The sequence below is a fragment of the Mus caroli genome, unplaced genomic scaffold (genome assembly GCF_978045245.1).
Source record: "Mus caroli unplaced genomic scaffold, Mus_caroli_1 scaffold_8, whole genome shotgun sequence".
NCBI classification, from domain to species: domain Eukaryota; kingdom Metazoa; phylum Chordata; class Mammalia; order Rodentia; family Muridae; genus Mus; species Mus caroli.
In genome coordinates this window covers 39490774-39562862 of record NW_028227263.1, presented here as the reverse complement: position 1 = coordinate 39562862, position 72089 = coordinate 39490774, and the positions used below count along the sequence as shown (strand labels likewise).

Below are 72089 nucleotides of genomic sequence, written 5' to 3'. Positions count from 1 at the left end.
CAGCCAGCATTCATTGAGAGAAATGTTCTGCTTTGTTTTTAGTTAGCTATTTAAAAAAAAAAAAAAAACAGGAGGGAATCCTGCTGTAATCTACTTTATGGAGAAGTCTGTTTACTCAATGAAATAGACCAGTCACTAAAGACAAACACTGTGCTTCTCTCAAATGTGCTATCCGAAATGGACAGACTCAAAATCCAGTGACTCTAAAGAGGAGGAATAGTATGATTTTGCCCAATTTGTAGAATTTCATATTTATAAAGTGAAAAAGTTCTAGAGATCAGTAGTGAATAATGATTAAAAATTCTGCAATTAATGTGGTGACAAAGGTAAATATTGTGGTTTTTAAAAACCATAATGTCAGAAAATTATTTTTTGCCTGAGAGGAAAGGGTAAAAGCTGCACTAGCTCCTTGACCCTTTTGTTCCTGCATTTTAACTGTCTTAATTAGTGACACATTCAGAACTCTCTGCGTCTGCTTTTCATGTTGCACACCACTCACTCTTGAAACATTTCCAGTCTCATTAACTTCCTAAAGGTAATTGTGATAATTTTTTTAATCAAATCAATGATCTTATCTCTTTCCATAGCGTCTTCATTTTCTATGGTATTTGGTATATTTAAGTGTCAATAATTTTTAAAACCTCTCCTTTATTGTTGGACACACTATATCAGTGACATTGTTTTCATGATCTACTGCATCTTCAGGACTATCCTGTAACATTTCTTGATGTTTCTATGTCATATTGTCATTATCCTGGTTGGGCAGGAAAATCACAATAACATGCTATTGATATTGTTACAGACTTTCAATGTTTATCTCAAATGATAAAATACTTGAGGTTTAATCGAAAACACTGAACACATTGTGCACAACTTAACACATAGTGATAAGGTTACTTAATATTCATGTATCAGTTATTCCATTTTGCCCTCAAACAAGGAGATTTAAAATCCAGATTTCGAGTACATAGTAATTTTTGAGTCCAACAAGAAAAATAGCTCTTAAGAACAAACTCAATATACATAGTTCAACTCCTTTTGATAGCCCTCACCTACATCTCTTCTCAACTTCATGTCATTCTCTGATGTTCCTCAGTTCATTAGTACCATAACTTTGGGCAATATACACAGCATAAATCTTTACCTCTCCCTAACTCTCTATTCCAGATAAAAATGCTCTCTGATTCTTCAGAAATATGATTCACAGTCTTTAATGGGATAGTTCTGGACCCTTTGGCTTTTGTCTTTAAAGTTGGTTTTAATATAACTGTTTCCTAAAATTTTCTACTCAATACATATGCAGGTTGGCTATTATCTTCAGGTTATACATAAAAACTTGCACGAAATTCTCACATGAATTTTAAAAAATATTCAATATATGTTTACATGATCTTAGAGTGGGTTGCTGCCTCAAAACACAAAATTTTTGTTTGTTTGTTTTTTGTTTTTCTAGACAGGGTTTCTCTGTATAGCCCTGGCTGTCCGGGAACTCACTTTGTAGACCAGGATGGCCTCGAACTCAGTAATCCGCCTGCCTCTGCCTCCCGAGTGCTGGGATTAAAGGCGTGCGCCACCACGCCTGGCCTTCAACAGTCTTTAAACATACATTTATTTCTTTCATTTGTAGTTCAACATTGTCTGGCACATACTAATGATTAAATAAAAGTTAGCTTATCAAAAGAACAAAGAATCTCATGCAGATACTTTCACAGAAGCACTCCCAATTTTAAAAAACCCTGTGTTTGAAATGAGCAGGGAGGTGGTTTCCCACATGATTTTCCAGTGTAGGAGCCTCCGGTTGCATCTCAGACTTGTAAAGAAACCCCAAAGGGGATGCCCTGAGTAAGCAAGGGGCAGAGGAGAAAGTGGGAGCCAAGAAAAGCAAAGGCTAAAGCCCCTGCCTATGTAAAGAGAATGGCGACTCCTTGAAAGGAGCATTTCCCCCTCATCATCTTCCCTACCCTCACCTGGAGCACTGGCACTTGTGAACACAGCAGAAAAGGAGAGTGGCATGTGGAGCTTTGGTGTCTGCAGCCTGTGTTGCCTTACCCTAACAAGGAACATCCATTGCTGTTTCCCAACTATGGTGAAGCTGGCACATCATCTGGGATTTCTTTCCTAATGCAGGAAATTCTGTATGTGAAGAGACTCAACTGAGTCACCAGCCTAGAAGAGTATAATCCAGCAAGTCTTCAAACCTTAGTTCCTAAGAGCTGTTATTACCTGACAGTTCCCTGGAGCACATGGGCTGTTAACTTTTTAAAAATCATTCTACAAGAAAATATTCCAGGGGGACTAAAATAATCATCTGTAACTAAGATACTTGACTCTCATCTGATGTCATACCAAGTCACCCTGTGATCATATGGGGTCTCCAAGTCTCATTCAGAATTGATGGTAACAAAATGCAGCTGAAAGAATTGTACTAATGCCTCAGCATCTGCAGTGACTTTGGTTCATCATGTCTTTAGATATCCTGGAATACTCATCTTTTATGCAATTAATATTAACTCAAAATTATGCATATACTCTCTTCTATATTAATTTCTGTAGTTATTACTTATAATATTTAAAATAATCCTCACATGTTCCAGATGTGTGCATTTAAAAAATCAATTTTGATTTATGGTTGGCATATCTGTGAATGTAAAATATATAGGCAGGAGAGGCAGATTTTGGATGGAATCTCCCAAATTAAGAGCTTTCAGAGAGTTCTATCCATGCATTGCATGCACTTGTGTCTAAAATGCCCCAGTTTCCTCATAGTCACATGGAAAATTCATGCTCCAAGAGCATCGCACAGAACAAGATACCATGACTGTTTGAATGGAGGCTTCAGTAGAGTCCATGGAAAAGCTCAGAATGAGAACTAGGTCAACACACAAGCTTCTATAGTAAAGTTTACAGCATGGACAATATTTTTGTCCAAACACATTCAAAACTAGCAAAAACTGGCCTTAGGTCAAAAAGTATTTGAAAAGTTGCCCTCTGGATGATAAATGACAACATTCCTGATGAGATTAAGAAATACAGAAGAATAGACAAATTGATTAGTTCTAAATAAAATTTTAATATAATAAGCAACTGTAAACCCCAAGGCAAGAAGTCAACAAAGAGGTACCATTGAAAACAAAGACTAAACAAACAAAAAACCCCAAGGGAATGGAAAAGAAAGGTAAATAATAATAATAAGGAAAATGGAAATACCAATAAGCATTTTTCACACACACACACACACACACACACACACACACACACACACACACAGATGTGTGTCATGTAAAGATAGCATCCAAAAATTCTGTGGTAATCACTGCTTGATTGAAATGTTCAAAATATTTCTAAATTTTTCATTCTAACTTGAATTATCTGGCAGTACCATCATTTGCCTTGCATTGTGTAAGTCAGAGATATCCTGAACTTCTTAAGCTTATTCTGTAGTAGAGCAGAAGTTCTATCACCTGTATTTCAAAATAGTGTAAGTCACTAAGAAAATCCTCAAATAAAACTAGCAGAGATAATCAAACCAAAAGATAAAATATGAAAAGTCACTATGACTCCATCACAGGACCTTTTTAACTCTAAACTAATAAACTCATAGATACCAAGATGTGCAAAATACTAGATGAAGGTCACAAAAGCTCAGTACTAAAAGTGATCTATGTATGATATGAAATGAGTATTAACTATCGCATGAATTAAATCATTAAATTGACCCATGATTGAGAAGGAAAGCCAGCAAGAAAGATAAAGAGTCATTAGACTGATGTTAAATCATAAACAGGAATGGAAAGTCAACAGCAAGTCAAAAATACCAACAAGGAAATTAAGAATTTGAAAACAAAACAAAAATATTGTAAATAAAATGGCCTCAGTGGGTCAATTAGAAAACACAGTGGACGCACAACCAATAGACTTACCCAAGAGAAAGATAGAATACCTTACCAAGGAAGTTGTGCCTGCAGGGTCCCCCAATGAGGGAGCTAGAGAAAGTACCCAAGGAGCTGAAGGCTTTACAGCCCCACAGGAGGAACACCAATAAGAACTAACCAGTACCCCCAGACCTCTCTGGGACTAAACCACCAATCAAAAAAATCACATGGTAGTAGGACTCATGCCTCTAGCTGCATATGTAGCAGAGGATGGCCTCGTTGGTCATCAATGGGAGGAGAAGCCCTTGGTCCTGTGAGGTTTCTATGCCACAGTATAGTGAAATGCCAGGGCCAGGAAGCAAGAGTGGGTGGGTTGGGGAACAGGGCAAGGAGGGAGGGGATAGGGGATTTTCAGAGTGGAAACCAGGAAAGGGGATAACATTTCAAATGTAAATAAATAAAATATCTAATTAAAAGGAAAGAAAGAAAGAAAGAAAGAAAGAAAGAAAGAAAGAAAGAGAGAGAGAGAGAGAGAGAGAGAGAGAGAGGGAGGGAGGGAGGGAGGGAGGGAGGGAGGGGGGAGGGAGGGAGGGAGGGAGGGAGGGAGGGAGGGAGGGAGGGAGGGAAGGAAGAAAGAAAGAAAGAAAGAAAGAAAGAAAGAAAGAAAGAAAGAAAGAAAGAAAGAAAGAAAGAAAGAAAGAATAAAGGAAGTTGTGCCTGAAAGTCAGGGTACCAATACTATCATACGTGGTAAATGTTATAGATATAACTCTAAAATGCTAAGAACAGGAACTAGATTAGGTACCTATGAACAGATGAATAGGTGAAAAAAATGTTGCGATTAAATACAATGAAATTTTACTAAGTCATAAAGGATGAAAATAGCCAGGAGTGGTGGCACACACTTTTAATCCCAGCACTCGGGAGGCAGAGGCAGGCAGATTTCTGAGTTCAAGGCCAGCCTGGTCTACAAAGTGAGTTCCAGGACAGCCAGGACTATTCAGAGAAACCCTGCATCGAAAAACCCAAAAAATAAAAAATAAAGGATGACAACATGAATATACGACATTTCAAAAAATGAAATACCAGCATTGAAAATATGTTAGGGAAACCAGCAAAGGGCAATAAAGGGAAGAATATAAAATATTGAATGCTTTCTTTCACTTGTGTTGTGGTCTAGGAATTGCCAAAAAAAAAAAAAATCTCAGACACATACCTTAGAAAAATAGGGATTTTTTATTGAATGTCACATCCCAAGATTGATGAATCAGGTACATGATTCAGGCTTGGAAGCTGAACCGTGACTTGGAGTCAATATCCTACAGAGCTTTTTACACCTGATATCTACAAACATCTGTTCCAACTTATTTCACCAGTCAGGATTTAGGGATAAGGGGATTTCCTTAGTAACATGTCTTTGTCGTATATTTACCCTGATCCCGTTGGTTGGGGTATTCCACTGTGGTGAGGATTTGCTTTGTTTGATATTAATCTCTTAACTTGTTTACCAGTATGTGACTTGTCTAAAACTCATGTCATTAAGAGTAATAATCCATTGTGTAAATGTATCACATTTTCTGTGTCCATTCTCATGCTGAAGGACATCTGGGTTCTCTCCAGCTTCTGGTTATTATAAATAAGGCTGCTATGAACATAGTGGAGCATGTGTCCTTGTTATATGTTAGAGCATCTTTTGGGTATATGTCCAGGAGTGGTCGAGCTAGGTCCTCAGGTAGTACTATGTCCAGTTTTCTGAGGAACTACCAGACTGATTTTCAGAGTGGTTGTAGCAGCTTGCAATCTCACCAACAATGGAGGAGTGTTCCTCTTTCTCCAAATCCTCCTCAGCATTTGCTGTCACCTGAGTTTTTGATCTAAGCCATTCTGACTGGTGTGAGGTGGAATCTCAGGGTTGTTTTGACTTCTGTTTCTCTGATGACTAAGGATGTTGAATATTTCTTTGGGTGCTTCTCAGGCATTTGATATTCCTCAGTTGAGAATTCTTTGTTTAGCTCTGTACCCCATTTTAAAATAGGGTTATTTGATTCTCTGGAGTCTAGCTTCTTGAGTTGTTTGTATATATTTGGATATTAGCCCTCTATTAGATTTAGCATTGGTAAAGATCTTTTCCCAATCTGTTGGTTGCCATTTTGTCCTATTGACAGTGTCCTTTAGCTTACAGAAGCTTTTCAAATTTATGAGGTCCCATTTTTCGATTGTTGATCTTAGAGCATAAATCATTGGTTTTCTGTTCAGGAACATATCCCCTGTTCCCATGTATTATTCAAGGTTCTTTTCCATTTTCTCTTCTACTAATTTCAGTGTATCTGGTTTTATATGGAGGTCCTTGGTCCACTTGGACTTGAGCTTTGTACACGGAGATAAGAATGAATTAATTTGCATTCTTATACATGCTGACCGCCAATTGAACCAGTACCATTTGTTGAAAATGCTGTCTTTTTTCCACTGGATGGTTTTAACTCCTTTGTCAAAGATAAAGTGACCATGTCTGTGACCCAGAATTTCTTTTATTGTTGAGAATAGTTTTCACTATCCAGGCTTTTTTTTTTTTTTTTTTTTTTTTTTTTTTTGCATATCGCTCTTTCTTACCCTATGAAGAATTGAATTGGAATTTTGGTGGGAATTGCATTGAATCAGTAGATTATTTTGGGGAAGATGGTCATTTTCACTATATTAATCTGGCCAATCCATGAGCATGGGAGATTTTTTCCATCTTCTGAGATCTTCTTCAGTTTCTTTCTTCAAAAAGCTGATCTGTAGTGGAGCTCAGAAACCATCTATAGAAGGAACAGGAAGAGGCATTTTATCCTGCTTGAGAATGAAAAACCAGAGGATGGTGATAGTTATTCCCCATCTCAGAAGCTAATATGGTGGCTTTGATTCTGGAGAGATCCTGAGCATGCCACATATGTGCAGTGTAGTGTGGCTAGGAAGCACAGGGGTGCAGTCATGGCTTGTGACTTAGTGGCCTCAATATCAACAAGAGATTTTTGGAGATATTCACATGGTAGAAAAACAAACCACTTTCAAGAAGCAAACTTCCAGAAACCCAGAACTGTTGGAGATGAGCTCATGGCAGAGCCGAACTGTGGACTGAAGTCTGAGCACTGGCCTGCTACATATGCAGATGGAGCCATTTGTACTCCTTTGTTGATAGTTTAGTCCCTGGGAGTTCTGGGGAATCTTGTTGGTTGATATTGTTCTTCCTATGGGGTTGCAAACTCCCTCAGCTCCTTCAGTCCTTTTTCTCACTCCTCTACTGGGAACCCCACACTTTGTCCAATGGTTGGCTGAAAACATCTGCCTCTGTATTTGTAAGGGTTTGGCAGGACCTCTTAGGAGACAGCCATATCAGGCTCCCTTCAGCATGCACTTCTTGGCATTCGCAATAGTATATGGCATAATTCCCCGGTAGAACAGTCTCTGGGTGGCCTTTCCTTCAGTCTCTGCTCAACAGTTTAATCTCCATATTTGCTCCTGTGATTATTTTGTTCTCCTTCTAAGAAAGATTGAAGCACCCACACTTTGGTCTTCTTCTTACTGAGCTTCATGTGGTCTGTGAATTGTACCCTGGTTACTTGAATTTTTAGGCTAATATCCACTTATCAATGAGTGCATACCATGTGTGTTCTTTTGGGGTTAGGTTACCTCACTCAGGATGATATTTTCTAGTTCTATCTATTTATCTAAGAATTTCATGAATTCATGGTTTTTAAGAGCTGAATAGTAGTCCATTTTGTATATGTACCACATTTTCTATATCCACTCCTCTGTTGGACATCTGGGTTCTTTCAAGCTTCTGCCTATTATAAATAAGGCTACTGTGAACATAGTGGAGCCTGTGTCCTTGTTATACTTATCATTTTATCTAGGCTTTAACATTCCATCTTGGCCTTAAATCTTTAACCTAGACCTTAACATTTGCAAATCTATATTTGTGTGTGAGTGTGTGTGTGTGAGTGTGTGTGTGTGTGTGTGTGTTTGTGAAGGAGAGAGAGAGAGAATGAGAGAGACAGAGACAGTCAGAAACAGAGAGACAGAGACAGAGACAGAGACAGAGACAGAGACAGAGACAGAAAGAGGACTATTTTGAGGGAGGAAGAGATCAGTAAAAGAGGGAAGTGAGCAGGTAGAGAAATTTGGTGATAAATATAAAATGAAGTGCAATGGAAATGTCATAATGGGACACATCAGTTTCTATCATAACTGATAAAGTTTATTGTAAAAATATCAAGAATAAAAGCAATATTTGTTCCAATATTTTCAGATTGAGTGATGTGTATAGTGTATATTACAGGTAAGAAATGGCCTATAGTATATAGTATATACTATAGTATATAGTATATATATCTATATCTATATATATAGCAAGGCGAGTCTGAAGTTGCATTCACACACAGATGCATGAGACAAAGTGTTGGTTTGTTTGAATTGAGTTAGTTAGTTTGTTTGTTTGTTCATTTGTTTGTTTGTTTTTGTTTGCCTAGGAGGGGGAGAGAGAGAGAGAAGGTGGCGATGTGAGGACAACTAGGAGGGGCTGATGGAGATGAAAAGCATGTGGTGCTTAAATACACAAAATGTAATCTCTAAGAGATATGCCTAAGTCTCACTTGTTTTCAGGTTCACACCAACACATCTTAAGTCACTCTGTGGAGATATGAAGTCTTCAAATCTGAACTGATAGCATAGGGAGGGTTTTCAACATTGATAGTGTAATTACAAAAAAATTAATTTTATTTAATTTTGTTTTTTACACTCCAGATTGTATACCCCTTCCAGTCTACCCTCTGACTGTTCCACATCCCTTACCTGCTCCCCTACCTGCCTCCATGAGGATGTCCCCAACCCCATTCCCCATCCCACTAGACCTCCCCACTCCCTGGGGCCTCAAGTCTGTGGAGGATTAGATGTATATTCTCTGACTGAACCCAGACCCGGCAGTTCTCTGCTGTATATGTATTGGAGGTATATGCTGCCTGGTATATCAACTGGTATATGCTGCCTGGTTGTAGGCTCAGTGACTGGGAGATCTCAGGAGTCCTGGTTAATTCAGACTGCTCCTCCTACAGTGTTGCCCTCCTCCTCAGCTTCTTCCAGCTTTTCCCTACTTCAACCACAGGGGTCAGCAGCTTCTGTCCATTGATTGGGTGTAAATATCTGCATCTGACTATCAGCTGCTTGTTGGGTCTTTCAGAGGGCAGTCATGATAGATCCCATTTTGTGAGCTCTCCATAGCCTCAGTAATAATGTTAGGCCATGGGGTCCTCCTCTTGAGCTGGATCCCACTTTGGGCCTGTCGCTGGACCTCCTTTTCCTCAGGCTTTTCTCCATTTTTTACCCTGCAGTTCTTTCAGACAGGAACAATTATGGGTCAGAGTTTTTGACTGTGGAATGGAAACCCCCAAGAAATAGTTTACATTGAGGTTTCCAAAACTCAGGGGTTTTTAAGTTTACTTGATTCTAGTTTGGTTATGTTTTATTAAGACAGGTTCTCACTGTATAGCATAGTCTGTATTCAAATTCATTATCTGCCTACTTCAATTTCCTGAGAGCTGAGTTTCCAACTATACGTGACTATGCCTTGTTCATCTTCTCTTCTGTGACCAAGGAGATTGGTGGGTTTTGGATCAATGTAGACATAAAAGCAAAATGAAAGAATCGAAGCTAACATTCCCTTGAAACTGATTCCACATGTCAATTTGTAAGGCCAGAGCTGTAAGCCCTGCTCATGTAGGCTTAGAAACATGCTAAGATCAGTGTGTTACATTCTGGTGACTAGATGTACATAGAAATTTCTACCTCAGCCTGACAGCCATTTTCTCTGTTAAATTTAATAATTCAAAAACTATTAAATGTAATAGTATTCAATATATTAATTGTAATGTTACATTTAATAGTTTTTGAAATGGATTATTTAATTTTTCATATTTTCTTCTTTTTTCATATTCATTTTATTCTTGAAGATATAAATGTATATTTTATAAAAGTAGAAGTCCATGGGCATGAAATTTTAAAAATAGACTGGTTCTACACTGAAAATATCACAAATATGTTTTAAATATTTGCAGCAAGTCTTAGGGTTAATGCAGTCTAATTATCACTCAAAACTTAAATGGTGTTGTCTGTGTTTTGGTGGTTGTATCTAAGAAGTAATTGCTCAGATCAAAGACGCAGTCGGTGAGGTGAAAAAAAATAAACAAATATGGGAACCAACTTAGTTGCTGCAAATCAATGGAAACACTTTGCAGAATGGAGAGACAACCCACAGAATGGGAACCGCTGTTGACTTTTAAACCATGTGTGTGAAAACAAGAGATGATTTGTTCCACTTGAATTATCAAAGGCATACTGACATGTTTGACAAATTACTTTCAGTGTTGTATAGAGAGTGATAAGAGGAAACATGATAAAAGCAATCAAGGGAGAGCAAGCCGAGCTGAGCTCAGAGGTTGGCGTCTGAGCAAGAAGTGCAGTAATGAAGAAGCAGAGAGGGTGGTAATTTGGTTAGGCATTTCTGTGTAAAGTAAAAGTGAAGAGAGCCAACTCAGCCTATTCAATCTCATGCCTGACACGGGAGGCTGAAAAGTTAGTTGGGTAGGCAACCAGCAGTTCTCTTTTTGATCTGTTTATTTAGGTTTGTGTTGTATGATGACCTGGCTCCCCTTCTGATATATTTCAGCAGTGGTAGTAAAGCCTCCTTTCAAATGCTCAGGACATTGGATTGTTTGTCTCTAGTATGATTTTTCCATCTGAGCAGAAGGTAACTGGAGTCTTGATACAAATGCAGAGGTTGAAAGCTCATACAGGTTGAAATCCTATTTGTCTAGAAGCCCAACAGTTCTCAGCCTGCTCCTCCTGTCCCCACGTTCTGTACTCATAGTCTCACCACAAAGATGAACAGAGTTTTGAATTATACTTGTCCTGAAAACATGAAGATTTTGTTAGCTAATATAAATAATCACTGAAAAATTTTAAATTAGAAGGGAATGTGTGTATGGATTATATGTAAATAGTAGTTAATTACATAAGATACTCAAACATTCATGAATCTTGGTATCTGTGATTCCAGAATTGCTCCATAGAAAGATTAATACTCAGAGATGAATGCCTTTCCATCAACTACATTTTACACTATCAATGTTGAAAACCCTCCCTATGCTATCAGTTCAGATTTGAAGACTTCATATCTCCACAGAGTGACTTAAGATGTGTTGGTGTGAACCTGAAAACAAGTGAGACTTAGGCATATCTCTTAGAGATTACATTTTTTATCTTTTAAATATATATACATATATATATATATATATATGTATATTATATCTGAGTATTCTATTTGCATGTACCCTGGCATGCCAGAAGAGGGCATCAGATCCCACTAGAGATGATCATGAGGAGTCAATGCTCGTAGCCTCTGAGCCATCTCTTCAGCCCCAAGAGATTATAATTTTTAATGTCCACGTGTTCTCTGATTGTAGCTTTTTCAAGTTAACCACTCTGATTACTCTAGAGAGTACTCTTATTTAGAACAGTTCCACGACCTCAGCTTTGAAGACTTCCTGTAGGAAACTCTTCCAGACGCAGGGTGGTAGTTTTTCAATAGATTTGGGATAGAATCCTGTTACACATCAGCACTCTTTGTATCAGGATCGAGTAGGACTCACAACCCAGATGATGCCCCAGCCTCAGCATGTTTGGGAGATGCCCATGGAGTTTGTTTATTAGGAAAAGAACATACAGGCTACAGAAACCACATTTTCCTTTATTTTTTACTTCATCACTGGGCTCTCTGCTCCGTGTTTACACCTACTGCTCCTTCCAGTGCTGCAGGTGAGAATGGGGAAGATTCTAAGGGGTGAGTTCTTCTTCAATCAGTCTACACTGCGATTCTTTTCGCATAGTAAAAGGCTTTCATCTGCACTGCTGTTTCCATGGGTCTCTGGAGAGAAGAGGTGATCTTCATGAACCCTGTTTGGGAATTCTCTGGGTATGGTTAAGTCTTGACTATAGGAACCAGAGTGACTACAAGGACTGTGGATAGCCACTGTCTATCCGTGGCTCTGGAAGCTAAGCTCTATGTTATCCTTTGCCTCCTTGACTGAGTGTGCCTCTTTCTTTCACTATTTGAATTTGGTCATTGAAAGAAGACAGGAATGTGTACTTGAAGCTCTGTTCCTAGAGACATAGGCAGGAGATCCAGCTTCCCTGGTGATCAGAGAAGCTGTATGTCTGCTGATGTTGGTGAACAGGCTGCAGCCCTGTCCCTGTCCTTGGACAAACTGAACTTCCATTCTTCTCTGAGATATGGCTGACAATCTATTAGTTCTGCATAACTGGCAATTAATCCTGGTGTCTGAAAGTCAAGACTTTTCCATCCTGTACATCAGATTGAGCCTCTTCTTGAACACAGTTCTCTTGGAATCAGTGAGTTAATGTGATAATGAGCTTCTTTATGTTTTTTACTCAACTCATTTCTATTAAACTGTGAGCATGTGCCATGGGATCTTGAAATTTAAATTGTATTATTAAATTATATATGTTTCATAATCCTAAAATAGTAGCGCAACCTAGAATCATAAAAAACCCTTTTTTAACTTTTTTTAAAGATTTATTATTATACATAAGTACATTATAGCTGACTTCAGACACATCATAAGAGGGCGTCAGATCTCATTACAGGTGGTTGTGGGCCACCATGTGGTTGCTGGGATTTGACCTCAGGACCTTCAGAAGAGCAGGTAGTGCTCTTACCCACTGAGCCATCTCACCAGCCCTTAAACACACTCTTAAAACTGTATTAAGAAATGTTTGTATTGTCTTTTTATAGACAATAAAAAAATGGTCAAATCTAACCCATCAATTAAGCAGAAAATTTTAGACAGCATTTACATAGAATCTAACTGTATAAGAAAAAGCCAAAGGGGCCAGAATGTTCCTGCAAAGCCTAAAGAATTAGAGAGTTGGAGAGAATTTTTTAGCAGAGACTCTTACAAAATGTAATAGAAATGTAGTATTTTTTCACTTGTGGATATTGTCTGAAGACAAGAACTGAAAAATAATTAACAACCTTACTTTAAAGTGCTTAGGGTTGTTTATATGTATGTGCCTATGTACAGTGAGTGGACACAGTCTCTAGATGTCCCTGGAATACTTTCTTTGTATGAATTTATATTAAAATATTGCTACCTAACCAATCATCCTACTGTGAATTAATAATGTGAGTTTTCTGGCTTATGGAAAACGCTATTTTTAGGACTGACCTAACTCTAAAGCAGACTCTTATTGGTTCTTAGCTAATCAAATCCATGGTATCTCTGTTTTTGCAGAACTCTATCACTATTTTCATTCTGAGTTTATATTGTCTATATTCTTATTCATTCATGCCAAAAGTCCCCAGGGAGAGAAAGAGCTAAATTGTCAGAAGCCAACAGCATTTGTTCCTGAAATAGAAAAGAATAGAAAAGAATAGAAAAAGGGAGTTAAATTGCCAGAAGCTATCAGCTTCTGGTCCCCAGAATAGCATCATAGTTTTTGGTACCTTCCTTGGTTACCTCGATGTCAAAGCTGGTCTTTGACACATTTTATTTAATAGATTCACTAATCTTGAATTTTTATTTTATCTTTTTAGATAGAAATTATAGGCTAAATTAGGAAGTAAATAAAGTAATATATATAAGCATAAAAAAGAGTACCATTTTCACTGAGTCCCTAGAATCCCACTTCCCAAGGGTCACCACTGTTAGCCAAATGCACACAAACTATTCTGTTGTAGCATGATAATAATTTTCCAAGTGTCCATAATATGGTTGTTTAATCTTTTAGTTTTAACTTTGGAAGAAAGATTTTGATTTCAGATCTTTATAGAAATATTAATTTCTCTAAATTGCCTTACTAAAGCAGTGTTTAAACACTATGTTTAATCACAGTCAAACTAGTAAATTAAATGATCTTCTAATCCAAATTTATAACTACTATAATCTTACTATTAGGTTCTTACAATTTTGTTTTGTGGTCTTTCAGATTTTTTTTTAAGCTTTAAACTACTCATATTAAAGCAGAGTTTGAAAACTAGCGAGAGCACTGGTTAAATCAGACTTCCTTTGCTGGTCTTTACATGTTCATTGACGTCTTCAGTTCTGCCTTATTGCTTTTAACCATGACTTGGAATGTTTCTGTTAACATACTTCTATTCTCAAGGGATCAATAGAAACGAAGAGATGCAAAGCGAGAAAGCAACTGATGAAAATAATCCTCACCCAAGCCAAACACAATGAGCCAGCCCCACTCACTTCACACTAGCAACAGTTTTCATCACAATCCAATAGCAACAGTATCTAGACCATAATGTTGTTGTTGCTGTTGTTGTTGTTGTTGTTGTTGCTGTTGTTGTTATTGTTGCTGTTATTGATTGTTTTGGCACAGGGTCCCACTATGAAGTCTTGTATTGGACCTTATTATTTAGACCAGGCTCACCTTGGATTCACAGGGATCCATAAGCCTCTGTTTCTGAAGTGCTAGGATTGTAAGCATGTGTGCCCATGCTTAAGTATAATCTCATTATTACAGGAGACATTATATAATATGGTGAACAACTCATTATTGTCCTAAATTCTTTATATGCTTACATTATATGAGCCTTTATATCAAAACTACTAGATAAGTATAATTTGGGTTATTTGGGTTACTATTTTATAACTGAGTGAAACTAAGTAAAGCAAACTAGGACTACACATTAACTCGACCTACTAGTACTGAAACTCATTAATTTGTTTTGTTGATTATTTATGTGTGTGTGAGTGTGTGTGTGTAAGTGTGTGTGTGTGTGTGTGTGTGTGTGTGTGTGTGTGTGTGTGTATTACATGTATGAGAATGCCCATGGAGTCAGAGAGGTCCACTAGGTCTGGTGTTACAAGTAGCTGTGAAATGATAATGTGAGTGCCAGAGATTGAACTCATATCCATTGCAGAGAAACTAGACAAGCCAGGATTTCAACACAGCAGTGGAGATGTAGAGACCTAATGCTAGTTAATGAGTTGTGCTGCTTTTTAGCATCTAATAGCTGTTTGTGGTCATTGTATATTTACTATAATAGAAATGCCTGTAAAATAAATGCATACTATAAGTACATACATACACAAAGACACAACCAGTCACATATCATGTAAAAACTTAAGTGACACAGCATATAAAAAAGTGAAATCATTTGCTTTTCACTAAATATTTCATGTAGTTACTTTCTATAGTAGATGGAAATTGCATCATTTAAATTTTCACCCAAAAGGCAAAGCCTCATATTTGAGTTTTTGTTGTTTTAGTAGATATTTTGATTCATACTTTATGTGTAACTTTACCTATTTTGCAAACAGGGGTCTAAACGTTTTATATTTTCTATGGAATTTTGTGTGTTTGTTACTGTTTTTTTAATCCTCAATTAAAAATAATACAACTTCTCTTGAGTATATTTGCAAATATTATATGCATGTGTGTGTGTGTGTGTGTGTGTGTGTGTGTGTGTGTGTGTGTGTAAAATCTTTGATTTTTGAGAAAAGGTTTCTTCACGTAGCTTTGGCTGTGCTAAACTTCACTTTGTAGACCAACCAGGCTGGCCTCAAACTCAGAAATCTGCCTGCTTTTGCCTTGAATGCAGGGATTAAAGGCTGTGCCACCACTACATGACAGGATGACTTTTATTGTGTATATTTAAAATATATAGCAGAGACACACACACGGGGGTGGGGGGGGAGACTTGCCTGATGACACATGAAGGCAATTCCTGTTCTCAGGAGGCTGAGGCAGGAGGATCATATGTTTAATACAGCCTTGGCTACCCAAAGATATATAAGCAAGCCTAAGCCACAGATTTGGAAGACTCTATTAGATAATAGTGTGATTACTACTTGCTATACAACTTAAGACACTGAATATCTCTTTGAGAGTTCATTGGTTGTCAACAGCTCAGCAAAGAGAGAAGACATATAAACACCCATACCCTCCCCCCAAATCCACGATAAACCTAGTTTTATACAAGTCTTGTTCAGAAAACTGAAGCTGTTAAGACCATAGTGGCAAATGCTGTTTTAAGCATTTCATAGAAATATTTCCATTTCTTCTTTTATGTATATTTCTTCTTCTCCTTCTCCTCCTCCTTCTTCTCCTCCTCCTCCTTTCTCCTCCTCCTCCTCCTTCTTCTTCCTCTTCTTCTTCTTCCTCTTCTTCTTCTTCTTCTTCTTCTTCTTCTTCTTCTTCTTCTTCTTCTTCTTCTTCTTCTCCTCTTCTTCATCTTGTTCCTCCTCCCCTTCTTCTCCCCTCCCTCCTCCTCTTCCTCCTTCTCCCTCTCCTGCCCCTCTTCATCTTCCTCTTCCTCCGTCCCCTTCTCTCCACCTTCCTTCCCCCTTTGCTCACCCCCTCACATGATGATCCCTGATGCTTACAAGAAGGAGTATATATTTTATGCTTAGGACTGAGCACTCAATTGTCACTGATTCTCAGAATTCTGATTAGCATGAGTGTGCACCCATCACAGTTCACAGCAACAAGAAGCCTCTCTGACTAAGGCTGTAAGTAGATTTGTCTATTAGTATAAACATAAATATTTAAATGGCAGCTAGACACCATGCAAATTTAAGTAAACCATAGATAGAACTTTCCCTGTATGGACAATGACTTCCCTATGTATAGATTTTTTCAAAACAGGGTTTATAGGACAAGTATGTATTTTTCTCCTGTAGATTGGCCTGAAACTCAAAGAGCAGTTAATGACCTCCATGATACTAATGCTATTATAACAGTGGGCACATCTGACCTGGTAAGTTGACATCGTGGTTAAAAGGCTTAACAGTTGGGTAAGACTAAGGATGTTTTCTCCTTCATTGTAGCCCCTTCATATCTACTATATTATAAAAATAAAAATATCTCATGAATTTTAAATGACTAAAAGTAAATGTGATGAAACTTAACAATGCTGGACAATATGTGATACCAGCAGTTGTTAATTATGGAAATTAGTATGTAAGGACCCTATGGAAAGAAAAGACAGACTGCTGAAGATTTGCGTTACACTACGGAGTGTCAGAGTCAAAAAGAAAATATTTTAACTAATATATTCTTTATTAATCAGGATCACAGAATACTACTCCAGTCGACCTTACTTTAAATCTGGGCAAAATGATTCTTTAGATTGATCTTATAGATATAATTGAACAGACTTATTAAATGTAATAAAGGACAAAACATAAAATGTAACTAGTTAAAGTCATATAAACTTGCTTGTTTCCCACAGCCTTCTCAGAACAGACTAAACCAGATGAGGTTTGGTCATTTAGCATATTAAGACAGATACATTCTGACTGGTATTGCTAAAATATTAATGTAATAAAAAATTAGCTTTGGTTTTAAATTATTATAACTACTGGGCAAAACAAAACTTCAGTATTTAAGAATACAGAAACTGAACAGAAAGAAATCACTGACCTGTTTTTATAATTGACAAAAATATAAGCTGCTCTTCACTATCCTGCAATAAATAGTTTAGGTGTTTACTTCCTTGATGTTCTTCTACAGAGACAAACAGCCATTCATGGGTGAAGACAACAGAACCTCTGTGACAGAATTCATCTTCCTGGGCCTCTCACAGGACCCACAGACCCAAGTCCTGCTCTTCTTCCTCTTCCTCTTCATCTACCTGCTCACTGTGCTGGGAAACTTGCTGATCATCGTGCTCATCCACTCAGACCCCAGACTCCACACCCCCATGTACTTTTTCCTTAGAAACCTGTCTTTTGCAGATCTCTGCTTTTCTACTACCACAGTGCCTCAGGTGCTTGTCCACTTCCTGGTGAAGAGGAAGACCATTTCTTTTGCTGGGTGCTCCACACAGATAGTGGTGTTGCTTCTGGTCGGATGCACAGAGTGTGCACTGCTGGCAGTGATGTCCTATGACCGCTATGTAGCTGTCTGCAAGCCTCTGCACTACTCCACCATCATGACACACTGGGTATGTGTTCAGCTGGCTGCAGGGTCCTGGGCCAGTGGTGCACTTGTGTCCCTGGTGGATACCACATTCACATTACGTCTTCCTTATCAAGGTAACAATGTCATTAACCACTTTTTCTGTGAACCTCCTGCCCTCCTGAAGCTGGCTTCAGCAGATACATACAGCACAGAAATGGCGATCTTTGCAATGGGTGTGGTAATCCTCCTAGCACCTGTCTCCCTCATTCTCACCTCCTACTGGAACATTGTCTCTACTGTAATCCAGATGCAGTCTGGGGAGGGAAGGCTCAAGGTCTTCTCCACCTGTGGCTCCCACCTCATTGTTGTTGTTCTCTTCTATGGCTCAGGAATATTTGCCTACATGAGGCCCAACTCCAAGATAATGAATGAAAAGGATAAAATGATTTCAGTGTTCTACACAGCAGTGACCCCAATGCTGAACCCCATCATATACAGCCTGAGAAACAAAGATGTGAAAGGGGCTCTCAGGAGAATAACTACAAAATAATATGTTAGGACTGTGTCATGATTGAACTGGCCATTGTATTAATAGAAAACAGGGTTCTTTGTTTTTGTTTGTGTTTTTAAAATGTTTTCCGTCTTTTACTCTTTTCTCACATATCTTTCTATTTTCCTATATTTTTCTCTGCTTGATAGCTATGTGAATGAAATTAAAGTTAAAAATTGCAAGTAAAAACAAATTAGCAAATAGATGTGGGCATAAGAAGGGAGGAAAGAAGAAATGAAGAAAAATAAAAAGGATGAGAGAGGAGAAACAGCAAAGTTCTTTCTCTTTTAAGTCATACAAGTCAATAACAAAATTGACCTAATTATGCATCTAAGTATGTGTCAGCAAACATGAATAGAACAACAAAGCCATCACAAATATTTATGGGTCCATAGTCATTTCTTTCAACTATATTTTGAATTTACATTTCTCTGGGGCACATTCATAGAATTTGGGGTATAAATATGACACTTCTGTTTCAAGTTGACATAAAGAATTATGAAAGATACAGGCTATATTGAGAACGTTGTTCCCCAAACCTCCATATACTTTGGTGTATTTCTTTTCTCACATTTTCCCCTGTGTTATGATATAGAGAATCATTTCCACTTTTATGTATCCATCCATAATTTTTGCAACTGTGTAGTACCTGAAAATAATAAAGATAATCTTTTTCTGAAAATGGATTAATTTACTTATAATGACTTTCTCCACCCATTTCCCTCCAAATGATATAACTTACTATTAATTATATGTAACCCATTTTTCATTTGTTCTTTTGTTTTAGGTCACCCAACTTGGTTGGATAACTTAACCATTGAGAACAGAGCTGCAAAACTATCAGTGTACAACCATCTCTGTGATGTATTGAATTGTAATCATTCAAGTAAATACCCAGGAGTTGCTTTTAAAGTCATTTAAAAGTCTATATCTATGTGAGTGCATCATTTTGCTATAGTAGCTTTTGCCAAGGTCAATAATGCTATAAATAAACTATTTAAACAGACTTTTACCCTGTATTGCATTAGAATAGCTGAGAATTCCTTCAGAAAAAGCTTCTCCATTTGCCACTATCAACAAACTTTGATTTAATAGTTCATCTAATTCTTGCCTCACTGAGGTTAACTATTCTTTATCCCCCTGAATTATTCATAAATCCCTTGTTCTCTCATGTTCTCTTCCTTATGGTCCTTCCAGTGTGATTTATCATCCAGGACTGACTTGCAGAGTAACAGCTGGATATGGTGTGGCGGGGGCATATATCTTCCTCTATTTTGTCCCCTTCTATGCCTTCTTTGTTTATTACACTCATCTACTGCTTCTAGATCTATGCAGAAATGATTCTTAACTTCTTGCCTTTACCATGTCATAACTAGACTTCTCTCTCTTATGGTCACTAGTGATATATTACTGAGGTGATTTATTTTTGAGGAGCTGCATTTCTATGGTATGGCAGTGATGATATTACAATTGAAGTTTGTCTACTCTCTTGGTGGTACTTGGGAATAAACCCTCGAGAGAGTGCTATTTACTAAAGAGATACCCAATTAAAACTTAATAAATATCCAAACTCACTCATTTACAAATCACAATATAAAACACACACTATATATTATTAGGAATCATTTTATTATTATGTTCACTTAGCAGAACAATAGTAGTAGGTTTTCCCTTGGGTCCATGACCTATCTAGTCTCAGGTTGTTGGCCATTTTTTTGCAGTGTCAGGTATGGGTTCCATCTTATGATATAGGTCTCAAATCTAATATTTAAAAGTTGGCTACTGTCATCACATTTATGACAATATTACACAAGTATTTTTGCAGGCAGGACACCCCTGTAGTTCTCAGGGTTTACAGCTTGTGATGTTTATTATTTTTCTTCTCTAATAGCATGAACAGTACCTTGCAGCAGCATGAATGTTAGTCAGCAGGAGAGAAGCTTCTGTTTGAACACCACCTTGTTCTTCGTGTTTTATGATATAAATACGTGTTGTCTCCAGCAACAGGGCCTTACCATTAAGTTTAAGCATTGGCAGTAGCCTGTAATATTTGGGGCATCCATTAGACCTCATTGTCCTATGAATTGACAAGAAATAAATCATTCCTGGCACCAGGGAATTTTCCATGGCTGCTTAAGATGTCTAGATAGGGTATTATTTTCCCAATTACATTTTAATTATATTTGAATTTCTTTTTATATGTGTACATATTTTAGAAATATGTACATATATTCTACAATAATTGACTTCCATGTGGCTTCAAAGGAGGTTTTGTAGTAGTTGTCACTCCCAATGTTCCCATCTTGACCCTACCCTTCCATTCCCTTTACCATTTAATCTTTTTCTGCACTTTTACTTTTATAAAATCTTCACATTTATATCACTATGGTCTATTTTCTCTTCCTGGAAAATTCTCTTTTCCTTCAGCCCCCTAGTAGCTACCTAACTTCTGTGGGTATTCTAAATAAAACACATGTATCTAAACCTTAAGAAATAGCAGTAACTTCACAAAATGAATAGGTAGTATTTCTATTTTATGGACTAGTGTGAGGAATATTAACATTAGGTCTTGTTTTAAGGTCTGATCTCCAATAAGAGGGTCATTGGGTTTATTAACTACACTCCACAACAGGGATCATGCTCAAGAGTAGTTGGCCAACAACAACAACAAAATGGAATCCATGCTTTTCTTGTGTGAGTTTTTGGGTTGGATTTGGTATATTTGTCTTTTTGTGTTTTGTTTGCTTGTTTGTTTTGATATGTATTGGGTTGCTTATTGAGAAAGTCAGAAACAGAAAAAAACATGAAGTTGGATGGGTTAGCAATGTATGGAGGACCTGGGAGAAGTTAGGGGACATGAAAGATGTGACCAAAATACATTGTGTAAAAAATAAGTCCATAAATATAGAAAGGAAACATGCATGCAAATCATGAAAAAGAACCATAATGCTCTAAAACATAATTATCCAACCAATTAATTTAAATATACTAAAATTGACATAATAAATGGAAAGCACAAATATTTAATTGAAAATTTTTCTGTGACCCGAAGAGAATGTAAGAAAGTGCAAATAAATAAAGTAATTAACCCAGCCTCTGGAGAAAAAAAAATGAGCAACAAAGAGAAAAGGTCAGTAGAATAGACATGAAAATTAATAGTTTGAGTGAAAATAACACCAAGTTGGAAGAAATGTTCAAGAGAAAACAGATTTGAAAATAAATATAAATATGAGAAATAACTAGCACAGTGAATTAAAGGGAAAGCACTGTGAAAGTACAGCCAATAGATTAACCCAGCCAAAGAAAGAATATCAGACAACAGGGCAAGCTCAAAGAAATACCAATAATGAGGAAAAATAAGTAAATGACCAAAACCACTTTGTTGAAGCAATCTGAGACATGAAAAAGAGAACAAACTAAAGTCCTGAAAAATGAATTCAATGAAATGACAGAAATTTTCCTAAGTCTAGGCAAAAAATATCCAAATAGAAGAGGTATTTAAAATTCTAGAGATATGGCCAAGAAAAACCTCTTCACAATATATTATAGTCAATATGTCAAAAATCACAAACAAAGAATTGGTACTAACAGTTTTAAGAAAAAAAGCACCTATTTACTAACAAAAGTAAAGACATCAGATCTTTTATCAACAATCTTAAAGCCTGGAAAACATGTAGCTAAATCCCTGAAAATAAATGTCAACCCACATAGTTATATTTAACAAGATAAAAGTTAAGACAAGATGCTTTTAAGAACAGACTAACACTATTATTGGTTTGTGAACAAATCATGCCAGCTTTACAGACAGCACAAAGAAACAAAAACACAGAAAGAACAAAGTTTCAGTCATGAAAGCACTGTAAAGAATAAATAAAATGAAGATGAAACATAGAGAGTGTATTGTGTAAAATTCAGTAAAATAGCACCCTAATACTAAAGGAGAAGAGGAGATGAATTAATAATAACTCAAACAACCAGAAAAATCAATTATATAAGAATTGGCAAACATTTTGGGGGGGGGGAACTTAAATATAAATGGTCAGGCAGAGCATCAGTGCTTAAATCGCTGCAGTAAGAAGATGTAACTCCTTCCATGGGTATTTCGTTCCCCATTCTAAGGATGAATGAAGTATCCACACGTTGGTCTTCCTTATTCCTTTTGTTTTTTGAAATATAATTATTATAATTAAATAGTCTTTGAATCATATTGTACATAGGTTATAGGCCATATGGTTAAAAAGATATATACATACCTAACAGTGTAAATTACTTATTTTGGAATGGTGAAAATGTGCATTTTCCTTTAGCATTTTGCTTATTGTTAATTTCTACTTTTCCTTTGATGACTACCTTACATATTAACATAGAAAATTGAGTTTTTATATGGAAATTTGGGGGGCACTATATTCAGCCATCTTTGGTAAGAGAGGCCCCTTGGTCTTGCAAACTCTATATGCCCCAGTACAGGGGAACACCAAGGCCAAGAATTGGGAGTGGGTGGGTAGGGGAGCAGGGCGGGGGGGGGGGGGGAGGGTATAGGGAACTTTCGGGATAGCATTTGAAATGTATTTTAAGAAAATAATAAATTTTTAAAATTTAAAAAAAAAAAAGAAAATTAGCGGTCTTTCTTATTCTTGATTTTCTTGTGTATTGCAAATTGTGTCGGGTATTCTAAGTTTCTGGGCTAATATCCACTTATCAGTGAGTGTGTATCAAGTGACTTCTTTTGTGATTGAGTTACCTCACTCGGGATGATATCCTCCAGATACATCCATTTGCCCAAGGATTTCATAAATTCGTTGTTTTTAATAGCTGAGTAGTACTCCATTGTGTAAATGTACCACATTTTCTGTATCCATTCCTCTGTTAAGGGGCATCTGGGTTCTTTCCAGCTTCTGGCTATTATAAATAAGTCTGCTATGAACATAGTGGAGCATGTGTCCTTCTTACCGGTTGGAACATCTGGATATATGCCCAGGAGAGGTATTGCTGGATCTTCTGGTAGTACTATGTCTAATTTTCTGAGGAATCACCAGACTGACTTCCAGAGTGGTTGTACAAGCTTGCAATCCCACCAACAATGGAGGAGTGTTCCTCTTTCTCCACATCCTCACCAGAATCTGCTGTCACCTGAATTTTTGATCTTAGCCATTCTGACTGGTGTGAGGTGGAATCTCAGGGTTGTTTTGATTTGCATTTCGCTGATGATAAAGGATGTTGAACATTTCGCTGATGATAAAGGATGTTGAATCACAAAAGAAGTCATTTGATACACACTCACTGATAAGTGAACATTTTTTCAGGTGCTTCTCAGCCATTCAGTATTCCTCAGGTGAGAATTCTTTGTTTAGCTCTATACCCCATTTTTATGGGGTTATTTGAATTTCTGGAGTCCAGCTGATGGATCATCCAGAGACTACCCCACCCAGGGATCCATCCCATAATCAGCCACCAAACCCAGACACTATTGCATATGCCAGCAAGATTTCACTGAAAGGACCCTGATATAGCTGTCTCGTGTGAGGCTATGCCAGTGCCTGGCAAACACAGAAGTGGATGCTCACTGTCATCTATTGAATGGAACACAGGGCCCCCAATGAAGGAGCTAGAGAAAGTACCCAAGGAGCTGAAGGGGTCTGCAACCCTATAGGTGGACAACAATATGAACTAACCAGTACCCTCAGAGCTCTTGTCTCTAGCTGCATATGTAGCAGAATATGGCCTAGTTGGCCATCATTGGGAAGAGAGGCCCCTTGGTCTTGCAAACTTTATATGCCCCAGTACAGGGGAATGTCAGGGCCAAGAAGTGGGAGTGGGTGTGTAGGGGAGCAGGGTGGGGGGAGGGTAGAGGGAACTTTCAGGATAGCATTTGAAATGTAAATAAAATTTAAAAAAAGAAGAAGAAGAAGATCCTGGGTGTCCAGTAAGCCCTAAGAGGAGGAAGAAAATCATCTAGGTCAAGAGGGGAGATTCAGGAGGGCAGTGCGGGCATGAACATGGATAAAGTGCAGTGATATATATCTGTGCACACACACACAGAGTGTTCTGATGTTTTTTTTAATCATTCTCCTACTTTCTTTTTTATGTACTTTCATTTGTTTTCCCACATTATTTAAAACAGACATTTTAATAGATATGTGCATAACAAAAGGCTAACTTGTTATGCTAATTGAAAGGTTAATTTAAAAATAATTACATGGCAATCAGATGTTTAAAGGGAAATTCACCAGCTATCTATTTCACCTCATTCTCTACTGAGAAGCACTGTTTCTAACAATCAACTGAGCACACATTTTACATTCTGTTATGTGAACTTGGATCTGCATTACAAAGTTCAAATGTCCCACTAAGATCAAAAACAGCTTGCTGGCCTTCATCCTTTTACATTATCTTCATTCTCTATCATCATTCCCATAAATCATCCAATCTTCACTTGCTTTACAAGATAGCCAGATTTGGGAGGTGGAGTATGAGAAGAGATGACTAAAAGGCTTTTGGGGGTGATATTGAAACAGTGCAGTAGAAACTGCCTGTATTCTATGAGGGTGACCCTAGATGGATTCCTAGTACTGGAGGATAAGGAGGCTGAACTGGCCATATTCTATAACCAGGCAACTTCCAGTTGTGGGACTGGGACACCAACCCAGCCAGAAAACTTTTTACCTACAATCTATCCTGCCTGCAAAATATGTTAAAAATAACAATGGGGCCCCAGAATTTGTGGGAGTAGCCAATCAATGATTGGTCTAATTTGAGGCCTATTCCACGAAAGAGAGCCCATGCCCAACACTGTCTGAATGACCACAAATGAGAGGCTAGACAGAACAGAGACCTAGCATAGAAAAAAAAATCAATAAAATGATTCCTGATGATATTCTGTTATACTCATAAATCAGTGCCTAGCCCAGGCAGCATCAAGGACACTTCTAGCAACTGATAGGAATAGATGCACAGATCCATGCCCAAATACTGGGTGGAGAAAGAGCTAAATTGGAGATCTCTATCACATCCCTCCCCTTGGAGTTCAGGGAACCCCATGGAAGAAGGGAGAAAGAGTTATAGGAGCCATAAAAGTTGAGAATACCAGAACACCAGCCAGAGAATCAAGTAAGCAAAGCTTGTAAGTGTTCATACACACTAAATCAACAATCACGGAGCCTGCATGGGTCTGGGCTAGGTCCTTTGCTTATACATTATGCTTGTTAGCTTGACAATTTTGTGGAATTGTGAACACTGGGAGTGGGGAATGACTCTAATGCTTTTGCCTTCTCTTGGGATCATGTTCTCCTACTGGATTACCAAGGATTTGTGTCTAGTCTTAATGTACCATGCTATGCTGTATTTGGTTGATATCCCTGGGAGGCTTTCTCTTTTCTGAAGGAAAACAGAGCAGTGGGTATGAGAGAAATGTGTGGAGGGAGGGAAAATTGTGATTGGGATGTACTATATGAGAGAAAAATAAAATATAAAAGAAAAAAGAAATTAAAATGTATAGTTAAGAAGGAATAAATGAGGGAAGGAAGGAAGGAAGGAAGGAAGGAAGGAAGGAAGGAAGGAAGGAAGGAAGGAAGGAAGGAAGGAAGGAAGGAAGGAAACTACAAATAAGTCTTCTTATCCAGATGTCTTATTTTTAGATTTATGTCTACTCTCTTAAATTTATAAACATCTATCACTTGTTTGGCTAATATAATTTCTATTCAATTTCAGTAATTATTACAATTAGTATGAAAACAAATGCCAGAAATATAACATGAGTTATATTTTCATGTCTACTTCTCAAGCTCTATAAAGGTGCATGGAATATAAAATATATATTCAAAATACAATTGCCAAATGCATATATACAAATGACACAAGTTAACTTCATTGCAAAATACATAGTATCCTATTTGTGTGAGATTTCTTTTCCATTGGGTATTTTTTGGACAAATACTATAACACTTTGTTTAATTTCCATATTTGTATGAGCAAGAAAAAAATGGCTATTATATTGCTTCCTCCCTCCTACCTTCCCAAACATTCTCACTTCCTTCCTTATTCTCCCTTCTTCCATTTGCAAATAAAAATTTTACCTTTCACTTTTCTTTCTTCATTTCAATTTTCTTTCAACGTCTATTAAGATCCCTTTCTTTTAAATAATCAATTGAATGAAACACATAAAAGTGATATGAAAAGAAGAAAAAGAAAGTAGGAGAACGGCATGAAACAAGAAAAATCTCAAAGAAAATTGCTTCTCTCCATATCTCTGACATTCTTAAAACACTCACATTGCCATCTCAGAAAATGTTATCTTGAAGTTATTCTCCTGAGAGCCCCTTTCACATCCTTGTTTCTCAGGCTGTAAATGATGGGGTTCAGCATCGGGGTCACTGCTGAATAGAACACCGAAATCATTTTATCTCTTTCGTTCATTATCTTGGAATTTGGTCTCATGTAGGCAAATATTGCTGAGCCATAGAAAAGACCAACAACAATGAGGTGGGAGCCACAGGTGGAGAAGACCTTGAGCCTTCCTTCCCCAGACTGCATCTGGATTACAGTAGAGACAATGTTCCAGTAGGAGATGAGGATGAGGGAGACAGGTGCTAGGAGAATTACCACACCCATTGCAAAGATTGCCATTTCTGTACTGTAGGTATCTGCCGAAGCCAGCTTCAGGAGGGCAGGAGGCTCACAGAAAAAGTGGTTAATGACATTGTTCCCTCGATAAGGAAGACGCAATGTGAATGTAGCATCTACCAGGGACACAAATGCACCACTGGCCCAGGACCCTGCAGCCAGCTGAACACATACCCAGTGTGTCATGATGGTGGAGTAGTGCAGAGGCTTGCAGACAGCCACATAGCGGTCATAGGACATCACTGCTAGAAGTGCACAATCTGTACACCCTACTAGAAGCAACATGACTAATTGTATGGAGCACCCAGCAAAAGAAATGGTCTTCCTCTTCACCAGGAAGTGGACAAGCACCTGGGGCACTGTGGTAGTAGAAAAGCAGAGATCTGCAAAGGACAGATTTCTAAGGAAAAAGTACATGGGGGTGTGGAGTCTGGGGTCTGAGTGGATGAGCACGATGATCAGCAGGTTTCCCAGCACAGTGAGCAGGTAGATGAAGAGGAAGAGGAAGAAGAGCAGGACTTGGGTCTGTGGGTCCTGTGAGAGACCCAGGAAGATGAATTCTGTCACAGAGGTTCTGTTGTCTTCACCCATGAATGGCTGTTTGTCTCTGTAGAAGAGCATCAAGGAAAGACACACACACATCAATTGTTTCAGGATATCTGAATGACTTAGGTATTTTAATCATACTCCCCAACATCAAACTATGTATTTAAGTCTGAATTTTAATTTGTTTAGTAGCTTGACAGTTGGAAGTCTGTTTGAACCCTTCTTTTCTTACATCCTCTAATATGTAAACAACAACAAAAAAGTGTGCAGCCATTGGCTGAACCCCCTGATGACTCATGTCCCTCATAGTGTTGCTCAAAGTCCCCCTGGCCTTTTAACTAAGGTAAAGAAACTGGTGTGTCTGTAAACCAGGTTAGAATTCCCCACTATACAGTGATGACATGTATAAAAACCCACTTTTCTCACAGTTACAAGTAAATACTAATGGAACACTCAGGGAAAGAAATGAAAGCAATAGAGATGTCTACAGTTCTTTCTTTTGCCCAACACTTCTATCATTTATTTTTACTTTGAAGAGAGTACTGGAGAATATTAAAAATAGCTGCCTCTTGTAAGGTTTTACTCAGTAATATATTTTTAATGACACCCAATATATGTTGTGTATTCTCTTTTCTTCTTCTTTTTTTTTTTTTGCACAAAACTTATTGACAAAACATAAATAAGATCAAAACACACAACCTTAATATAATGGGTGCCTCTAACTGCCAGTCACCAGTTTTTGTTTCTTTCACTTTTCACCCCCCTTCCCTTTTCCCTCTGGCTCTGGCCCTGCTTGCTCCGGTCCTGCTCACTCCGGCCCCTACTCACTCCGGACCTATTTCACTTTTTAAATTCAAAACTTTTCTCGTAAATATTTTATGAATTTTATTATCAAAAACTTAAAAATGAAAAGCATCATACACCAGTATTAAACATAACCAAAGACTACACAGCAAATGAACTTTTAAACCACTAGAAATACTATGAAGTTTGAAAGAGGACATAAAGCTAATTGTTCTAGGTATAGCTTTGTTGAGGACTTTTTTTTTTTTGGTCATACATAAGACATATTCAATAATGAAAGTGAAAACCCAGTGTGAAGGGTCCACTGTTTTGAAATGCTATTCAAAATCTCTTCAGGGCCACATAAGACTATTTTATTCACAATGGAAACATAAAACAAGAAAATAGAGTATTATTAATCTGGCTTCTCTAATGCTAATTGTTCTGTACCCTGCTCTTTTGAGTGAACAAAATACAGTTGAAACCTAAGACAGCTAAGTCCTGCAGAGAGATTTCTGTATTTGAAGGCAGATTTTTGCAATCACCTAAGTTAACAAAAAAGAAAAAAAATATGATTAGAGTTAAAAAGGCCTGTAAAGCATTATTAAGCAAACATTTGTGTGTGAATATAATACATGAAAAAGAAGAGGAAAGACATAGGACTCATATTTAATGAGATAATATCTGAATATTTTTTATGACTTATAGGAGATATGAACCTCTAGATCCATCAAACTCACGGGATCCAAATTGCTTCAAGTCCAGTTATAAGAGCACTAAGTGACAAACATCAACACACACACACACACACATACACACAAAAAAAAAACACACAAAATAGTAATCCTCATGAGACTACAGCAGCAGGCAGTGAGAATAGCTTAACAACCTGGGACTCTACTTAGTTTGGGTTATGCACGTATCCCTCCTTTAATAATGTACTGTATAACTTGTAATAAGGACACATGCTCCACTATGTTCATAGCAGCCTTATTTATAATATCCAGAAGTGGGAAAGAACCCAGATGTGCCTCAACAGAAGAATGGATACAGATAATGTGGTGCATTTACACAATGGAGTACTACTCAGCTATTAAAAACAATGAATTTATGAAATTCTTAGGCAAATTGATGGGTCTGAAGGATATCATCCTGAGTGAGGTAACCAAATCACAAAAGAACACACATGATACACACTCACTGATAAATGGATATTATCCCGGAAACTTAGAATACCCAAGATACACTTTGCAAAACACATGAAACTCAAGAAGAACGAACACCAAAGTGTAGATACTTCGTTCCTTCTTAGAATGTGGAACAAAATACTCATGGAAGGAGTTACAGAGACAAAGTTCAGAGCAGAGTCTTAAGGAAAGACCACCCAGAGAATGCCACACTTGGGGATCCATCCCATAAACAACCACCAAACCCAGACACTAGGCAGATGCCAACAAGAGCCTGCTGACAGGAGCCTGATATAGCTGTCTCCTTCGAGGCTCTACCAGTGCCTGGAAAATACAGAAGTGGATGCTCACAGTCATCCATTGGACAGACTACAAGGTCCCCAATGAAGGAGTCAGAAAAATACCCAGGGAGTTGAAGGGGACTGAAGCCCCATAGAAGGAACATCAATATGAACTAACCAGTACCCCCAGAGGTCCTTGGAACTATACCACCAATCAAAGAAAACACATGGTGGAACTTGTGGCTCTAGCAATATATGTAACAGAGGATGGCCTAGTCAGTAATCAATGAGGGGAGAGGCTCTTGGTCCTATGAAGGCTCTATGCCCCAGTATAGGGGAATGCGAGGACCAGGAATGGGAGTGGGTGGGTTGGGGAGCAGGGGGAGGTGGAAGGGGATAGGGAATTTTCAGAGGGGAAACTAGGAAAGGGAATAACATTTGAAATGTAAATAAAGAAAATATCTAATAAAAAAAATAATGTACTATATAGCCTGAGATCCTTGCCTGCATGTACTTCTCTCTCTCTCTCTCTCTCTCTCTCTCTCTCTCTCTCTCTCTCTCTCTCTCTCTCTCTCTCTCTCTCTCTCACACACACACACACACACACACACACACACACACACACACACATACATAGTCACACACACACAAACAAACGTGCACAGCATTCCAAACAATGTTTTGTGAAATCTGTTAGCAACATGAGACCCTCCTCTGCATGGAGCTGTGTGAGCATTACTCTGAACAATAGGATGTTTCTCCTCTTTTTGGTGACTATCAGTCATAGACTATAAACAGCTGTGCACTATTCATGTAAAGGTATCAGGGGGCCAATCCAAGCTGAGCTGATTTGGGGTGCATGAACAATAAGGCAAACTACATTCTGCAAGTGAACTTTTATAGAAAACCTTCTAATTTCAATGTTTTGTCTATGTGATTAAGATTAGAAGTACTGTGGGAAGGGACAAAGGTTTACATAGTCCAAATCTGACAATCATAATAGAGATCTACCAATGACAAAGTCCGCCTCCCCTTAGAACCCATAGAAGAAACCTGAGTCCCCTTGAGAACTCTCACTCCTGTGACTTGTTGCTATTCATGGCAGCATATGTCTTTCAGATCTGTACTATTATTTTGACTTTTAATAAAGTGCCTTAGTTATTGTGCTCATCAGTGTGCACTTATTTTAATTCATTGAATAAGCTTCCACTAACTCTGAATGCACTCAACCCAGATACCAAACATCATTACCAAAATAAACAGCAAATAAAAGGATGCTGTGTTCAGAGAGAGAAGAAGAAAGAAGGAAAAAATAAAAACAACATCAACAACAAAACAAAACCAAAAACCTGGCGGGCAAGAGAACTATATTGTATCAGTTTTCCATTGTTGTGAAAAGGTTACCTGAGATAATCAGCTTGAAAAGAGGAAGTTTTATTCTGGATCAGGTTTCAGTCCATGGTTCTTGGTTCTGCTGCTTCTGGCCTCTAGCAACACAGTTTATAATGAGGGCCCACAGGAACTGCTCATGTGTATGTATATAGTTGATCACATAGAATTTGAGAGTACAGTAGTGCTTATCAGAGTCTGGGAAAGAGAGACATACAGAAGAATTGGTTAACATGTACAAATATATTTCTATATCATCTGAGCAAGTTCTGTGTTCTTCTAATGTAGTTAGGCAACTACAGTAATAATTAGTTTTATATTTCAAAACATCTAGAAAATAGGATTTTGAATTTTCCTCAATGAAATGATAAAAATTTGAAGTGATGCATGCATCAATTACCTTCATTTAGTCATTTTATAATATGTATCTTACAAATAAAATATTAAAGTTAAAATTAAAGAATGTATAGAAAAGCCATATGTACCAATATATAAAATATCATAATTATAGACATGTTGTTCTTATTGATGTAATTATACTATAAGCAGAGTCAAAATAACTGGCCAAGTCGGTTGAAATAACAAGGACACCGACTCATGACAATACACAACACTTTCACATACTCACTGTGAGTGATAAAGGAGGCTGTGGGTGGCTGAGACCTGGAACTCTGACTTGGGAACAGAAAGGTCTTGACTGAAAATCCCCAGGATCAATCACCATGTTAAAGAGAACTTATGAACTCATTGTCAACTAGAGGGACACCTGAGAACAGGGACAGTTCGCCGACCACATGAAGCTCATGAAGAAGGAAGATCAAAGTATGGATACTTCTGTCCTTCTTAGAAGGGAGAACAAAATACTCAAAGGAGGAAATACTGAGACAAAGTGTGGAGGAAAGGCCATCCAGAGACTGCCCCATCTGGTGCTCCATCCCATATACAGTCATGACAAAACCAGACACTATTGCAGATGCAAAGAAGTGATTGCTGGCAGGAGCCTGATATGTATGTATGGGGGGGAGCACCCTCATAGAGGCATGGGGAGGAGGAGATATGGGGGTTGTGGAGGAAAAACTGGGAAGGGGGATAACATTTTAAATGTAAATAAATAAAATAACCAATAAAAAATGAAAAATAATTAAGAGCTGGAAGATAGGAAAAAAAAGAAAGTAATGCACATAATGCAATTCCCACCAACAAAAATTAGATAAGACTAAACAATAAGCATGAAACAAAGCATGGGGAAACAAGCTGGTACTTTATTTTGCTTTTTAGATAAAAGTTAAATCACACTAATCTTCAAATTCAATGCACTAGAGAGATGGCAGATTAAGGGGAAAGCAAACAGGCCTGTCCTAAAACTGGGTATTGGTCAGAACTTTATTCTCCTCACTGGGATGATGTGATTCGTCCCTCCTCTAATATCATTTGTGTGGTTTCCAGAGGCAGAGCAGGTTTCCCACAGTAGATCAGTCAAATTAAGTCAGCCAGAACTTTCAGATGAAAACACTTCTTTCTGCCAGGGTTTCCTGGGCTGAAACTCCCTAGATGATATCCACTGCATTATGGATATGAACTTATATCTCCCACCTACACTTGCAGGGCTTTCTAGGTGGGCTGCTTCTTCATGATTGTGAAACAGTCATTTAGTTTATTTCTATCACCCATTTTCCCAATATCATCTAATGTAACAAAGGGATGTAATCAAAGTCAGTTGAAATAACAAGGACATCGACTCATGACAATGCACAACACTTTCCCATATACAGTCATCAAACCCAGACACTATTGCAGATGCCAAGAAGTGATTGCTGACAGGAGCCTGATATGTATGTCTCCTGAGAGGCTCTGCCAGAGTCTTACCAGTACAAATGTGGATGTTTGCAGCCACCCATCAGACTGAGCACCAGGACCCCAATGGAGGAGATAGGCAAAGGACTGAAGGAGCTGAAGGTATTTGCAGCCCCATAGAAAGAATATCAACCAACCAGACCCCCAGAGCTCCCAAGGTCTAAACCACCAACCTAAGAGTACTCATGGAGGAACCTATGGCTCCAGCGGCATATGTAGCAGAGGATGGCCTTGTTGGACAAAAAGAGAGGAAAGGCCCTTGGTCCTGGGAAGGCTTGATGCCCCAGTGTTGGGGAATGCCAGGGCAGGGAAGCAGGAGTGGGGGGGAGGGGACAAGGATAGGGAGTTTCCAGATGGGAAACCGGGAAAGGGAATAACATTTGAAATATAAATAAATAGAATATCCCGAAAGAGAGAGAGAGAGAGAAAGAGAGAGAGAGAGAGAGAGACATCTGCAGACTCACACAGCTTCTGTGGTAACTCCAGTTCCCACTTGTGTCTCCAGATCAGTAGGCTCAGGTTGTACCTGTAAGCTTTGAATGCCCAAACCCAAGTGGGTAAGAAGAATAAGAAAGGAACCCTTAATAGGCATGGTCTGGTACTGAAAGAGACAGGGGAAATTCTAGGAGTAGCTTTAGAGCTATGAAGAGGCAATGGATATGCATAGTTTTGATAGTCCTAACAGTAGCTTCATCCAGCAGTCTACCAGCTGCAGAACAACTGTGGAGCATAGTTGTTTCTGGGGGTTTGTTTAGTTTAGTTTTGTTTTGTTTTTCGAGACAGGGTTTCTCTATATAGGCCTGGCTGTCCTGGAACTCACTCTGTAGACCAGGCTGGCCTGGAAATCAGAAATCCGCCTGGCTCTGCCTCCCAAGTGCTGGGATTAAAGGCGTGCACCACCACCGCCTGGGGGAGCACAGTTTCTGAAGAGCACTCATTCTCTTTAGATGCCAGATGGGAAAGGGAAAGAGAGGGAAGCAAATTCCTCTGTCATGAATGGAATCAGGATCAAACTCTTTGAAAGGAGTAATTCCCCCTGGGCATTTTCTCCAATCTTACCTGGTGTCCGCACAGTACAGTTAGCCCAGCAGTGGAGAAAGAGTGACTAAGAGAGGTATGGTTTCTGCAGCCTTGATGTCCTCAGCCTACCAGGCAACCTTCATTTCTGTTTCCAAAATAAGTGGCAGCTGGTGCACCAAATGAAATACAAGTCTTATCCTAGCCTAATCCAGTGAGTACTCTTCTATGAAGAGACACAGCTTGAAGCCTACTAAGAAACCACCAGCTAGGGTCTGGAGGTGTTTCCTCCACGAAGTCTTCAAACCTGAGTTCCTAAGAGCTGTTCTAATAAGTGCACTCCCTGAAGTAATCAGTGCTGTTAACTTTGTAAACCTTTTGACAATAAGAAATCCCACAGGCATTTAAAAAAAATAAAATAATGATCTGTGGCTGGATATACAGATTACTGTTGGAGTGTTTGCCTAGCATGTGTAAGTACTTGGTTCAGTCCCCACCAGCAAAATGGTAAAAAAAAAAAAATGATGTGAAACAGAACTACCTAAAATTCACATGTGGTTCAGTATTTTAATGTTGGGTCTCAGGCTACCCTATGGACTCTTGATGTTTCCAAGCCTTTGTCTCAGTGTTCAAGTTAGAGGTTTCAGTTCTGAGGACAGTGTGAAGTATGGCTGGTAGAGGAACAGCTCTCACTTAGAAGCTGCAGGTATCTGTTCCAGAAGTGGATACCCAAATCACTGGGCAGTGAAAACCTTCATATCCATTAAGTAGTATTTACACATAACCTATATACACTCTAGCATATATTTTCAATCATCTTTAGATTGGCTATGATGCCTAAAGTATCTTCATAAGCTCAATATAGACCTATATATTTGTGGGCTTATTACAAGGTCTTATTCTTTAACTTAGAATTTGCAATTATTCTACCTTAGCCTCCCTAGTGGCAGGAAAATATTTTTTGCTGATTTCTTTTTATTGGATATTTTATTTATTTAGATTTATTTATCAAAAATACATATACCTTTTTAGTCACAACTACTTGCATCCTTGGATGCAGAATCTGTAGATACAAAGAGCTGACTTATTGTTCATCAATTGGATTTTATTCCATAAACTAATATCTATCAGAAGATTTAAAATTCTTATCTGTGTTCATACTCAAAACATTTTACTTATGGAATCTGGAGAAATAGTTCAGGGGATAACAACACTTGTTGCTTTTCCAGAGTAGCCAGGCTGAATTCCCAGAAGCCACACTGTGGCAAACAACTATCTGTAACTCTTGTTCCAGACCTGATGCCCTCTTTTGGTTTCTGAGGGCACCAGGCACACTCAAGGCACACTCATGACGCACTCATGGCACACAGATGTACAGGTAGACCAACACCCATACACACACAAAATTTTTTTAAATAAATATATTTTTAAAACTAAAAGAAAAGCATTCTAATTCTAATTAATGAAATTCTATCATAGAAAATATAAACACATGTACATTTCATGTGTGCATGTGTAGAGTAGCTTACACTATAACAAACTCTGTTGTATTATTTTCGTTAAAGGAAGTCTGATGTTCCAGGAAATAATAACGAGAACATGAGGAAGGCTGTTTACTTTAAGCTCTGAAAATGGTTTTTTCCAATAACGTAAGCATTCTCCAAACAGGTGTGTTCACTTGATTGTTGCTACATGGTAACTGCCAGTCTAAGATCTAATTGGAGCTTGGCAATGTCATTTAAACATTGTCATTGGTCTCTTATTTTCTTAGCCTGATGACTGCACTAATTTCCTATTTGTGGTCAGTTTTTATAAACAGTGTGATTCACAGCCATGCCTTCATTCCAACTTTGTGATGTCATTACTATAAAATAACTTTAAATACTTCTAGTTACAGAGAAATAGTTTTTTAAAGGTGACAGCCTTGGGTCAATATTGGTTAGCACTGTGTTGGAGCTTTGGTTTTTAACACACAGGAAGACATGTAAGATGAACTTGAGGAAATATTGTACCTCAGTTACAGCATCCCAGGTTGTCCTCCAGTATCATGTTTGGCTGAAAACCTAGCCAATTTCTAAGTCATACAAAAGAAAATAAACAGCGCATCATTCTCGGCCTTTGGAAAAGTGGAGCACATTGCTTTCTTTTTGGTCTCTATGTGCTTGGTATGACTACACTGAAATGGATCTTGCAAAGCAAGCCATTTCCCCCTGTGTTGCACAACATAGATTTCAGACAATCTGAACACTGTGGGACAATCATCACCATTTTTTAAATTTCTAGGTGAAGCATGTTACAAATTTCAAGATTGGGAAGGTCAGGTTTGGTGCACTACTGTTTGTCAGAATTTGGGGATAGCAATGCCACACACTGAATTCAATGCAACTTTGTCTGCAAGGACATTCATAGGTTCATGTTTCATAGCTCTCTTATTGTGTATTTTTATAGAATCATTCTTATCTCAAAGCTGTTTTATAGTTTTGACTTTTCCAAGCAGTGATAACCATTGCAAAAAAAAAAAGCAACTGTCACTTCCTGACACCCCCTGCATGCTAGAGCCTTATTGAGAACAGTGATTACAGAATCTGGAATTGAACCAGGGTGTCTCCAGACTATACATGTAACGACATTTTACCTAAGCTAGTAGTCTCTATTAACACTTCTTTTTATAATCCTAGTGTGTCCTTGATTAGTAAAGACAGCAGATATCCAAGGGCTGAAAGTGCCTAGTCTTTGCTACCACTATGAAGCTATCAGAGACATAAATCAGAGTTGTAAATCAAGAAAGAGCTAATAAAAGATTAAACCTATAAGGATGTTTTCAAATACCTGCTTTGGTATTTGGTAAAGGGTGCTTTGTAGAGTGATTGCATAGTACTTCTTGATTCTAAATGAAGGGAGGATAACCATTTAGAGGTTTAGTCAAAAGTTACCCATACCTCCCCCAAATATGCTTCAAACTTCTAAAACATCAATAAAATCAATGCTTATTAAATGTTGAAAAGAAAGATTTTATATAAGCAATCAAATGCTTTCAGAAAATCTTATTGTGTCCTTGAACTACAAAAGGAAACTGAGGACTTTTTGTTTGAGAACTTCATTCATTCGTATAACATGATCTGTAAAATCCACTAGTTCCTTCCCCCCTCATTCCTTCCATGCTCTGCCCATGCTTGCTTTTCCTTCCAACTAACTCTCTCTCTCTCTCTCTCTCTCTCTCTCTCTCTCTCTCTCTCTCTCTCTCTCTTAAAATTTAAAACAAAAACCTTTAATGAGTCTGCTTAGTGACTCCTTTTCTATGTTGGTTTGAACGCATCTACCAGGGCCTGGACAACCTTGAAAGACCAGATCCCATTCATTCTCCTGCTCCCAGGACTCATCAATTGCCAATAGTTTCTAAGCTGAGGATGGAACGTCAAGACCCTGCCCCCATCCACGACAGGATTTTTCACTGATTTTGTCTTGTGGATACAGTCCCAGCCACTGTAGATCCATATGTGCAATTGCCATGTCTAGCAAATACTGGTTCCATGCAGACATCTACCACCGTGGTTCTTAGCATCTTTCTGCCTCCTCTTCCACAATTGCCCCTGAGCACTTTCTGGAAGGCATATAATTAAATATCCCATTTATACTGAGCTCTGCATAGGCAGATGGTTCATTTTGAACATTTTCCCATATATTGTATTTGATAACTTCTGTTATAAATTACTATAAAACTCACTCATCCTAAAATCATTCATAACACTTTAGAAGTATCAGTATATAAATAAAATTTAGTTCTTATGCTTTAGATATATTGAGAAGTTACATTTTAATAGATTTGGATTTTTCAAAATCTTAATTGTAGGGAGCCAGACTGACCCAAAGCTTTCTCAGAGACCCTGATGAAAGGACAAAGGGAACTTTATCTCTGTGTCCTTGTCCAGGAATTGACTTTGCAAGGCTATTCTGGCACTGAAGCTGGTGTCTCAGAGTCATTAAGGCTTTGGCTTCTGGAATCCTAACTCTTTTCCCTTGGCTGTGGTTATTGTTCCTAAGGTATCTGAGTCTTAGGTCTCCTGTGCCAACATTGACTAACTTAGCTTTCAAGAACTTTGACCATTTTTCACCCTACAAATTGTATATAAGATATAGTTCTTTGTGGTTGTTGTTTTTATTGTTTTTAACCCTTTTATTAGAACCAAAATCCTTTTACATACTATATATCCTGATTACAATTACCCCTGCCTTCTTTACCTCCCAGGTCCTTCCCACATACCTTCCCATCCAGATCAACTATGGTATAATATGACCTCTTTGGTCATGAAAAACATCTGTGACCATTGAATCTGGAAAAGATAGAATTCAATGTGGCAAATTTGAAGTTCATCATCCCCCCTTCTATTTTCACCTCTCCCACCTTATTCTTTGCCCATTATTGCTTTGTTTTTATATATAGTAAGAAATTATCACAAAATGAGAGGTTAATTTAATTATAAGCAGCTTCAGGGAAAACAAAGTATTTTTGAGTTCTTCCCACTTTGTGAAAAAGGTGGAGGGGGTCCTAAAATGAGCAGCAATGTGCATTCATGTGGAGCATCCTAACAATGGGCTCCTTGGTAGAAAGGTGGTACATTACAGGAAGATATATGTAATCCCATAACAAGAAGCATAGATGATTGGATGTGTCTGTGCCACCATGGCCCTTCCAGGAGAAATGAATGACTAGAGAAGGAAATTGGCTAGGATGACTGTAGCTTACATCATCATGGCATTGAGACCAAGGATGGGGACACCACCCAAGTGTCGGCTACATTTCACATCAGCCTAGAATTGAACTGTTAGTGAAGTGTAGGGAATGAAATATTGTATTTTCTTCAAAGGGAAGGAAATGTTACATTCAGAATTCTAGTAAGAACCTAGAGACTCTATCTCATCCACACCTTTCCTGCCCTGAGTAATATATAGTACTACAGAGGCCAATTGAGCTCACAGAGAAAATGTGTCACACATTGTACTATACTTTCCATAGAGGAGGTAATAAAAATAATAATACAAATATTTCTATCTACCTGCATAGGAAAGAACTTGTCTAGGGAGGGGTATGATATTTAGAGTGGAAGGGTTTCTCATAACAGTTCTTATGGAAAAAGCTGTTTCTAAATCTTAATTCTCTAGAACCAATAATTATTCTTGTTGTAAGAAGTGTGGGAAATATCAAAGATGTGTTCTGGAAATCCAATACTGAGAGTTGACTTGACTATCAGGACACTTTGCCTATTTGCTTTTGAGACAAGATCTTAATCTTCGTTTTGGGCTGATCTAAAATCCTCATATAGCCCAGGCTTTCCTAAAATGTTAATATCATTCTGTATTGGTCTCATGAGTACTTAGATTATAGGTTTGTGCCATCATACCTAGTTATAGAAGTAGTTTGGGTATCTATGGATTAAAACTATAATCAGTAAAGATGGATATGAGTAGTGTGAGTTTCACATTTACCTGTGGGGTTTAAAGCTAAAGGAAATGTCTCGTGGTGAAATTAGATTGGGTCATGAAAGCTACAGTTTATAAAATTTTCTCACTATTTTAAATTTATTTTATTCTATTTTATTTATTTACTATTAATAGGAAAATTGTCACAAATTAAGTGAGCCAAACCCAAATATAATAATTGTGAACAAGGTTGCAGAAGTATTCTTTGGTACACATGAATGAACTTTACTCTCTGATTAGAGATAGTTCACAGCAAAGGTGTTTAAGACGTTGATAGACTTCAGAATAGCCTATGTTCCTGTTTATCTCCTATATTCTTTTATCTTATCTCTCTTTTAAGTACTTTCTTTAATGCCCCTTTCACATCTTTGTTCCTTAGGCTATAAATGAATGGGTTCATCATGGATGTTACTATTGAGTAGAATACCGAGATTACCTTATCCTTTTCATTCATTTTCTTTGAGTTTGGCTGCATGTAGGTAAATATTGTTGAGCCATAAAAGAAGATAACAACAATAAAATGGGAACTGCAGGTAGAGAAGACCTTGAGCCTCCCCTCACCTGATTGTATTTGAACCACAGTGGAGATAATATTCCAATAGGAGAAAAGAATAAGAGAGACGGGACCTAGGAGAATTATTATACCCATTGCAAATATGACCATTTCAGCTGTGTAGGTTTGTTCTGAAGCCAGCTTTAAGAGTGCAGGAGGCTCACAAAAGTAATGATTGATTATATTTGGTCCCTGGTATGTCAAGCATAAAGTAAATGAGGTATCTACTACAGAAACGAATATTCCACTAGTCCAGGATCCTACAACTAGCAGAACACAAACTTTATGTGTCATGATGGTGGAGTAGTGCAGGGGTTTGCAGACAGCTATGTAGCGGTCATATGACATGACTGCCAGAAGAGAGCTTTCTGTACACCCCATTATAAGGAAAAAAAACATTTGCACTGAGCACCCAGCAAATGAAATGTTCTTTCTGACACCTAGAAAGTGGACTAGCATCTTTGGAACAATTGTTGTAGAGAAACAGAGATCATTGAATGAGAGGATTTTTAGAAAGAAGTACATTGGTGTATGAAGTCGGGAGTCAACATGAATGAGGAGTATGATGAGCAGGTTCCCAAACACAGTGATCAGGTAGATGATGAGAAATACCACAAACAGCAGGATCTGAGTCTGATGATCTGAAGAGAGGCCCAGCAAGATGAACTCAGTCAGATAAGTGTGGTTTAATTTGCCCATGGATGTTACTCCTACAAATCAGCATACACAGGCAGAACAATCAAATGTTGGTTATGATGGTCAAATCCAGAAAGTAAAAATGTCATGGGAAGAAAAGAAATTGGTTAAAAAAAATCATTGTAAGCATTTAAGATGCTGTATTTTCTGTATAGCTATATTGCTCCTAAAGCAAGCTGATTGGTAGGTGCATTGAAAACAGGACCACTCTCATAATCTTTAATGACAGAGTGCTATTATCTATGGAGCCATTGTTCAACAATTGTGTTGATAATTCCAGAAAACATCTTCAGTTCAATTCCATGTTGTTAATCTAACATACAAAATTACACACCGAGATAAATGTTAAAACCAAATATCAAAAGTACAAAGATATTATATGGCTTTGAAAAACAATAAAAAAAAATCCTTCCTTTGGAGAGAAAGTTCTAGTGTTACTTTCCAGTTTACTAATCACAGAGAATAAGTTAGCCTTGATCCAAACAAATATCAGATGCCAATAATCATCTTCTCCATTTTTTATTGGAATTCTTTAACATCTTCTCCAATAACACCATCCAAAGAGGAATTACAAAGTTATAACCTTGTTATAGTGTATAAACAAATGGAAGATATATGACCAGAATTAGGCAGTATCACATAAGGGTTCTTTCATGAAGTCCAGAGGCAGTCTAAGAACTGTCTGAAAAGGACAATATCTTATGTGTCTTAATAGTACTTAGCTTCATTCATGCTGTAGCTTGGCATACTGCAATTAACTGGATGTGTGCTTTGGCAGGAAACCAGGCATTTGGTGAAATGTCCAGAAACCAGGCAGGATACACAGTCACTATCTATAGTTTGGTGTATATCTACAACAATCAGTGTGATGACTGGATACAAAATAAAAGATAAGTGAACAGAAAGGAGTAAAGAAAGGCCGGGCGTGGTGGCACACGCCTTTAATCCTAGCACTCGGGAGGCAGAGGCAGGGGATTTCTGAGTTTGAGGCCAGCTTGGTCTACAAATGAGTTCCAGGACAGCCAGAGCTACACAGAGAAACCCTGTCTCAGGAAAAAAAAAAAAGGAGTAAAGAAAGTAAGCAGTGGAACATGAAGCTGGAGTGGATGTTCCTCGGAAAATATGAAGTACCCATGTTAAAGTGCTCTTTAGAGGGGCTAGAGAGATGACTCCATGGTTAAGAGCACTGATTGCTCTTCCAGAGGTCCTGAGTTCAATTCCCAGCAACCACATTGTAGCTCATAACCATGTGTACTAGGATTCAATACCCTCTTCTGGTGTGTCTGAAGACAGTGACAGTGTACTCACATATATATAATAAACTAATCTTGTTTAAAAAAATGAATGTTTTTTAACAGTGTTATCAGGAAAGAAAGCTAATCCAGCTGTCCATACCATATTAAAATAGGAAAAGCCATAAACTGCAAGTATATTTGTGCTTACACACATGAACCTCTGTTCAAGTACACGTAGAAAAAAATGTGACCAGAGTCATTTGATCTAAATCAGTGGCTTATGATTTCTAAGTGTATCATGAGTCAAGAGAACAGAAGCAAGCTTCAAATAAAGACGTACTGTCAAAACTGGATCTGAACTGGGTCTAGTGTAATGTATGGAAGGATATACTGGCTTAGGGACCAGCAAGATCATGTCTAAAAGCATGTTACATAAACCAATGCAAATAAAAAATGTCTTGCCTCTCACTTTGGTTTGAGGTGACATGAGGATAAAAGACACTGTCATCAATAATCAAAATAATCTTTTGTTATATGCTTAAGAAACTGTCATTTACAATATATTCATTGATAATTAAATATAGTTAGTGGGTTACCATTAGTATTTCTTAATTAAAATAGAAAAGAGAATAATGTCTTTTGCAATAACATAACCATGGTTTCAAGGAAATATATCCTTCAGTATGTGTGTGCACTTTTGAGTATACATTTGGCTGTACTATAAAATATATTTCTTTTATTATAGTTAATAATAGTTCAATTTAATAACAAAATAATAATATGATAATAAAATAATGTAACAATAAAAATTAAGAAATCTTTAAGAAGACTATTGTTATAAGTCCAAAATGATTAAGAATGTCAATAAAAGCTTCATTGCTGATCTCATTTTCCAATAGTTTTAATAAGGAAATTTGCCATTATATAATATTATGAATTTTTAGGCAATGAGCTGTGTTTATTCCCTGTATAATTTGGCAAATGTTAACATGCACATTCACTAAATATTAGTAATTATATGTTCATAAATATCTGATCATAATATGTTTCTAAGGTTTTTCAAGTTAATAAATCTATCTTAATCCTAACATTCCATATATCTGCATTTCTTGGCACAAATAAATTTTCGAAGATTTTGACTAGCTGAATGAATAAATGAACAAGTATAGGAATTAATAGGATCCTCCTTAATACTGTCATTTATAAACATGTGCATTCAAATACTCCAAGCACTATATGACCTATTTAAAGAATAATATACAATTTTGAAGGAATGGCTTATGTTTGTAAGAAATAAGTCATTTCTTTAGAATTGAGAAATTGTTTGACAAGGAGAAACACAAGTTAATAACATCCCATACCCCTTGTGTATACAGAAAGATTCCCTGGCAGTTCTTCTGGTGAGGAGGAAATGCACCACCAATTGCTGTAAGTGTCTCTTTCTCATTCTACCCCAGGCAGACTATATCATTCTCTGCACACTGTTCTATTGGTGCCTACTGAGCCCACATAATTCAGTGCTAGTACTCTTCAGCTCTGGCCTCCTCCCACTTGCCAGAGCAATCAACTATACACAGCTAAAACTCTACTATATGTTGTAAGCAATACCTCTATAATTCCAGAGGGCTTTACTGCAAATAGATCATGAGAACAGCAAAAGAGGAAGAAATACTCCACTGTGGGTAAGACTGGATACTCAATGAGCAGTGAGATACTGGTGGGAGGAAAATGATGACTAGATTTTTTAAAAGAAATTATTCATTCGTTTTCTTGGGCCTCTTTTAGAACCAGAACCGATGCACTTATAAAGAGCTAAGGTTTCTAAGGTTAAGGATTCTAAAGAAGATGAGAGAAATGAAAAACACTCTGCCCCAAACAGACCGTGGGTTAAAATGAGGTTTTTTTGGCCTTCTCTCAGGATACACTCGAGGTTTCTGGAGTTGAGGGGTATCTCATTTCCTTCAGGATCATCCTTGTCCATCGCAATATCTTTCTCCTTACCCAGAGGCCTAGAGAAGAGGAAGCACAGATGTGGGGACCTCACACTGAGTAAATTAGATATCTAGAACTCTTTCTTAGCTGCAGATCTGGAGTTAGGACCCAGTGATTCTCAGGCTTCTCTCCTAGCAGCTGGACTGGAAGCAGAAATTGCAGTAGACTCCATTACCAGCTGCTGATGGGTACTGTAGATACATAGCTTCCAAGCACCAGCACTGATCTCAATCGTTTTTCTGAGAAGAGCTCTTTTAAGATCGAGGTCTTGAGAAAGGATGCAAACACTATATTCCCTGGGGCAACTCTTGGCAGTAATGATAGCTCACTTTATTAACCTTACACACAATGAGATGTCTTGGGACATTTTGTTTTCTTGATTTGTAGCCACAGATTGAATTCTACATGTCTATTTTTCAAATTTTCTATAAATACCACAAGATGTTTGTGTGCTCTGTATTTCAGGATGACCCAATAGTCCCTCCTCTATATATGGCAGCAAAATGAATTGTGATGTACATACAAGAAAGGATCTCAATATGTCAACATTTCTATATTGATAGAAAAATGTAAATATGCATTTGTTTTAATGGTTCACTAGTGAAACGTTCAAAAGTATTGTTTAAAATCTGCAAATGGCATAGATACTGTTAAATTCTTTTATCAGATATATGAAAATATGACAAAGAAAATTTTTTCTGGTATGATTTACTGAAATTGTCTATGTGTTCTTTGTATCAGTCTTATTTCATTTATATGAAAATATATATATTCCTTTCCCATACTTATGGCTAAATTTCTTAAACCTACCTCCTTTTAAATTACTTTTTTTTTTATGGTCCAGTCATTACACCTTCCTGGTCTGCTCTCCCACAGTTCCTCATCCTATTCTTCCTCCCCCTGTCACCAAGAGGATGTCCTCACCCCCACCTCCCCAACCAGGCTTCCCTACTCCCTGCAGACTCAAGTCTATCAAGGATTAGGTACATCTTCTCTCACAGAGGTCAGACTGGGCAGTCCTCTGTTTTATATGTGTTGGGGGCCTCATACCAGCTAGTGTGTGCTGCCTGGTTAGTGGGTTAGTGTCTGAGAGATCTTGCAGGTCCAGGTTAGTTCAGACTGCTGGTCTTACTATGGGGCCACTCTCCTCCTCAGCCTCTTCCATCCTTCCCCTAATTCAACCACAGAGGTCCCCGACTTTTGTCCATTGGTTGGGTGTATTTCTTCTGTCTCAGTCACCTTCTTGTTGGGCCTCTCAGAGAACAGCCATGCTAGGCTCCTGTCTGCAAGCACACCATAGCATCAGTAACAGTGTCAGGCCCTGGGGCCTCCCCTTGAGTTGGATACCAATTTGGGCCTGTCACTGGACCTCCTTTCCCTCAGTATCTTCTCCATTTTTGTCCCTGCAGTTCTTTTAGACGGTAACAATTCTGGGTCAGAGTTTTTGACTGTGGTATAGCAACCCCATCCCCCCACTTGATGCTCTGCCTTTCTATTGCAGATGGACTATAAAAAAATTTTAAGGGAAAAGGGGATAACATTTGAAATGTAAATAAAGAAAATATCTAATAAAAAACAATTAAAAATTTAAGGGATAGAAATTTTAAATGTGAAAAAAAATCTTATATGCTGCCTATACAAGTCACTTCAACTTTAAGGACACAATTCACAAAAGTGAAGATATAACATACTCCATAAAAAAACATACACCAAGGGCTGGCCCTACCCCTTGCTTCTGCAGTTTGTGACCCAGGTTGACTAACTCAGCTACTACCTAGACCCAAATCCATAGCTTTGAGTTGCTCCACCCCAACATCTACTCCAACTGTGAACTGTTGGGGTAGGTGAAGAGGCCAGTCCTACAAAATCAGAGATTCAGAATCTCCATGACTCTGAGCAACAGCAAACTATCGAGACATCTCAGAAAGGTTCTAGTAATGATGGTGTGGCAGAAGCCTTGAACCAGACTAACAACTCACTGCAATAAACATTTGCATATAAAGCTAATTAGGGAGAAGGGTAGACTGTATGACACACTGCAGCTTTTAATGTCACTACAACCAACAAACATGTGATGGAGAAACAGGAAATATGGAGAAGAGTAGTATGTCAAAGATACAGTAGCTGTGACCATGTGAGAGAAGGCTGCAGGTGATGGAGGAACAGGTGGTCCACTAGTACACTTGGCAGGACAGTGGGCAGTAGCCCAGAGCTTCCATGCACTCAGCACCACACAAACTTCCCAGCCAGGTGATTACCCTGGCTCTGAACAGCAACAGAATGTTTGAAATAAAGAATGGTTTGTTTACTGGCTTGGACCTTCTTGAAATGTCAGAAACCATCTAGGGAAGGTTATGTCAAGCAAGTGACTTTCCTGGAGATCGCCCACCCTTTTGCATGGTTGTGAGAAAGGCATAGCCCCAGAGATTTCATCCTAGGATTGTGTCTCACTGCTAATATACCTCTCCTGCCATTATTACATAGACTAATGATTCCTGGGCATCAGCCCACCCTATTGGGAAAATTTCCTGAAGATCAACATGAAGATGAGCTTTCATGAATACCTTTTAGATGAATTAATGATTTTATAGAATACAAATAATTTTAGGAAGAAAGTTTAAGGAGATAGCTTTAGTTGTTTTGCCAAAAAGATGTAATAAAGTTATAATCAAGAATAGAGTATACCCCCTCATAATAGAATAGTAAGTAAAGGTTATATAATAAGGAATACAAGGAACTTTCATAAACTACACTAAGATCATAAACTACACTAAGAAAAGAAGTAGGATTGGTACAGATTTGTGATCAAGGAAAAACATTCTAGGTCAGATCCAAGGATGAAGCCACATGTATGTACTATGATAAAGCAAGGCCATGTGAAACTCTTACTTTGAACTTATAATGAACTTATAGAATGAAATGCTGCTTTGAACTTACTATCAACATCCTTCTGTAACTTCCCTTTTGTGTAATATTTTATCTATGAGGTAATTTTATAAAGAACCTTTGTTTAAAAAGGTATAAATTTCCAGAGAATATGAATAAAATGTAACTTTGGAGTCTCTACTTCTTCCACCAAATATATATATATATATATATATATATATATATATATATGCCTGTCTATATGTATGTGCATACATACATTTGTAAGTATATGTGTATGAATTTAAGTATGCATGTGCATTTGTGATATTGAAGAAACAGGTGATTGTGTGTGTGTGTGTGTGTGTGTGTCTGAGTTTCTTCTCTTCTTCCTTTTCTTTTCTCTCTGGCTCATGGAGAATTAACAAACTCTGGGCCGCTTGTCTGGCTAGTGAGGGGTCCTTGAGCTAAAAAGAAAAGAGCCCAGGTAACTAAGCATTTTTTTCTTAATACCCTACTGCCATCAGCAGGAGTTAAATTGCCCAAATCCAGTGGCTTTTGGCCACAGAATAACAAAGAGTTAAGGAAAGGTATAAAATAGCCAAATGTAAACAGCTTTTGCCCCTGCAATCACTGATGCCACCCTCCTGCCTTCCTTGGAGAATTATATGCTGAACTGGACCTCAGCATTGAAAGACCTCCAAAATCTATATTTCTCCTGTAAACCATGTCAGTCCAAGACTTCATGTCCATGTCAGTCCATGCTTCAGCAGAGAAACATGTTGATAATGTTGGTAATGTGGGGCATACTGCCACTGGAGACCAAGTGAAGGTCCTTGACACATGCTAATGCTGGAGACCACGAGGATGTTTGAGGTCCATGCTATTGCCATAAACCATGTAGAAACCCAAGACCAACCCAATCACTGACTGTAAAGCTCCTCTTACAGTGGTATCAATGACTACTGATGCACAGTTGAGAAAGAGGGGCAAAGGAAGTTTCTGTGACAAGCCCTACCTGTACTGCACCCCACCCGCTCAAAAAGTAACAGCCATAAAAGGAAGCCATCAAAGATAACTCTTAAAAATTCTGATAAGGATGTTGAAGTGTAGCTCTCCACAACTGATGGCTTCTGGCAAGGGTGTAGGTGAAGAAGAACTCAGCTTTCCTTAGGGGATTAGTCACTGAGAATTTGACTATGTTCCAGTGAGTAAATGGACAACACAAAATGGACTTGTTTTTTTTTTTTTTTCTTTCTTTCCTTTACTGGACTGCCGTGTATTGAACGGGAAAGGGGAGTATGTTCTGAAGTGGAAGGAGTTCACAGATGCTGAAAATATTTGGGAACAAGAAGAAAATTTAGATTGTCCAGAATTAAGTGAAGTATTTCTTACTTCTCAAAAAGCTGGTAAAGAAAAAGATGGTACAAAAAGGAAATCTTTATCTGACAGTGAATCTGATGATAGCAAATCAAAGAAAAAAAAAGAAATGCTACTGACAAACCAAGGAGCTTAGCCAGAGGTCTTGATCCTGAACAAATAATTGGTGCCACAGACATCAGTGGAGAATTAATTTTTCTCATGAAATGGGACAGGGGAGAATTAATGTTTCTCATGAAATGGAAAGACTCAGATAAGGATGACTTGGTGCTGGCAAAGGAGGTGAATATAAAGTGTCCTCAGATTGTCATCACCTTCTTTGAGGGGAGGCTGACTTGACATTCTTGCATTCTTGTCCCAAGATGAAGCACAATAATTGTTTTTTTTATATATATATATATATATATATATATATATATATATATATATATATATACTGAATCCTTAGTGTTGAATTACTAGTGTGAAAAAATAGAATTTTGTTTTTAAAAAAAATAGAATTTGATAGGCTTAATTTTGAAAGTATTGACAGTAGCTGGGATATTTTGGGGTTTTGTTCTGCATCAAAAGGAACTGATTCATATGAGCAAGTAAGAGCTATCTGTAGTTGCTTCCTTTAACAATAGAATATTTGATACTATGTTGTATTTCCTCAGCTTTGAAGAACAGCTTTTCTTAGATGCTGGGGAGATTTTACACTCATTTCTCAGTCAGAACTTATTTTAAATGGGAATATAGAAGGACCATTCTGGGATGGTTTTGTTTGTATGCAGTGAAGGCATAAAACACATAACTTGTTTGTTTTATCTTAGTTTTACTACTCAAAAGAACTGAAGATGAAAACACAAGTGGATGAGACTCCGTCATTGTGAACATTTTCCTGAAACCATAACCTTTCAAATTAAGCAGATTCTGTAATTTATTGGACAGTTTAAAAACAACCACATCAGAATTGATGAATTATCACATAAACACAGTAGTTTATTTACAGCATGTTGTCCATACCAACTGCCCCTTCAGATAATGGAATTAGAAAGAGTAGTAGTGTGATTTAATAACAAGACTTAGACCAAGGAATTCCTGCACTCTAGAGGCAGATGCAGCTCTGATTTAAGAGGCCAGCTGGTTTATAGAGGCAGGTCCAGGTCAGTCAGTCCATGTAAAGGTTCCTTTTGTGAACTATTCCTTTGGAAAAAGTTAAAATCTGAACTAAAAGGTTATGATTCATGGAATCCATTTGATGTGGAAATAGAATCATGGCTGTACATGATGTTGGCAATTTAAGACCTGCTGACGTAAGTGAGTGAGCAAAATTTTTTATATCAATTAATGACCTACATGCTTTTTATTTACCCTGACTCATTCCTTACTGGTAGGATCAGTCTTTCAGTATTTGGGTTCCGGTCCAATGAGTCAGAAAAGTAACTTTGTAGTATCAGAATGTCATCCAACTGTATATTTACTGTATTGTAAGTAATGGTGAACAGTGGTCAATAAATAGTTTTATATTCCTTTAAAAAATAAAACAAGGCAAAGTTTTTATGTAGTAAAGAAGTCATTCTATATTTGTTAAAATTATGAGTTTCTATATGCCTATCTTAAGGACAAATAAATATAAAAAGAAAATATTAACAAACATGAATGGTAGGTACCAAGCAATAAAGACCAGAAGAATCTAAATACATATAAATGGGAGAGAAGTTGCCATGTTCAAAATAGCTTCTTCACCTGTATAATTTAAAAAACAATCATCATTCATCCCTGACACTTAAAACAAAAAGGTTGGGCTTATAAAGGCAGATAAACAAAGTAGAAACAAATCAAAGAGGAGTAGGCAAAGGGCCTAATTAAAATATATAAAATGTAGTTCCAACATGTTAGATGAATATAGCACACCTGTCATTTTTAAACTCTGGGCAGATCACGTTTCATGAACTTTCTCATTCAGCATTCTTACTGAGTCAAACAGAACCCATTTCTCTCCTATTTTCTTATTACTACATTAAAGCATATACTACTTGGTAGGATCCAACTTCTACCTTTTTAAATCAAACATAAAACAAATAAAAGTTGAATGTTCTGGGAAAACTTGGAAAATTCCTCACATTCAGGACAGGTTGTACATGAGCAAAAGTGCTTAGTCTTTTGTCAATGCCAATGTTGTTTTTATGTTTGTTTGTCTGTTGTTTTTACCTAAAATGAGTTGCTGTAATGAGTAGCAAAGCAATTTCCGACTTTCTACAGTCTGACCTTCCACTATTTCAGCCAAATTTTATGTATTGCAGCTCCAACAAAATGAGGGAAATAAAGCAGCAGAAATTGTGTGTGTGTGTGTGTGTGTGTGTGTGTGTGTGTGTGTGTGTGTGTGTGTGTGATTTCCCTCTGTCATGAGAAGGCAATACAAGCACTACTTCATAGTATTCCTATTACACTAAGAAGGAAATTCTCTCTCATTTTGATAAATTTTAAAGCTAATTAAAATGAGCTATGTTTGTAACACCAAGGGGCCTCTCTTCCCAATGATGGTCGACTAGGCTTGCCCCAGTACAGGGTAAACACCATGGCCAAGAAGTGGAAGGGGGTGGGTAGGGCAGAAGGGGGGAAGGATATAGGGGACTTTCAGGATTCGAAATGTAAATGAAGTAAATACCTAATAAAAAATTGGAAAAAAATGAGCTATGTTTGATTATAAAAGCCAGTCTTCAACCCACATTAATGAATAATAATCTGTTGCAGGAAATACTAAAAAACAAATCAGCCAACTCTTCGCGCTCCTGCTTCTCTCAACTTGCCAACTCCCAGGCAAGGCCGGACCTTGTTCAGCTCTAGTGCCAGCAACAGCGGGCCACAGGGCTTCTGCTGGGTGATGTCAACTCGGCGGTCTCTCTGCCCACCAACTCTCTGGCGCCCCCATTCCTAGTTCCTCTTGCTACCAAGCAAAGCCCTATGTACCCCATGGTCACCCAATTATGCGGTAGAATTCAAACTCTTAAACCTTATAGTTGATCAATCAGATTTATGTATCAAAAAAAAAATCACAATTTACAAGATGCCAATACAATAATTTCTGAACCAATTGATAATGATAAAAGCTTTATCCCAATTATTCTAACCTTATATCATAACTACCTGTGACTGGCTAAAGACATGCTTGCTCACATCTGCCTCCATTTACCTTTCCTTCTTCTCCCCTGAGACGCTCTTTGTCTCTGCAACTCTTAGCTCCACCTCCCTTTTCTCAGTCCAGTCACAGGCCTCCTCTGAACTAATGTAATTAGACAGGGAAAATTCTGAAACAATAATCCCTACCTATTAAAATTTTCACAGAAACCACTCTTTGTGTACTTCTGATGAATCAAAGAGAGAGTCATTCAAAATACAGTGAACTTACCAACAGAACTCTGGAAACAGTTCAGTGATAGATAACTGATTATTCAGAGTATTTCATAGACAATAAAATTGCTGTATAACTATTTTACTAATGTATGTTTCACCTAATGTTTTACAAAAAGTATTTCATTAAGACATGACAGAAAAATAAAGGATTCTCTATAATCTCTGAGTCTATGTCTTTAAATTGTTCTACTGAATCAGTATGTTTACAATCACATAATTTCTTCCAATGAAAGTGCTTTTTGATGCTAAGTCAAATGATGATTGTCTAAGTCACTTTAAGAAATAGACTCTCCCAAGGGCGGTGCTCTACCACCTGCTATGGTTTTTCTGATGGCATCTTTGACTTCCTTGTTCCTCAGGCAGTAGATAATGGGGTTGAGCATGGGAGTGAAGACTGCATAGATGGCTGAGATCAGCTTGTTAGAATTAAATGAAGCAATGGCCCGAGGTCGGACATACATGAAGATCACAGCTGTGTAGAAGATGACCACCACTGTAAGATGAGAAGCACAGGTGGAGAAGGCCTTCCGCTGCCCAGTGGCTGATGGTATTTGCAGGACAGTAGAGACAATGAAGCCATAGGAAAGAACAGTGGCTGAGAGTGGGAATATAAGGATGACGATGGCAAGGGCAAAATCTACTGTCTCAGCCATAGATAAGTTCATACAGGCTAACTTAAGGATGGGTGACACATCACAGAAAAAATGGTTCAAGACATTATTGCCACAGAAGGCAACTTGTGAGATAAAGTACACCTTTACCATGGAGATGGTGAAGCCACTCACCCAGGAACTGATGGTCAGTTGAACACAAAATCCTGTGGTCATCATGACTGGATAGCGAAGAGGCCAACATATGGCTACATAACGATCATAGGCCATGGCAGCTAAAAGTACGCATTCAGTACAGGCAAGGGACATAAAGAAGTAAAGCTGAGTCATACATCCCAAGAAAGAAATGGTATTGGGGCGAAATAGGAATCCAGCCAGCATCTTAGGGACAGTGACAGATATATACCAGGCCTCCAGAAAGGACATAGTACTCAGAAAATAGTACATAGGCTTGTGCAGTGACCCAGTGACCCATACAGTAAGAATGATGACCAGATTTTCCAAAAGCACAAACACATAAGTTATGAAGAAGATGGAGAAAAGCAGAATTTGCAGCCATGGAGCAGTAGGGAAGCCCATGAGGATGAACTCACTGATGTTGGTGATGTTTTCCATCCACAAAGTTGGATCACCAAATGACAAAAGATTGAATGCTAATATCAGAAAATTCAAGAGTAAGATCCATGAGAGTACCAGGGGGCATTAGGCTGAAGATTAGTTTTATTATTATAAAAATCTTACACTTGATTCCTCATTTACCATGAGGCTGATGTGGGAAACAAGAGAGGCCATAAGATGAGTCCAGAAAAATAGAGACCTAAAACAAAGAACACAGCCAAGAATGTTGAAAAATTATGAGGCCATATTTAAGGTTTAGGTCTTTGGATCCGAGTCGGGAGTGGATCTACAGATGGTAGTTGGGGTTAGCACTTTCATGTCAGTGCATTCTTCTGTTTCAGAAGAAACTATGAGACAGGAAATTATGTTACAGGGGAAAGTTCCTAGGATGGTCCATCTGGAATGAGGCAAGTTCAAAATCTGGATGAAATAAAAGTACAGCTACTAGATTAACCTCCACCCTCCATCCCCAATCAGGACAACTAGTGATTCTAGATTGCTGTACATATTTTGAAGACTGTATTAATGCTTCTCTTCCTATGTTTAGAGCAGTGACTTTAATTTGCCTGCTCTTAAAACACTTTTCTTCCTATTGGAATGCCTTGTCTTGTTTGATATAAGGGTTTGTCCTAATCTTATTGTAACATGCTAGGCCATATTGGTTGATATCCCTGGGAGACCTGCTTTTTTCTAAAGAGAAATGGAGAAAGAGTGAATCTGAGAGAGAGGGGAGGTGTGTGTTTTTGTTTGGGGGGCTGGATTTGGAGGAGGGAAGGGAAGAGAAACTTCTGTAGGAATGTAATATATGAAAGAAGAATAAATTTTAAAAAAATAAATGAAAAGAAAAGAAAACTTCATACCTTTTGGATGTCTTATATTAATGCAAATAATAATCATTATGTATACTTATATAGAGAATAGTACATGGATGTGTGTATGATATGTAGTAGATGCCCAAAACTTTTGCTAGCAGCCCTCTATATATTCTGATCCTATACACATATGTACACACACACACGTACACCACACATTTTATAATTTATATAATATATTCAAATTTATACTTTAGACACAGTAAAATATAAATAATCATGGTTTACAATAAACTAGGACAATAATAAAAGTACAGTTTTAAAAGATATATGCAGATGATATTTTTATCTTTTAGTTTCTTTCCCAAAATTTCTTACTATACCATAGGTCTTGACATGTAGTTTTTTTCCCCTCCTTCAGGAAAATTTACCTTTTCACTTGCCAGCATCATTAGTTTTACACCTTTGAGACATTGTGACATAAAACAATGGTCACTTGAACATAAGCACTGCTACAGGAGGGACAATGAGTAGGCTAGGAGTGGGTGATGCAGAATAGGGTGACGATATTGAACACAAGAATGCTTCTTGTGAGAGGAGAATGACATGGGACTTCGCTATGCTGCTTGGAAAACATACAATTTAAACCTGAAGATCATTCACTGTTGTAACTTTCCATTTAATGCTTTAGATTATAGTTGACCATAAATAACTATAATCATGAGGATCAAAATGGTCAATAAAGGGGGAATATAAAATATGAATATACTTACATACAAATGTGTACTTATACCATACCACACATTATTTAATTTCAAGTTAATTTACAAACATAATTTATGCTTTCTGAAAGCATAAGTTAAATGTAAATATTGAAACAAGTACCACTTGATTAATTCCAATTCTTAACTCTAAATATTACTACTTTAGATACAAGTTGAACACAGATTGCATTAAGGAGCTTATTTGAGAAAAGTAGATTCAAGAGGTGAATTCAGAAAGGCCCTAGCTCTTCAGGGGACAATATGGTCTGAGAACACAATTACAATTTGAACAGAAATAGAAGCTGGCATCAAATAAGAAATAAAATTAAGTAAAAAAATATTTTATGGAAGCAGAAATTTACTCAAAAGAAAATACAGAACTCAGGAAATGAGAAATAATATGTAAAATGTTCTAAATATCCATCGATTATTTCTTATTTTCATCATTTTTAAATGACCATAAATTAGTTGGTTATTATATATTAGAATAATGGCTTAGTGAAGTAGAACTCAAATTTGACTTCTTTCTCTACAAGAAGAATTATTCTTTAATTAATTATAATGACATCTCCCAGGAGAATTTTTTTACCCAAGATGTGTAAGAGAGGGAGAAGCACATAGCTTAGCTCTGAACCATTACCAAGCAAGGTAGTAAAGGAATGTTTGCAGCTTGGTGTCCTTACCATGTCTGGTTTTAATGTACTTGAAACACATTATGCACACATGACAGGAGTCTACAGGGAAAGCAGGCCCAATGGCTACAGTCCATCAAGGCAATGAGGAAAGCATTCACCAGTGTAACATATAGGTGGAAAGTAAACTCTATTTCATGACTTATTGCTTTATGGCTTTATAAACCTCAACCATCTAAGCCAATTAACTCACTAGTGGAATTGGCTTACTAGGGGATAGAGAGCATAATTAGTGGTAAAGAGAAACTATCAACTTTTTATTTAAAGGCCTGTCCTCCATTGAATATTAAAAATATAAAGCAGTCATTGGATGTGGGTGGTACACACCTTTAATCTCATTGCTCAGGGAACAGACACAGATCTCTTTGAATTTGAAGCCAGCAGTCTACATAGTGAATCCCAGGTATGCTGGCACTAATTAATAAGACCTAGTCTCATAAAAAGGAAAAAAAATAAAGAAAAGGAAAGGAAAGGAAAGGAAAGGAAAGGAAAGGAAAGGAAAGGAAAGGAAAGGAAAGGAAAGGAAAGGAAAGGAAAGGAAAGGAAAGGAAAGGAAAGGAAAGGAAAGGAAAGGAAACATAAAGATGGAAAAGGGGTCAGATTCCTCTGTTTGAGAACTTGAAAGGAGCTAAACAACAAATATTATAGCCAGGTATCCCACTGTAGGAGGGATCCAACATTCTATCTAATAAACAGGATTTTTTTATTTAAACCTGGATAGCTGAGCCCAGATAAGGAAAAAAAGTGTGCAAGTGAATAAATGGTACTATGATCATTCAGTGAAGTTTAAACCACACACCAATAGGAAGATTGATACAGAATTACTGCAAGTTTGAATCCAGGCTGGTGAGGTCCAAACTGCCAGGGCTGTACAATAAGACCCTTCTCGAAAGAAAACAAGCAAACAAACAAACAAACAAACAAAAAAGATGATGCAGCTTTATAACTGATCTACAGTACATTTCAGGAAACTAATCATCTGTCCCATCTCTTTTGTATATTAAATTCATTAGTTTACCAGTGTTTACTGAGAACCTACTATGGGGCAAGCACCATCTTGGACATTTAAGTGGCTCAGTTAGCAAGGTAGAGAAATCAGGTAAAGTACCCTTCCTTCCGTGATTACAGTGTAAGGAAAAAAAACAGGCAATAAAGAGTGAATACACCAAGTATAAAAATGTAGAAATGGAAAAGTTCTTAGGATAAATTTAACAAAACTAGAAGAGGAGTGCAGCCAGTGCCAATAAGTTATTTTAATCATAATGATAAGGACAGATCTCATTAAACACATAAAAAACAGGAAAGTATTAGGTACCTGGCATCCCAATGGAAGAGGATTTTAGACAGAAAATGTCATTTTAAAAACCTCAGAGAGAATGAAGGATGCCAAGGAATCTAGTATGGTGGGAAGGAGCAGAGTGAATAGAGGAAGAAATGAATTCATAGCAATAAAGTGTGAGAGACCTGGCCATGAGCAGATCACTGTGTTCCTTCTAATGGGTGGTACACATTTGCTATTTACTGAACTACTTTAGGGACATTTTGAGCAGTTGAGATAGTTAATTCATGGACTTAGGCACGTGGCTTACTGAGCATTTGCCTAGCATATGTAAGACTTCAAGAAAATCTTTTCCTGCACACTTGGATCAATGGTACCTCCCTAAAAGTAATCATGCTGTTTTTAATGACCACATTTCTGTGTCTGCTTTAGGACACAGGATATCAACTAACCCCATTTGATTTCCTTTTCTTCTACTGCTCCCTTTCAATGACTACTACCTTTCCAGAAACATCCAAGTCTTTCCTATCTTAAGTTGTCAATTTTTAACAAAAATAGCTGTCCGTACCTGTAACCATAGCACTCAGCAAATAAGGCAGAGACACCATGAATCCAATGCCAGCACGGAAATAAATGAAACAAGGTATTTTCCAATTGTTGAACCCACCTCTTACTTTATCCTGCTTTGTATTTAGCTCTGTAATTGGAAGCAGTTGAGAACCACCAAACATTGCAGTTACTTAGCAAAGAGACTAGAAGAAGAAAGAGCCATCTGTAATAAGAATAGATCATATTAGAATACCAAATACTGGGAGAGTCCAAGGTAACAGTTGATTGTTCTTGTCTAGGGAGCTCAGAGAGCCTTCACTTGGAAGACACAGTTTGGACTGCATGAAGAATTGCAGAGTTTTGAAAGGTAGATAACTACTGGGAAAGAAAACCAAAACTGTAAATGTATAGATTGAAGAAGTGTAAGTAAATGATAGAGTTGGACTTTGATTGGCAATAATTGGAGCAGAAAGGAAGGAAGTGAACAAGGATTGAATGTGAGGTTATGTAGAATTAGCCCTCTGTACACTTTCTCATGAAACCTATTAATTTTCTCACTTATAACAACAGATTTATGGATACCTGTTGTCACACTGACCACATATAGGAAAAAGGGTTGAGTCTCAGTGACAAAATTTCTAGTATTGACCTGTGCTTCCATTATTGTTGAGTTATCTGTTTATCTTAAAACCATTGTAGGACTGTATAGCTTCAAGCATCACCTAGATCTGTGCCCACAGTCCATCCCTCTGGGTAGATGACCAAGGACCACATGAGGCTACTCCTCTACATTTTTACCTTGTTGAACATTCACCAAGTTTTATACCTTGCATTTGTGATCTTCATTCTTCATGGCAGTTTTTTGTCACTCCAAGATCATGTAATCTATAGTGATAACAGCAACAATGATAATTTACTGTGCCTATCACATGGCAAAATATGTACCATTCCTTTTCTAGACATCATATCACTTAATTCTCACCATGCCATAATAAACTAGATATTACTGGTTCCCCATTATAGGTAATGAAGTAGCTAATGTGACTGAATTCACTCACACAGGCTAATAGTTCCAGAGATGGAGTTATAATGATAGACTGTCGTTCTTTCACTGTATAACAATAGTATTTCTTCAAACATTCCCCCTTTTCCATGTTCCTCGTCCACGCCTCAGATAATTTGTACCAATGGCCATTCTCTTCTGTTCTGATCACTAATGCTTAGCTTTGTGATAAGTCTGAAGTTCTCAAATTCTAAAATTGTTTGTCATGAGAAACTTCCAAGTTTAGAAAACATTTAAGAACTCCTAACATTTATGATTCTCTTTTTTAAATACCATCTGAGTCAGCCTGATCTTCCTTCCAAAGAACAAAGACCTCTGCTCCAGCCATGGACTAGCTATGACCATCTACTTCATAACTCAGAAAAGTATCTGTTAGGATTGGAATGTTGGCTCAGAGAAAAACAGTGGCTCACCTGCTAAGTCAGAAAAAGAAAAATAAACAACTGATGTAGCTGACCCAGTACATGCTCCAAGTAAGAAGTAGGTTTTCTGAAGAAGGGAGAAATAGTGAGATGAGACTAGAGAAATACTACATAGAAAGGAATTTTGTTTACCCTAGGTGGAAGGCAGGATTAAAAGGAAAAGCTAAGATGCAAATCTGAGTAGAATACAGAGTTATGTTCAGAAAATGTTCTGGCCTATACAAATGCTGGCAGAATATCTACTAATTATTTGAGACAATACTAAATACCATTTCTATATGCAGTTTGAGTGACCTTGCTTAAATATAAATATGTACATTAAACCCATCTATTTCTTCCTGTAGTCCTAAAACTGCTGAGTGTCTCCCTGGCACCCAGTCCCATATTCCTGTAAATCCTACTGTTCTTTCTTTGCTAGCTCCTCATCACAAGCTTGAGCAACTTTGACGAGTGTGACGATCTTCCTTACGGGACTCTTCACAATAATACAGTCACAGATACTTTTCCTGTGGCTGGAAATTCTTTCCTACTCAGGACTCTAGGAAAGCTCCTGTTCAAATATTATTCTGTCAAACCAACCCTGGCCATCTACTTTCCTCCCCACACCCTTCCTATCCTCCAGACATCTTCATCAAAACCTCTGACTTTATAACATTTTGCACCTTCCAGCATTGCATGGTAACATTCTGCTTTGCTTACCTGTCCTTATTAGATTTATGAACACCTTGAAAACACCAGTTTTATCTCAGTTTTGACTTACTTTACCATCTCGATTATCTATTGAAATCCCTGGGTTGTGTTTGACCCCTGATAAGCAAATTAGTTGTGAGATGCAATTAGACTAGATATCTCACCAACCCACATCTCATTGATTCCTTTCTTTGATGCCCTGGTGGAGCAAGTCATCTAACCTCAGTCCGGCTTAGAAACCTTGATTTGGTTTTCCACTTACCAGACTGATGGGCAGGTGTCTTTGAGAACAAAAACCTTGCCACATATGAATCTTTGTCTTTGCATCTGAAAGGGGTTTAAAACAAAAGGTGATAAAAGAGAAAAGAAATAAAGCAGCAGTTCTAGAATAGCCTGTTCTTAATCCTGGAAAGTTGCCTCCCAGTGAAGCCCAAGAGTTCTACAGCTTTTATTTTTTTCCACTAAAAAAAGACTACAGAGTCCAAAGCCCAAAAAAAAATAGTACCTTATTCTGTTTGTGTTCAAGAAAATGAAACATTACATCAATTTGCATATATGAGAAAGACTGAAATCCAAAGTATGTTCTTACTGTTGGGCTTGCCTGATACTCCTAGAGGCCAGGATAGAAGAGGTTTTTCTATTGTGTTTTTTCTCCATCACTGTTCATTGCCTTTCTCAGTCTTCTCTCACTCTTTCTCTTACTTTTGCTCCTGACCTATTTCTCTTCCAACAATCCCTAGTCTCCCTAGTTGCTTTGTGTGTTGACTCCTCCTACTGTCTCACCTACGTAGACCTGGATAGGTCCCAAGCCTTCATTTTTCCTTCCTCTCTGTGATAAAGTCACTATGTCTCCTTAATGTATTAATATTATTTGAAATAGGATGCAGATAAGGGGATTAAAGGCCACACAAAAGTATTTTATAGCATTTTTGATGCATAGTACACTCCAGGGAGAAATAAAACTTTATGCCTACTCCATTTTGCTAAGCATTAAAAATAAGTTATTTCACTCAGAGCAAGGGAAGTAAGCATTGGAGAGGAAGCAAATTTGACAGTTCTGTCTTCTTTGTGGCATGGTGTTGACCTTCTCATCTTTTTAAAAAATTATCTTGGCTCTTCTTTTTGAAAGTATGGTCACATGAATATGCATTCTTAGACATCTAAGAGGAAAGCAAAAAGGAATTCAGAGCAAAGGACAGTAGGAGAGAGGACAGAGCACACAGAGAGCAAATAGCTTACCATAGTTTTCATTCTAACTGTTTTTACAAATTTCACTCTCTCCTCTAACTTAATCTTTCCATCTCTCCTGTTATTTTCATAATGCTAAAAACTAGGCAGGCAGCTATGATTAGACTTCAGATCAAGTAAAAAGAACAAGAAAAATGTTTAGTTTTCAGAGTCTGAAAATTAGGACACTGAAATGGAAAATACACTAGTATATTAGATGTGATCCAGACCTTGTTAGAAATAATACAGACATGGTCATAAATTGTCAAGTCGAGGACACAGATCCTCAAAAATGTGTAACAAGGAAAGATCTCCCATGCTCATGGATTGGTAGAGCTAATATAGTAAAAATGACCATCTTGCTGAAAGCAATCTATAGACTCAATGTAATCCCCATCAAAATTCCAAAACAATTCTTCACGGAGTTAGAAAGGGCAATTTGAAAATTCACTTGGAGTAACAAAAATCCCAGGATATCAAAAACTCTTCTCAACAATAAAAGAACTTCTTGGGGAATAACCATCCCTGACCACAATATATACTACAGAGCAATTGTGATAAAAACTGCATAGTATTGGTAGGTATAGTGGCAGTCAGGTATCTCAATAGAATAGAATAGAAGATCCAGAAATGAACCCACATACCTATGGTGACTTGATCTTTGACAAAGGAGCTAAAACAATCCAGTGGGAAAAAGACAGTATTTTCAACAAATGGAATTTGCTCAACTGGTGGTTAGCATGTAGAAGAACTCAAATTAATCAATTCTTATCTCCTTGTACAAAGCTGAAGTCCAAGTGGATCAAGGACCTTCACATAAAACCAAATACACTGAAACTAATAGGAATGAAAGTGGTGAAGAACCTCGAGAACATGGACACAGGAGAAATTTTCCTGAACAGAAGAACACCAACAGCTTATATTCTAAGATCAAGAATTGATTAATGGGACCTCATAAAATTACAAAGCTTCTCTAAGACAAAGGACACTGTCAATAAGACAAAAAGGCAACCAACAGATTTGAAAAAGATCTTTACCAATCCTACATCCTGTAGAGGGCTAATATCCAATATATACAAAGAACTCAAGAAGTTAGACTCCAGAGAACCAAATAACCCTATTAAAAATGGGGTACAGAGCTAAACAGAGAATTTTCAACTAAGGAATACTGAATGGCCGAGAAGCACCTAAAGAAATGTTCAACATCCTTAATCATCAGGGAAATGCAAACCAAAACAATCCTGAGACTCTACCTCACACCAGTTAGAAGGGCTAAAATCAAAAACTCAGGTGACAGCAGATGCTGGTGAGGATGTGGAGAAAGAGGGACACTCCTCCATTGCTGGTGGGATTGCAAGCTTGTACAACCACTCTGGAAATCAGTCTGGCGGTTCCTCAGAAAATTGGACATAGTACTACCTGAGGACTCAGCTATACCACTCCTGGGCATATACCCAGAAAATGCTCCAACATGAAATAAGGACACATGCTCCCCTATGTTCATAGTAGCCTTATTTATAATAGCCAGAAGCTAGAAGGAACCCAGATGTCCCTCAACAGGAAAAAATGGATACAGAAAATAGGGTACATTTACACAATGGAGTACTACTCAGCTATTAAAAACAATGAGTTCTTGAAATTCTTAGGCAAATGGATGGATCTGGAGAATATCATCCTGAGTGAGGTAACCCAATCTTCAAAGAACACACATGGTGTGCACTCACTGATAAGTGGATCTTAACCCAAAAGCTCAGAATACCCAAGATACAATTCACAGACCACATGAAGCTCAAGAAGAAGGAAGACCAAAGTCCTACTGTCCTTCTTAGAAGAGGGGGAGGTGGATCAAAATACCCATGAGAGGAGATACAGAGACAAAGTATGGAACAGAGACTGAAGAAAAGGCCACTTAGAGACTGCCCCACCTGGGGATCTATCCCATATACAATCACCAAATCCAGACACTATTACGGACACCAAGAGCTTGATGAAAGGAGCCTGATATAGCTGTCTTCTGAGAGGCTCTACCAGTGCCTGACAAACACAGAAGTGGATGTGCACAGCCAACCAATAGACTGAGCACAGAGTCCCCAATGGAGGAGCTAGATAAAGGCCCCAAGGAGCTAAAGGGTTTTGCAGCCCCTTAGGAGGAACAACAATATGAACCATCCAGTAACCCCAGAGCTCCCCCGGACTAAACCACCAGCCAAAGAGTACACATGGCTCCAGACATATATGTAGCAGAGGATGTCCTTGTTGGACATCAATGGTAGGAGAGGCCCGTGGTCCTGCAAAGGCTCGATGCCCCAGTGTAGGGGAATGCTAGGATAGGGAAACAGGGGTTAGTGGGTTGGTGAGCAGAGGGTAGGAGGGAATGAGATGGGAGGGTTTTAGAGGGGAAATGAGGAAGGGGGATAACATTTGAAATGTAAATAAAGAAAATATCTAATAAAAAATAAAATGTGGAAAAAAAATGTAACAAAATGTGTCTTGGCCTACAACCTTATTTCTGCGTATACCTCTCTTTGAAAACAGCAAGTTAAATGGGGAAAGCTGAACATTATTACATATGACTTTGTTATTTTCTTCTCACTCTGCTAAATGTTATTCTATTAGATAAGACAGAAAAATTAGCTAATAAAAAGTTTGGTGCAGTCTTTACAACACTCATGTAAACACATTTGGCACTAACGCTATAAAAGCAAAGATGTAAATTTGTTTTCATAAAAGTATAAATAGCATATCCGTTTATTCATTCAATCAAAAGACTTTATTTTATAGCAAACAAAAAATTCAACAAAAATTACTACTGTAACAAGTTGTTTTATTCTTCTTAAATGGAGTATATAATGATATTGTTCTACTGTGTACTAAGAGCTGATTTAACATCTTTCTTAGGTTTAGTTCAGCTATTAATAAGAAAAACTGACACTCTAGGATATTCCAGAGATTTCTGAGAACTTTTGAAGTATTATAGTGTATGGTTTATTTACCATAACATTCTTCAGATATTGAGATGACTAATATTGTCTCTGAAAGATATGAACCTTCCAATAAAAAGGTCATAAGAATACCATGGCTCCATCATAGAAACCATTTATAAGCAACTGAGACAAACGGGCCTGGTGAAATGGATCAGCAGTTAAGAACATTTGCTGCTCTTCCAGAAGTCCTGAGTTCAATTTCCAGCAACCACATGGTGACTCCTGACCATCTATAGAGAGATCTTGTGCCCTCTTCTGGCATGTAGGTGTACATGCAGACTGAGCACTCTTAACATTTAAAAAAATTAGATAGATAGATAGATAGATAGATAGATAGATAGATGATAGATAGATAGATAGATAGATAGATAGATAGATAGATAGATGATAGATAGATAGATAGATAGATAGATAGATAGATAGATAGATAGGTAGATAGATAGATGATAGATCGGTGGGTGGGCAGATGGATGATGGATGGACAGATGGACAGATGGACAGACAGATCAATGATAGAAAAATTGAGGCAAATATTGGTTATTCATATGCCGTATTCACAGCAAAATCTTCAGATCTGCATTATCTAATTTAATCCTTTAAAAGGTTATTATTCTTTTCAGTTTTATGAGTAAAAAAACACAGATACAAAACAAATATTTTCTTTTGTGTCTGCATTATCAGTATTGAAATAGCAGCATCCACTCTGATTCAATTAAGGAAAGGGAGTATTTAGTATTTATAGGAGTCCCATGAAGACCAGAGTACAATTTTGGGGTTGAATGTCAGAGATAGATTTCAACTCTAGAACTCTTCTTTATTATTATTATTATTATTGGTTATTTTATTTATTTACATTTCAAATGTTATCCCCCTTACAAGTTTCCCCTCCACAAGCTCCCTATCCCTTCCTCCTTCCCCCTGCCTCTATGAGGGTGCTCCCCCACCTGCCCACCCACTCCTACCTCAGTGGCCTAGCATTCCTCTATCCTGGGTATTCAAGCCTCCACAGGACCAAGGGGCTCCCGCCCAGTGATTCCAGATAAGGCAATTCTCTGCTACACATCCAGCTGGATCCATGGGTCCCCTCTTCCCTCTCCCTCCCCCCCCTCGTGTACTCTTTGGTTGGTGGTTTAGTCCCTGGAAGCTTTGGGGGTTCTGGTTGGTTGATATTGTTGTTCTTCCTATGAGGTTGCAAACCCCTTCAGCTCCTACAGTCCTTGCCCTAACTTCCCCATTGGGAACATGCTCAGTCCAATGTTTGACTGTGTACATCCACATCTGTATTGGTCTGGCTCTGGCAGAGCCCCTCAGGGGACAACTATACCAGGTTCCTGTCAGTAAGCACTTCTTGGCATCAGCAATAGTGTCTGTGTTTGGTGTCAGCAGATGGGATGGATTCCTATGTGGAGCAGCCTCTGGATGGCGTTTCCTTCAGTTTCTGCTTTACTCTTTGTCCCTGCATTTCCTTTAGACAGGAGGCATTATGGATTAATATTTTTGAGGTGGGTGAGTGGCCCCATCTCTCAACTGGAGGCTGTGCCTATCCCGTGGATATGGTCTCTACAGATTCTATCTCCCCTTTGTTGATTATTTCAGCTGTAGTCTTCCCTGTTGGGTCCTGGTAATCTCTTGGGTCCCTGGCATCTTGGACTTTCTAGTGGCTACCCTCCCATCATCCACCCACACACACACACACACACTGCTACACACCTACTTTCAAATTCCTGACCCTCTCTCTGTACTTCTCCCCCATCTCCTATATCTGAACTGGCTCCCATTTTTCTCCCTCCTCTCTCTCTCTCTCTCTCTCTCTCTCTCTCTCTCTCTCTCTCTCTCTCTCTCTCTCTCCCTCTCCCTCTCTCTCTCTCTCTCTCTCTCTCTCTCTCTCTCTCTCTCTCTCTCTCTCTCTCTCTCTCTCTACTTCCCAGAGATTATTCTCTTCCCCCTACTGAGTAGGACTGTAACATCTACACTTTGGTGTGGTCTTCTTTCTTCTTTGGTTTTATATGGTCTGTGTGTTGTACCATGGGTATTCTGAGCTTCTTTTTGGCTAATATCCACTTATCAGTGAGTAGAATACTATAATTGAAATACTGTTACACCAAATGGAAGTTAAGCAAAAGCAATACGAATTTCTTCTTGATAGATATGGTGGTGTTAATCACTAAAGTCTGAGAACTAGGAGGGAAAAAAGAACAACCTCGTGAAACTCCCAAGGAGCTGATTCCTAAAAATATATTTGAAGCATTCAATTTATCTTGGACTTTATTAAATATCTTAGAAGAATGTATACCTTAGAAAAAGCAGTAGAAGAAAATAACGTAGAAGCATCATGATGTTTTCTACATATTCATTCTACATACTCATTCTCTTTTAAACTTTATGCCAATTTTGAACGTAGATATTATAATACACATTTTATAGGCAAGGAAACTGAAATCCTAATGACCTCTGAAGGTCACATAGCTAACAATATGAAATATCAAAGATTGTGTATATGCATGAATATAATAGGCACATGTATGTGCAAATATACACTTGTAGAAGCCAGTGGACATCTCAAATTCCATCTCTCAAGAAATTGTTTACTTTTTTCCCGTTTTTTTGAGACAAAGTCTTTCATTTTTACCTAGGCCTTACCAGTTTTATGAGGCCAGCTGACCAGAAAGCTCTAAGAATTGATCTGTCTGCCTCCCTACCACATGAATAATAAGCATGTCTCACTGTACCTAGTTTTTTACATGGGCACTGGAAATCAAATTTGGGTCCTCATATTTGTGTACCCAGTACTTTAACAACTATGGAATCTGAAGTCCCAGAGTCTTAAGCTAAATATTGACCTAGAATGTTCATCCATTCTGCCAATATTTTCCCACTTACTCCATTCCCAATGGAGTAATTTAATATACATTTCATACTAAAATATAGTGAAAGTCAGTGATTGAATTAGAAGCACTTGGAGCAATATATTTAGAAAGTTATTCCACAAACTTAAACTAAAGTGTGTTTACTCTGATAAGAGAAAACAACCCAGACAACCATGGCAAGCATTGTAAAAATGAAGGAGTTGCTTTCAGCTCTAAAGGGGCTTGTACTATGGCAGAGAGTCAAACACAAACTGACTGCTGAGAATCTGTCATGTATGATGAAAAGGTGTCACAGACAAGGCTGATAGTCAGCTCAATTTGCTCCTGTTTCATTGAATCAATAACTACTCTTCATTTGATAGAAATTTGAGGAATATCACTTTTAAATATGAAACAATTTAGTTCACCTGTACAGAGAGAAATGAGTTGTAATATTTGAAAAACAGAGATAAGCATAGAAAATAAAATTATAAATATTATTATTTTAGTCAATGGTACTCATCATCAAGAACACAATATAGTTATAAACACTACAAAAAAATAACAGCACTGTTACCAGTTATCACCACATCTCTCTGTGTATACTGATCACTAAATTGTGTTTTCCCTACTAGAAATTAGTTTGATGGCTAATATTCTCCAGAGTTGTTATCACAGATCAGAGATGCAGAGAGAACCTGATAGAATGCATTTTTAAGCTAGATTTCCTGGGCTCAGACAAAGGCTTTGAAGGTAATTTAGCTTCAACCGTGGACAATTTATTTAACTTCATCATATTTCATTTTCTCAATTCACAATGTCAGCCAGCTGCCCATAAAGTGCTGATAGAATCAAATAGTTTATTTTGATCAAAATACTAAGAATAGTTTCTAAATGATATATGTCTACTAATACCACATCATTTCAGGATGCTATAACTATTCAGAGTTGTTAATAACTGCTTGTTGATTCAAGTAATAAAGTCCTTTCATCCACTATTTAGTTGTTTATTATTATTTTATTTATTTATTTATTTATTTATTTATTGTTTTTACCTATACTATGATTACTTTAAAAATCCAAGTTCGTGAAGTGAAACTATTAATAAAATGATCACAGTAATTCTCATAAATTAGATGGGCAATGTCTTTTTCTTGGGGCAAAGGGATCAGCAGAGCAGGAAGCACTGGCCACCTCTCAGAGTCTTCTTGATTGCATCCTTGACTTCCTGGTTCCTTAGGCAGTAGATGAAAGGATTTAGCATGGGTGTGAGGACAGCATACACAGCTGAAATGAGTTTATTGGAATTAAAAGATGCAATAGCCCTGGGTCGGACGTACATGAAAATCATGGCTGTGTAATAAATTATGACCACAGTGAGATGAGAGGCACAGGTAGAGAAGGCCTTCTTTCTTCCCTGGGTGGAGGGTATGCGCAGAATGGTAGACACTATGTAGACATAGGAGAGGACAGTGGTGATAAGAGGGAAGACAAGAATAACAATAGCCAAAGCAAAGTCTACTAGCTCAGCTGTGGACATATCTTTGCATGCCAATTTGAGGATTGGTGAGATATCACAGAAGAAGTGGTTCATGACATTGGAGCCACAGAAAGCAACGTGTGAAATGAAATAGACTTTGACAACAGAGACCATGAAACCACTAAAATAGGAAAGGGCCATTAGCTGCATGCAGTAAACTGTGGTCATGATGACTGGATATCGAAGAGGGTGGCAGATGGCCACATAGCGGTCATAGGCCATAGCTGCCAGGAGCACACACTCTGTGCAGGCAAGTGAGATAAAGAAGTAGAGCTGAGTCATACAGCCTGTGAAGGAGATGTGCCGTCTCTGCAGGAGGAATCCATCTAGCATCTTGGGGACTGTGACAGAGACATACCAGATCTCTAAAAAGGACATACTACTTAAGAAATAGTACATGGGCTTGTGGAGGGAGCCAGTGGACCAGACGGTGAATATAATTACAAGATTTTCTGCTATAATCAACATATAGACTACAAGAAAAATGAAGAATAGGAGGACCTGTAGCCAAGGGGCTGTAGGGAAGCCCACCAGGATAAACTCACTGACCAGAGTAATGTTCATATCCAGCATGACCAAAGGCACTGGGAGATATTGAAATCTTCTGTGGCACCACAAATAAGGGCAATGTCTATGGCATCAGACCAAAAATAAAAAGAGTTAGTAATTCACTCTTCTTGTGAATAAGATTCATAATATAATTTATATAAATAAGTTATATAATGTGATAAAACAATTTCTGTATAAATATGGAAATTGCTTTTTATAAAAGCAATGGAAATATGGAATTGTTTTTATAAAAGCTTTCCAGAATCACAAGTTCACTTTTGCCACTGCCCATACGCCAACCCACCATGGTGAAGTCACCAGAATCATGCCTGCCTTTGGTTTCCCATACATTTAAGTGTGACTAGGATCATATAGTTTATATACCAGCCTGGCCCAGTAAGTATAGTTCTCACCCCTCATCAGAGAAGTTTCTTTCTCAGTAGGCAGAAACTATTACAGAGATCCACAATTGTTCAAAGTGCAGCAAGTAAGTGACTGTGTAGTACTCAACTGTAATTCATACATCTGTGATGCAACCTCTAAACCTAAATCACAGGAAACATCACAGATGGGGAAAGAAAGACAGTAAAAGCCAGATGGTGAAGTCATCAGCTGCTAGCGTCTTCTAGAAGTGACTGGAAATTTATACCCATAAAATTTCAATTAATGTGGTTTCCTAAACAAGACCAGTTAATATACCAATAAGGATGAGGAAAATTTCACAAGACCCCATTCCTACATAAAGGTGTGAGGACATCAATGGATGCTGAGAGATGGAAACTATTTTCTCCATGTATGAGCCTATTGATAAGTTATCAAATCCCAAGTGGTCAGCCCTAAACACTCGCACTTACATGCCACACTAAATGGACTCATCGGGTTTTGTGGATGGGAATAATGAGCTATGGAAATTATGCACATAAAGTTCTCATGTATGAAATTCTCAAAATGGAAAATAATAAAATCTAAGCTGTCCCTGCCTATATTTTTCACTCTTTAAATACTATCAGCAATGTGAAGAACAAGGTCACATATGTGTTTCCTAGTAAATTGCAGCTCATTTCATATAAGCTGGAACATTTATTTTCTTTGGAAGGTTATGCTTTTGACTCCAAAAATGTTCTAGCAGACTCATGTCTCTAGTATGTTAAGTGTGGCTGACTCAAAACCTCTGATTCTGCAGCCATATATTATAAAAAGCTTTGCCTTTCAAGAACATTTGAAAATAATCAGAAGGAGCCTACTTTTGATGGCTTAATTTGTTAGTGTTCACCATTTTGGAGAAATGTTTGAAGAGATCAGAATTAGGGAATATTGTTTGTACAAAATAAAATAAAATAAAATAAAATCTACCATAATACTATTATCTATAAACAGTGGTTGAAAACATTTATTAGAGAAGATAGACTCATTTGCCCCTCCAAGTTGATTCTATTTCTGTTTAACTAGGAAATTACTGAACAAACATGTATTCATTCTTGAACTAAAATGATGGAGATTATCATTCAATCAGAAAATCCTCCAAATATTTAGTTTTGGGTGAATATCTTAGCTATAGTACTTTGACACACAACATTGTCTTCAAATGAAGTCTATGGAAAATCGTATATGACAATAACTATTTTTAAGATGTTAGTTTTCAGTACTTAGGGTGCTTCAACAGAAACTATATCAGGAGGCTGTGATGATGTTTCAGTGGCTGTAGCACTTGTCATCAAGCATGGAGACCTGAGTTCAGATCCCCAACACCCATGTAAGTGGAAGGTGTGCATAGTGACCTGTCTGTAACCCAGGCATGCTGGAATCAAAGAAAGCAGGTAGCTGGAGCACACTGGTTCAACAGGGATCTGCATTAAGATAAAGAGAATTCACTGAGAACGTCTGATGTAAAGTCATCTCACATATAACAATCTACACACTTTGCCATGAGTCACACACTATTCCTCCTACTCACTGCTACATAAAATTTAAAAGCATGGACTTTATAGTCAGGGAAAGGTTTGTTTTAAAATACCTAGTAGTTGTGTTCTGCATCACTAAACAAGTATACTCTTCAATTTCCTCTTCTACAAAATGAAAGGTCATAAAAGCACATATCAACTCCACCTGAGATATAAGTATTGAATAAAACAGCGCATAGGAGACTTTTAACATAGACTCAATTCATACACATCTGTTAGTAGGTACTATCATTGAGTTACATTAGACCCATAGATTCTTACTCAGTCATAAACATATGAATGTTTTCACTCTTGTGTACTTATAGACACCTAGAGTTATTTCTTCTCTTGCTTTTGCTTAATTTTCCTCTTAAAGTCCAAAGGACAAAATAATCAGAATTTGTTAGAAAATTGAATTATAGCATCCATGAATAAACTCTAAATTATAAATCATTCGTGACTTTTCCTAATTTATTTTTAATGAATTTTATTATACCAATACATCAAATTCTTTTTCATATGCTCTAGTGTAATGCCTTTAGGAAAACAGAATCATTTCATCTATGATCCCTATTTAGAAACAAAGACACTAAGCTCTGTTCTCTTGTGGTACCCTATGGATGAATGCCCTTTCATTCTACTTCTGACTCTTTTACAGTCCTGAATAATCTTATTCTCAAGGACACCAACACTACTGACCTCCTCTAGAATTATATATATATATATATATATATATATATATATATATATATATATATATATATATATATTTGTGCCACTACAGCTACAAGGTGCACATTTGTCACAATTGACCCAACTTAAGTGAAGAGAGAGGTGTTGACTCTTCATTATCCATTTTGTATCTCCCAATTACCTTTTTCTTTGGTTAAAGAATACAACCTGTAGCTGTTGAGTCTCTTCTCATCTTCCTACGAATCTCTTTTTGGATAGATCTACTTATTTTGGTATCATCAACCAGTAACCATTGTCCATCTATCTTTACACTGAGATGGAAACTTCTTCAGACACCTCCAGAAATTGTGAGAAAGCAAGCTGGTCTGGGAATCTTACAGTCCTGAGAGAACCAGAGAGGTCCTCAGTCTACACAGCAGCTATAGCAACTTCAAGATACAAAGACAAGAAGAGTCAGGATAATATATTCAGCTTGTTGATATTTTTTCCATCATGTCCTCTCCCCAAGGACCTACCTAGATTACTCAGACCTGAGTGTAGGCAAACTTGATTTGCTCTGCAAAGAACCTGAGAAACTGAACCTCTATCTACCTATCAAGTTCTGTTTAAAATACACCCATATTTGCTTATATTTATGAATGTGAAGTAGATAAAAAAAACACAAAAATTTGCACTGTGTATCAAGAAATGAGAGAAAATAGAATAGTCTGAATTTAAAACAGTAAGGATAAGGTAAATTTAAAATGCTAGAACTGATATAAATGAAATAAAAACTAAAAATTACTTTAAAGAAAGTATCAGTGAAGGTAAGCAACAATGAACAAATTTATGAAGGCGTTGTGGTTTATCCATGCAATAGAACATTATTTACTCCCTTTATTAGAAGTATTTATCATTTATGTATAGGAGTATTTTGACTTTGTGTATGTGTATATATGCAAACCTGGAGCCCATGAAGGCTTGAAGAGAGCACTGGATCCCCTACAACTAGAATTTCCAAGGATTATAAGCTGCCAAGTGGGTGCTGGTGAAAGGTCAAACCTACTCCATCTTAGGACTGACCTCTGTCTTAAAAGAAAAAGAGCCTGAGAATTTGACTACAGCTAAACCCAAGCTGCACTCAAGTACCAGGAAGGACCCCATGGCTTG

General features: G+C 37.7%; 5 protein-coding genes and 1 pseudogene across 5 annotated transcripts; 2 read left to right on the top strand and 4 right to left on the bottom strand.

Moving 5' to 3' along the window:
• The first annotated feature begins 17466 nt into the window (after positions 1–17466).
• LOC110299077 (olfactory receptor 2D3-like) lies at positions 17467–18390 on the top strand. The gene has a single exon (XM_021168676.2). The coding sequence runs from the start codon at positions 17467–17469 to the stop codon at positions 18388–18390; it is 924 nt and encodes a 307-aa protein (XP_021024335.2).
• Positions 18391–26676: 8286 nt separating this feature from the next.
• On the bottom strand, positions 26677–27600 carry LOC110299076 (olfactory receptor 2D3-like). The gene has a single exon (XM_021168675.1). The coding sequence runs from the start codon at positions 27598–27600 to the stop codon at positions 26677–26679; it is 924 nt and encodes a 307-aa protein (XP_021024334.1).
• Positions 27601–39863: 12263 nt separating this feature from the next.
• LOC110299012 (olfactory receptor 2D3-like) lies at positions 39864–40796 on the bottom strand. Its single transcript, XM_021168584.2, has one exon. It carries the CDS (start codon positions 40794–40796, stop codon positions 39864–39866), a length of 933 nt encoding a protein of 310 aa, XP_021024243.1.
• A 6816-nt stretch (positions 40797–47612) lies between these two features.
• LOC110298030 (chromobox protein homolog 3 pseudogene) lies at positions 47613–48641 on the top strand (annotated as a pseudogene).
• A 3295-nt stretch (positions 48642–51936) lies between these two features.
• Positions 51937–52887, bottom strand: LOC110299066 (olfactory receptor 6B9). Its single transcript, XM_021168663.1, has one exon. The coding sequence runs from the start codon at positions 52885–52887 to the stop codon at positions 51937–51939; it is 951 nt and encodes a 316-aa protein (XP_021024322.1).
• Positions 52888–67386: 14499 nt separating this feature from the next.
• Positions 67387–68331, bottom strand: LOC110299010 (olfactory receptor 6B9-like). The gene has a single exon (XM_021168582.2). The coding sequence runs from the start codon at positions 68329–68331 to the stop codon at positions 67387–67389; it is 945 nt and encodes a 314-aa protein (XP_021024241.1).
• Positions 68332–72089: the final 3758 nt, after the last annotated feature.

What these genes read in the sequence shown, in the direction of transcription:
- LOC110299077 (XM_021168676.2), top strand. Translation starts at nt 17,467, where the DNA reads ATGGGTGAAGACAACAGAACCTCTGTGACAGAATTCATCTTCCTGGGC.
- LOC110299076 (XM_021168675.1), bottom strand. Translation starts at nt 27,600, where the DNA reads ATGGGTGAAGACAACAGAACCTCTGTGACAGAATTCATCTTCCTGGGT.
- LOC110299012 (XM_021168584.2), bottom strand. Translation starts at nt 40,796, where the DNA reads ATGGGCAAATTAAACCACACTTATCTGACTGAGTTCATCTTGCTGGGC.
- LOC110299066 (XM_021168663.1), bottom strand. Translation starts at nt 52,887, where the DNA reads ATGGAAAACATCACCAACATCAGTGAGTTCATCCTCATGGGCTTCCCT.
- LOC110299010 (XM_021168582.2), bottom strand. Translation starts at nt 68,331, where the DNA reads ATGCTGGATATGAACATTACTCTGGTCAGTGAGTTTATCCTGGTGGGC.